Source organism: Schistocerca americana, chromosome 1 (genome assembly GCF_021461395.2).
Source record: "Schistocerca americana isolate TAMUIC-IGC-003095 chromosome 1, iqSchAmer2.1, whole genome shotgun sequence".
Lineage (NCBI taxonomy): Eukaryota > Metazoa > Arthropoda > Insecta > Orthoptera > Acrididae > Schistocerca > Schistocerca americana.
The window spans coordinates 918,151,727-918,223,815 of NC_060119.1; the positions used below are offsets into that span (position 1 = coordinate 918,151,727).

The window sequence follows — 72,089 nt, forward strand, 5'->3', positions numbered from 1 at the left end:
GAATGTTGCAAAACTGTAGCGTTTTTGTACGAATACCCCGTTTCCCTGTCCTACCTACTACAACTCTGATGGCTTGGAGAGACCCTGGATACAGCGAAGTACTGCCCCTTGCGTAAACATACCATCGTCACCTGCTTTAGCAGGGTAATATACAGCAAATGTGGTGAGGCGTGTGTAAGTCTTCGAATAATAACATCAGTTTTCACTGTTTTCGCGGTATGAGAACTCGCTGACCTGTCGCTCATCCAACATGTCTGGGATCTGGCTCCTTCGCAATAAATTGGTCACGGTCTTTCAGCAATTAACCTTGATGATTTGTGTAGTCACTTATAGAAATTCATGGAAGGAGCTTTGTGAGGATAATATTAAAACTCTCTTTGACGCTGGAACTAAAATGATATAAGTTGCGAAATCCCACAGAAAGGAAACACACTGACATATACTCAGGTGAGAAAAAGCCATGGGACAGTGATAACCACGTATACAGATGGCGATAGTACCGCGTACACAAGGAATTTATTTAATCGCATGGCTAGGGCCCCCCGTCGCCGCGTGCCGGTCTTTCAATTTGACCCCTCTTCGGCGACCTGCAGTCTAAGAGGATGATATGATGATGATGAGGACAGCACAACACTCAGTCACTGGGCGGAGAAAATTCCCTGATCCAGCCGGGAAACGAACCCGGGCCCAGAGGACTGATAGTCCGTCACGCTGACCATTCAGCTACCAGGGGCGGACACACGAGGAATTAAAGGGCAATGTATGGGCGGAGCTGTCATTTGCACTTAGGTGGGTCATGTAAAAGGTTAGCGACGTAATTATGGCCGCAAGACAGCAATGAACAGACTTTGAAAGCGGAACAGTAGTTGAAGCAAATCGTTAGGAAATTCGATGTTCCAAGATTCAAAGTGTCAAGAACGTGCAAAGAATGCCACATGTGAGGCATTACCTCCCACCACGGACAACGCGGTGGCCGACGGCCTTCTCTTGACAACCGAGAGTAATGGCGTTTGATTAGAATTGTCAGCGCTAACAAACAGGCAACACTGCGTGAGCTAATCGCAGAAATCAATGTGGGACGTACGACGAACGTATCCCTTAGGACAGTGCGGTGAGCCGGCCGAGGTGGCCGAGCGGTTCTAGGCGCTACAGTCTGGAACCAAAAAATGGTTCAAATGGCTCTGAGCGCTATGGGACTTACCTTCGGAGGTCATCAGTCCCCTAAAACTTAGAACTGCTTAAACCTAACTAACCTAAGGACATCACACACATCCATGCCCGAGGCAGGATTCGAACCTGCGACTGTAGCGGTCGCGCGGTTCCAGACTGTAGCGTCTAGAACCGCTCGGCCACCACGGCCAGCAGTCTAGAACCGCGCGACGGCTACGGTCGCAGGTTCGAATCCTGCCTCGGGCATGGGTGTGTGTGATGTCCTTAGGTTTGTTAGGTTTAAGTAGTTCTAAGTTCTAGGGGACTGATGACGTCAGAAGCTAAGTCCCATAGTGCTCAGAGCCATCTGGACCATTTGAACAGTGCGGCAAAATTTGGCGTTAACGGGCTATGGAAGCAGACGATCGAAGTGAGCGCCTTTGCTAACAGCACATCACCTGCAGCGCCTTTCCTGGCCTCGTGATCATGTCAATTGGATCCTAGACGACAGGGGAACCGTAGCCTGGTGAAATGAGTCCCGACTGCAGTTGGTAAGAGCTGATGGTAGGGTTCGAGTGTGACGCACATCCCATGAAGCCATGGAGCGAAGTTGTCAACAGGGCACTGGGCAAGCTGGCGGAGGATCCGTAATAGTATGGGCTGTGTCTACGTGGAATGGACTGTGTCCGCTGGTGCTGCCGCACCAGTCATTGACTGCAAATGGTTGTGTTCGCCTACTTGGAGACCATTATCAGCCTTTCATGGACTTCATGTTCCCAAAGAATGACGGAATATATGGATCACAATGTGCCATGTGACCAGGCCAAAAGTGTTCGCGGATGTTTGAAGAACATCTTGAACAGTTCGGGGGAATGATTTGGCCACCCACATCACCCGACATGAATCCCATCGAATATTTATGGGACGTATTCGAGAGCTCAATTCGTGCACAAAACACTTGCAACACTTTCGCAATTATGGACAGCTATAGAGGCAACATGATTCAGGCTTTCTGCAGCGGACTTCCATCACTTGCTGAGTCGATGCGCGCCGCGCGGGTTTAACCGAGAGGTCCAAGGCGCTGAAGTCACGGACTGTGCGGCTGGTCCCGGCGGACGTTCGAGTCCTCCCTCGGGCATGTGTGTGTGTGTTTGTCCTTAGGATAATTTAAGTTAAGTAGTGTGTAAGCTTAGCGACTGATGACCTTAGCAGTTAAGTCCCATAAGACTTCACACATATTTGTACATTTTTTGAGTCGATGCGACGTCATGATGCCGCACCACACAGGGGAAAAGAAGATCCGACATGGTATTAGGAGGTATCCCATTACTTTTATCACATCATTGTATCGTCCTGGAAGCTTTGCAGCAAATTTAACGGGCGACATTTGGCTTGAAAATGAACCTGTGTTTCTCTGCCTCACTTTGCAGCACAAGTTCTTTAATTTCAAGGTACACGTGCGATACTCTTCTTGGTAAACAAGAACAGACTAAATACACGTCTTTTAAAAACAGGATAGAACATGTGTATCTTTTGACTGTCTGCTGTCGATTTCAGAAACAGCGTGTAATGGCTCTCCATTATTCATAGTAATTAATTCCGGCTAACCCTTACTCTGCTCAGGCATGAATATCACATTATCGCAAAATACCTACCTCTTTATGAATTTTTTTTCATATACCCATCATTCTGTTTTCGCGTCGATTGTGATATCCACATGAAATGTGAGCTATAAATTACCTTTGGTGGCAATTTTATTCTTATTTGTGGCAAAAATTCCTTGTAATATCCCTCTGTCTCTACCATGACATTGATTCTGATGTTTAGACTCCATAGAATGGCTCCTAAATGAGCGACTGTTCTCGTAGAAGGAGTTTCAAACTTCATTAACTCGCCTGAAAACTGGCTTAGCACGATCATTTGGTTTCGATTGAAAGTTAGAGATAGAACTTTTCCGCCAATTACTGCAGCAGAAAATCACAATCTATGCACTCTCAAAATAAGCCCACGATTTTCCACTGGAAATGTGTATCTAAGATGCTCAAATAAAAGACTATGAACTTGAAAAAGTTTGAAGAATTACCTATCTTCGTAAAATGTCGTGCTATATCAAGAAAAGTACAACAGAAATCGTAAAACTCGAGCACAGATGGATAAAGCATCAAATTCCAAAAAGAATGACGGCAAAAAAGCCCGTCGGGCACACGCGTCCCAACACACGGTACTGCCGCAAATACGTGATAACGGAAACTGTCAACGACTATTCAGGCAACTTCTGACAAGTTCAGATTAATACGGAGAAGAGGGAACTGGGAGAATTTGCAGTTTGGTGCTATTGACGTATGTTAAAAATCAAGTGGAGGGATACAGTAAAAAACGAAGTAGTCCTAAAAGAACAGGTGAGGAAACAACGCTACCAAAGAACATTACGCATAGGGACGGGTTAGTCGGACCCCTGTCACTGAATACAGGTTTTGTTAACTGGGCGTTGGAAGGAGAAGTTTAGACGGAAATGTTACGGGCAAGGACTAGAACATTCAGAACAAAAATGATTTTGGGTCTGTACATAGAAATATTAGCAGAAAACAGGAGAAAATGAAAGATAGTATCAGACTAGTCGAAAGCCTCGCGATTTAAAATAAATGGATGGCTTTCTTTCAGTATCAGATGAAGAGTCAATGGCAGGTATTTAACAAATTTAAATCCAAAAATATATATAGTTTCATTATATCATGTACAATTGACGTTTCTACGAAATTAACTGAAGTAGATAACGATAATCACTGCATTCTTTCTTCCATTATTGTGTTCAACACAAGAACTTCTCGCATAAACTCTGAGCTCTGTTGTACAACAACTCAAAATAAATTTAAAAGATTTGCAACTGTTGTCACAGGTAATCTGATAAGGCAGGCGCACCGACAGTTAGCCAACATACCGCCACAACGACCACGCACATACTAATCGCTCGAAATTCTTACGGAGATGTCACGTTAGAGAGGAAACCAATAAATAATGCTTATACGTTGTGGGAAAGTCTGAAAAGTAACTCAGGATTTAATGTGTTCGACAGTTTCATAGTTTCTTCTTTCAAATCGATGTTGGCCCCCAAAGTACAGATTTTACGTGTTCGTTCTTCATATCTCTTCGTAACATTAGTCCTGGATGTTTTATGTTTTTATGTATGTGGTAAAATCTTAAGCGTTGTACTCCGGTAATACTGTTTATGTCCATAAATCCGACGCAACGCTATTTTCTTTATTACCAGCTTACTGTCCATGCAATCTGTAGGCTTACACATTTCTCATCAAATGCCTAGTGCAGCTATTAGTGAAACCCCAGTAAGACAATTTCCAGAAAAATGTGCCTGATTTCGACGTATTTTCGGAAAACAACGAGGATCTTATAAGACTTGGTACGGTAACATTATTATGATGAATGTTAATATTTGCTAAAAGGGCAGGATGCTGAAACTGAATAAAAAAAATCCAAATCCACAGAACAGATTGCGGAATATCTGGGCAAGGCTAGACTAAAATCTGATCCTGGAAACACCATTCAATCGTAGAAGTAACTAAAACCTCCAAAGGAGACTACATTTCGCTAGTTCACTTGCTCCCCAGTCATTTCTCAATAGACTCAGGAAATTATTTTTCATTAGGTGGACGACGAAACGAAGCTTCCCGATAATTCGTTATAAACGTTCTGCCTGAAAGCTACATAAAATCTGTAGTTGGAAAACCTACCCATGATAGAACTTTCACGTAGAAAATGGGGTGACTGATCGTGAAGCATGTGTTGCAACAATTATCACTTAGATACAAAGGAGCAGGCAGGTCAACATGTTCGGCAAACTCCCTATTTGTGTATACATATATTAACAATGGTAAAAATATGACTGAATTATTGTATTTGCTGACAGCAGACTGTTGGTGTACCATCAGTTTCGGGTCTCAATGCGATAAGAGAACGTAGTTCATGTTCGACATATCGCACATCACATATTTAGTGCTGAGTTTTTCCTCTGTGTACCACCATCGCCCATGTGTGGTAATGTTGCATGACTTATTTACAGACGTTTGCTTTTGCAGTTGAGTGACGAAATTGTTTGCAGAATTTAATTCACTTTTGACTTACTCAGAAGACCTTGCAGTCCGGGCAGACATAGCCTAAATATACCATTCTGAAGATAAGAGTGCGTCAGCTGTAAGTATTTAGAGGCACGACCCGTTTCGCAGCATTTTAGCTGTGTCATCAGGTGCAAGCTGTACAAATTAAGGGACAAATACTCATGTAAGGCAAGAAAACGTAACTAAACTGAAAAGATAGACGGGATTAATAGACTCACAAAATCAGGTCATGTTCTGATCAAGACAAGAGAATGAGATGACACAGCGTTCACAGTCAACAGTTTTTCACTGAGTACAGACGTCAGTAATAAAATAGCATAACACAACATAGGAAGCTCCCATGATACGCTCCCTTGATACCTTATAAAGAACGAAAGCTAGAATAAGAGCTCCCTAATAACAAACTTTCTGGAAGGTGAAATACTGCTACATTCCACTCACCATGATTACCACTATCTGGTGAGCTAACGTGCCCCAATATACCTAAATAGTGATCAAAAACTGAAAGTATATGATCATCTATGGGATTACATAAATTAAATAGGACCGGTCCCTCATTTGCCTAAAATGATTGAAAAACACGGTGGAAAAACTCCAGTCATTCAATATTAAATTGTGGTTCATTCCCCAAAATATCCAATGTAAAACCGTTTTAAGGCTTAGCATGAAACTGACATGAATTGAAACCTCGAAGCATGTCACAGTTCAATAATTTTAGTATCTACAATTCTGAACCATTTTTAATGATCTGCGTTCCTATGGACAACATTGGCACTAATAATAGTCTCTAAGAATTTACGTCAGTTTTAACCCATTATAAGTGATCACTCAGTTTCCCATCAGGCCTGGCATAGTTCTACATGTCTAGTTACCCACGGATCCTCAAGGGCGCTCCACATGAACCTTCTCTTCGCGTCGCTATATGGCGCTTCCACAGTTTCGTCTTGACATGCCGGTATACATCCGGGGCGCGCGGTTGCGGTGGTAAGTGCAGCCTCTTGGCATCTGGCTTTGCGATGGGTTGCTTTCTGCCAGTTGAGCTATTTAGACACGTCACGATATTCAGCCTTGTTTCACTTCATGTTAACTTCGTCCTAAGACTTAAATAGTTTTATATTGGATTTTTTTGGAACGTGAACCACAATTTAAAATTGAATGACTGGGGTTTTTACCAGAATGTTGTTCAATCATATTTAGGCAAATGAGGGATCGGTGCTGATTAATTTACGTAATCCCCAGATGATCTCATACTGTCACTTTTTGATCACTTTTTGCGTGATTGGGGATACGTTAGCTCACCACGTTGTGGTATCCTGGTGAGTGGAATGTAGCAGTATTTTACCTTCCAGGCAGTGTGTTATCAGGAAGTTCTTATTTTAGCTTTCTCATTTCTAGGTATCAAGGGAGCGTATCACGAGAGCGTTCTATGTTCTTTTATGCTATTTTATAATTAACGTCCGTTACTTAGCGAAAAATTGGTGACCATGAACGCTGGCTCATCCCATTCTCTTTTCTCGATCAGAGCATGACTTGATTTTGAGAGTATGTTTGTTCCGTACATCTTTTTATTTTAGTTACGTTTTCTTGCCTTACCTGAGTTTTTGTCTATCAACCTGTAGAGGCTGCATCCGATGCTGCAGCTAAAATGCTGTGAAACCGATCGTACTTGTACATAAAGCACTTACAGCTAAAGCAGTTTTATCTTCAAAATATCACTTATTCATTCTCTTACTACATTTGCTAACGGAAACAAAGTTACGAGAATATAGGAATTTGTACAAATGTAAAAAATATCGGACTCGTCTGAAATAAATAAAGTTTACATTTGTTCATAAGTATTTATTGTCAACGTTTACTTTCACTCATTGACCAATTTGAAGGCCATGTCGGCGCAGGAAGCTTTGTTGTCTTCTAGAAATGACTCCACGTGCACCTTGTAGTCCCCTAGAGGCAGAAGCATAGAGTCCACTGGTATCTTCATAGTCTGATCTGTGAAGCTGTAATTTCCCTGTGGACGTAAAAGAAGCATACGGATTTTTAAATGTCATAGCACAGCAGGGAAAATCATATGCGCAAGCAACACAGTCTTCTGCAGAAACACGAATGTCGAGAAAGACATATATACATACATATATACAAAAAGTCATCACCTACTATCGGTAAAACTACATGGCCACAGTCGTTTGTTCCGTATGAACAGTATGAACAGTCAGTGACGGTTGTAAGACAGCTCCGTTCGAGCAGCAGCACAGGAAGGTAGAGTGTTCGTTTGTGTATTATTTTACGAGCTTATAACTAGAAGCTTAACTTGGTTTCACCTACACCTGGTTACACGCTACCAGATAACTTCACTGTCGCACTCCACTTCGACATCAATAGCGACAATATTTTTGCCAATTTGCAATCAACACTCCCGCTTCCCCCCCCCCCCCCCCCCCCTCGCCCCCCCCCCCCCTACTATGGCCGCTAATATCTGTCTTTCCTTTGGCGGCCGGTGTGGCCGAGCCTTTCTAGGCGCTACAGTCTGGAGCCGCGCGATCGCTACGGTCGCAGGTTCGAATCCTGCCCCGGACATGGTTGTGTGTGATGTCCTTAGGTTAGTTAGGTTTAAGTAGTTCTAAGTTCTAGGGGACTGATGACCTCAGAAGTTAAGTCCCATAGTGCTCAGAGCCGTTTGTCTTTCCTTTATACATTCCTCGACTCGCTAAATATCTCAAAGCTCTCCACTTCGGGTTTCAGCCAGCTTTCGGCTCCAAGAATAATTTGTGAACGAGAGCTTTCCTGGAGGGCAATAAATTCTAGAAATTTGTTACTGTTTACTGATAAAATTTTACTGATAAAATTTTGACAGTCGAAGTGCCCTTACTCTCAACACGGTCTGACTTCCCATGCTGCATACTTGATATCCTTGTAAACAAGACAGAGAAGAGCTGAGTTATCCATTGCAGATAAGAATCAATCGTAGGGCCTAAACGAACTTTCTGAGATGAAATTAGGGGAGTATATTCATTTGTAAAATTTTCATATAATTCTGTAGAACCATTTTCTAAGAGGGCATAGTTTAAATACGCGACAGTTAAGCAATGTGTTGTGATTCATGAAGAATACATTCTGTGCATTGCTGATAGCCAATCTTTATACTTAATTTCATTAACAAATAGATTCAGTATAGAGCAACTGGCAAATGAAAGTGATGTGTACAATTAATGTTCGTGTTCAGAAGAAGGGTAGCAAAAGCTATTCTAGATCAGAATACAGGACGACTCTGTAATCGAAATTTAAAAGTTACACAGTTCTGAAATACAAGTTTTTTTAGATAAAAAATTTTAAAGTGATTAAAGTCAGTAACTGACCCTAACAGAGGGTCAACAGTGAGGCTGTTACGTGGACAGAAAATCCCTGTGATCTAAGCAAGTTCTTGAAAATCATTCTGCACTGGCTACTGCCGCAGCTACTGCGTGCGCAAGGACCGCTTTATGTCTACATTAAGCACGTGAACAGGATTAAAGCATATTGCACACTTTACCATTGGAAGAACAACAGGACAGGACAGAAACAACAAGTACAGTTCTTTCTATCCAAATTGCATATGGCGAGGGAAGATCCCTGACTACTGGCATCATAGTTGGCAACTCCCGAACGCGAGGAGCAGAGTCCTGCCGACAGTAGCGCCTAACACCTACAGTCGCTAACAATAACGATAGCACTGTGCTGTTGCCACGGAAACGTAAACAAAAACGCTTTACGTTACTGGCCGCGATAGACGCACAACGCAGCCGCACCAAGTGCGCGTTAACTGTATGGATCTTCTTTCGCCGTATAGCGACAGGGAGCCAAATATATATCTTATTGTAAAGCTGGCAACGTTTAGTTTGTGAAAGTATGTGATGATTCGTACCTTTGGAGCAGGACACTCCGCCTCCCGGTTGACCATGGAGGCTATGGCATCCAGCATGTCGGGCATGGATGACTTCAGGGTGCGACAGGGGTCCGGCAACTTGAGCACCGTAGGCTTGTCTTCTGTCCCGCCGTCTGGCATCGGCAGGTACATTTCCAACACCAGCTGCGACAGTACAGAGAGTTCATTACCTTCTTAAACCAAACAAAATCTCCGACAAAGCACACGTCTACATTTGCTCCTAGCTCTTTTTGGCTTGCCGCGTTACTTTTTTTTTCCTTTATTCAACTTCTATCACTCACTCGAAATGTTATCAGTGGGAGAGGGGCCGATTAAGTTCATGAAATAACTTGTGGTCGGGTACAGTGAGGTCTAACTTCGTTTGCCCTGCTTAAATTGGGTATTCTCTCTGGTCTCATTTCTATATTTTTCTACCGAATCAGCTAGTGTGGCCATTCTGCGAGGAATGGTGCGCTTGAAAAAATCACGCGTAGTAGTGTAGTACTGTTAGGGAAAACACCTGGGAACTATATTTTATTATCTACTCGCTACTAAGACCAGAGAGTTACCAGCAGGCGGTCGGTCGGTGACAATAGTGGGGTATCGACAAAGGCGATCGGCCCCTCTCGTCGAAGGTTCGAGTCCTCCCCCTGCCATGGGTGTGTTTGTTGTCCTTAGCGTCAGTTAGTTTAAGTAGTGTGTAAGTCTAGGGACCGATGATGACAAAGACGATCCCTGGGTAATGGTCGGCGGTACGTATTTGTATCAGCCGGGGTGTAGAGGACAGTAGCCTGGCAGAGGAAACGACTGGCTGGCGTCTCGCAAAATACACTAGTGGCCATTAAAATTGCTACACCACGAAGATGACGTGCTACAGACGCGAAATTTAGCCGACAGGAAGAAGATACTGTGATATGCAAATGATTAGCTTTTCAGAGCATTCACACAAGGTTGGTGCCGGTGGCGGCACCTACAACGTGCTGACATGAGGAAAGTTTCCAACCGATTTCTCATACACAAACAGCAGTTGACCGGCGTTGCCTGGTGTAATGTTGTTGTGATGCCTCGTGTAAGGAGGAGAAATGCGTACCATCTCGTTTCCGACTTTGATAAAGGTCGGATTGTAGCCTCTCGCGATTGCGGTTTATCGTATCGTGACATTGCTGCTCGCGTTGGTCGAGATCTAATGACTGTTAGCAGAATATGGAATCGATGGGTTCAGGACGGTAATACCGAACGCCGTACTGGATCCCAAAGGCCTCGTATCACTAGCAGTCGAGATGACAGGCATCTTATCCACATGGCTGTAACGGATCGTGCAGCCACGTCTTGATCCCTAAGTCAACAGATGGGGACGTTTGCAAGACAACAACCATCTGCACGAACAGTTCAAATAGTTCAAATGGCTCTGAGCACTATCTGAGGTCATCAGTCCCCTAGAACTTAGAACTACTTAAACCTGACTAACCTAAGGGCACCACACTCGCCGGCCGGAGTGGCCGTGCGGTTCTAGGCGCTACAGTCTGGAACCGCGTGACCGCTACGGTCGCAGGTTCGAATCCTGCCTCGGGCATGGATGTGTGTGATGCCCTTAGATTAGTTAGGTTTAATTAGTTCTAAGTTCTAGGCGACTGATGACCTCAGAAGTTAAGTCGCATAGTGCTCAGAGCCATTTGAACCATCCAACACCACACTCATCCATGCCCGAGGCAGGATTCGAACCTGCGACCGTAGCAGCCGCGCGGTTCCGGGATGAAGCGCCTAGAACCGCTGGGCCACCGCGACCGACTGCACGAACAGTTCGACGACGTTTGCAGCAGCATGGACTATCAGCTCGGAGACCATGGCTGCGGTTACCCTTGACCCTGCATTACAGACAGGAGCGCCTGCGATGGTGTACTCAACGACGAACCTGGGTGCACGAATGGCAAAACGTAATTTTTTCGAATGAATCCAGGTTCTGTTTACAGCATCATGATGGTCGCATCCGTGTTTGGCGATATAGCGGTGAACGCACATTGGAAGCGTGTATTCGTCATCGCCATACTGGCGTATCACCCAGCGTGATGGTATGGGGTGCCATTGGTTACACGTCTCGGTGACCTTGGCACTTTGAACAGTGGACGTTAGATTTAAGATGTGTTAGAACCCGTGGCTATATCCTTCATTCGATCCCTGTGAAACCCTACATTTCAGCAGGATAATGCACTACCGCATGTTGCAGGTCCTGTAGGGGCCTTTCTGGATACAGAAAATGTTCGACTGCTGCCCTGGCCAGCACATTCTCCAGATCTCTCACAAACTGAAAACGTCTGGTCAATGGTGGCCGAGCAACTGGCTCGACACAATACGCCAGTCACTACTCTTGATAAACTATTGTATCGTGTTGAAGCTGCATGGGCATCTGTACCTGTACACGCTATCCAAGCTCTGTTTGACTGAATACCCAGGCGTATCAAGGCCGTTATTACGGCCAGAGGTGGTTGTTCTGGGTACTGATTTCTCAAGATCTATGCACCCAAACTGCGTGAAAATAAAATAACATGTCAGTTCTAGTATAATATATTTGTCCAATGAATACCCGTTTATCATATGAATTTCTTCTTGTTGTAGAAATTTAATGGCCAGTAGTGTAGTTGCACCGCTGAGTACGGCTTACTGGCCGCCGTCTCATCGCCAGGCATGTGGACTGTGAGGATGTCGTTCTCAGAACTTGATGTCTTCACACTGTGGGGTGCCTGACAGGTAGGCGCCGCACACAGACTGTGTTTTGCGGTGCTCAGGTGCAGTTTCTCCTCCTGCGCGGCAAAACAGGAGAAAGATGATTGGAGGGCTGGAAATAGTTCGTTCTGATGTCATAGAGCGCCACTGAAATTTTGTGGCAAGTCTCACTATTAAAGGAGAATTTTGCATGGTGGTTTTGGAGGGGTTTTGTATGTTCTCCCGGGCAGCCACGATTGGAAGTGTTGGGGCGTGGAGGGACTGAGGCACACTACTTATACAGAGTAGATGCGCTGAGGAGAGTTTTCGAGGAGTCTCATCTGGGTGGCCAAAGACAGAGGTCGTGGCGTCTCCTCTTGTCCGTCAGAGATAGTGTTTAATCGTGGGGTAGCAGACCAAATCTGTGGTCGACATAGGAGTGATTACTGTCAGTGTATCCCGTTCAAAGATCAGCAGATTACATTCATAATCTTCGGTTGGAACAAGTTATCGTCCGAATCCATGACATGTCGGGAAATTATCCGCTGTTGCAGCTCGTGATGGAGGTCGGCAATCCTGTTTGCAGTCTGTAGAGCAACCCAGTGCTGATAGCTGTCTACCCACGACCCGACTTCATAGTTTGATAAAGTATTCACAGCACCAGCGAGGGAGAAACTTGTTTATTCGTGCTCATTCTCTCAGCTACATGCACCATCGCACTGTGGTGGCCACACCCGGAATTTTTGCATATTTGAACCTATAGATATGTAATCTTACTCAATCACTGTTCACAGCGTAGTCGAGTTTTTAATCCATTTGAAATTCCATCCTGCTCACAATACAATGCAGGGAACTATAGTTACGTAGTAGGACCCCATTTGACTTTGCCAACAGCTCATTTTCAAATACCTTTTTTTTGCCGATTATATTACAGCATCATTACATTGTATATTGAATTATCTTTGTGTCCTAGGATAATAAATCCTATAGTGATACCCAGTGTGATATTATCATTTTAGAAGTTAAGGTACTACGTTTAAGCCCTGTCCCTGAACCATTCATTTTTGGGGGCATTACTTAATCAAAATAAATTATGATGTGCATTTTGTTTTTGTGGGTTACATATATTCAGGGACTAACTTGATGTCACCTAGTGAATGTGAAATCTCTAGTGATGACGATGAAGAGGTATATATCGCAGAATACTCAGAAGTACACAGAGATGACCATCATGAAGAGTCCCTTTGCGAAGGTGGAGAAGAACAATTTAGTGCAATTTCTGTTGAGTATGGCTTATTATTTTTCTCGTAATGGGAATGAAATATGGGCTACAGCTCCTCAACTGGAATTTCTGGTAGGCAGAGTAAAAGATGTATTCAAAGAAGACCAGTGACCCTAAAAGTTGTCCGATTAGGAACTGTGATAATGAAGAATCTTGTTTTACGTTCTTCTTTCGTGTATCCCTCACTGACAAAGTGTGAACGTGGATCAACTAGGAAGGTAAAATCTTTTATGAGAACTGGGTGGATATGGACATGAATGAAATGATAAAAGTTTATAGGTGCATTGATCCTGACTGGAGTTTACAAATCAAGAAATTAAGATAGCAGTCAGGTATGGAGTGTAGAGAATGGCCGACCACTGTTCACTGAAATTATGTCTCGCAACTGCTTGCATGCTATTCCGAGGGTGTTGCGCTTTGACAGTGAGGCAGCCCGGCGTGAGTGAAGGTCAAGTGACAAATTGGAACCAGTGAGAGCAGTTTTTGAGATGTTGGAAATTACCTTTAGGGATGACCTTTAGGGATGACTACATTTCTGGATGGTGCGTGACTGCGGATGAACAGTTGCTCACATTTCGAGGTCGCTGTCCATTTCGACAATACATCCCATCAAAGCCTGGTAGATCATCTAGTTCTGGGCAGATTGTGACAGTACAACAACCTGCTGCTGGAAGATGAAAATGGACATGGGGAAGAAGGAAAAACCAGTGCTATACGCCTTGGAGAGAATGTTGTGAAAACCGTGGTGATTGAACTTGAAAAATCTGGACGTAATATCACCTGTGATAAGTTTCTAACATCTCACGATTTAACTGATGGTTTGTTATCAAAATATCTGACACTAGTCGGTACTGTCAGAGGAAGCAAAGGTGAACTGCCTGCCGATTTTATTATACCTAATGGACGTTAAGTATGCTCTACATTACTTGGTTTTCAACCAGATGTAATGATAGCCTCTTATGTTCCTAAGAAAAACAAAGTTGTTACCGTCCTTAGTTCTCTTCATGACCACACAACGGAGTCATCATCACAAGCCTGAAGTTATAATGACATACAATGCCACAAAGCGTGGCCTTGACACCACGAACCAGAAGATGGGATGCTACAGTGTGAAGAGAAGAACAAGGCGCTGGCCATTGGTGGTTTTTCTTCAACATGATCGATGTAAGTGTAATGAATGCATACATAATTTGGAATATGCTGGCTACCAATAAAAAAATGAGATGTCAGACTTCCATCGTCAATTTGAGAAAGCAACCAGCAGGGAGAAAGAAGTCAATGAATTCATTAGTAGCACCGGATCCAGGAAGGGCAATGAAACCACTAGCCGAGAAAAGGAGAACATGTGCATACTGTGCAGAGAAGAAAGATAGAAAAAGTCGAATTACATGTTATAAGAACACCAAATCTGTATGCTCGGAACGTTCTGCTATTGTCTGTAGACCCTGTGCAAATTTGCAATGAGAATAAAAGCAACTAGGCAAAGTATAAAAATTGTGTTTTTTAAAATGTAAACTTTAAATACATAAAATTATTTTAAAAGTATTTATATCTAAAAACTCGTTCAAATCATAAGTAGTCAAAATAGGGTCAATTTGTCTCCTTTTAAACAACTGGTAGGTAGATGGATAAAATATAAACTATGCACACTTAACTCGGGCTTCCTGTGGACGCACTAAAACATTTTCGGTGTCTCTGCATTGCAGCAGTCCAACATCAAAAGCCACAATAGTGCATTACCCATATGTTTTGCACGATTCGTTCCATTCAGTTGTGTTTTAATCACTTAACTAAAAGTCTATATTTGCATTTGGATGTCGAGTATGGGAACTTATTATTTAGGAAACACCACTCAGAAAGTACTGCATGAGTTAACACATTTTGTTTCAAGGAAATTTTTATCTTTTTGCCGAATATTACTTCATTTGTGACTCTTGTGAATCTGCTGGTCATAACAGTACACGATACTGCTGCTTCAGTGACCGCCAGCTATCAACCGTCCACAAAGACAGGTAACTGCCCTTGATGAACGGTAGAACAGGCACATCCTCGTATTTGAAAACTATTTGTATTCGATTATAGCCGTTGGAGATAGGGGTACTTTCCTGGTAAAAATCATATATATGGAATCAAAGGAGTTATAGTATACAGCGAATCAAAACAGTCCATTTTCCCAATGAAACGTAAGTATTTGATACCACGGTATATAATTATGTAATGTACGAGGGTGGTTCAAAAAGGTAAAAATCGCTCTGCGAAGACAGGTTTATCCAAGAAACCAAAGAGTTATACGAAGTTACCACGGCGCTAGTGCATATTGTTTTTCCACATAGTCACCACGGTTGTCTAAGTACGTACTTGTTCCATCGGTAATCCACTCTCTTGAAATAGGCATAAAAGAAACATGGGTCCCGGTCTAGGATCCACAAGCGCACACAGAACGTCGGCATAGGTTCCGAAGAGGCGACTGAACAGGCCTGTCTTTGAGGTCAGAAGAGATGAAAATCGCTTGGTGCGAGTTCCCGATGGTGTTCCAACCCACAGTCAGAAGAGCCGGATCCTAACATGCGTAAACATAAGCGGTCGATTGTTGTCGTGCAACAATGCGACACCTTCAGAATGCAATCCCACCTTTTCTGCAAAATATCTTTGTCCAAGCATCCCATCGTAACTGCCATCAGCGACCGTCTACCCACGGACGAGGAAATCAACCAGCAGCACACGCTGCCCATCTAACAGTCAGTGACGTTACCCTTCATCGCAGATAATATTGTTTTGCATTTCTTATGGGGAAGGGGGAGATGAGAGGTGTTCCCTTGACACTGGTGCCTTCTTCATGTCTGTTGTCACTTGTTGCACCTATGTTACGTCACCAGTGGTGATAAGATGTAGTGAAGGAACACCCTCCATCCGATACCGCAGTCACTACTCGAAAGGAAATCTCATTCGCTTGGTTTTGTTCCCATCTGAGAGTTGCGGCATACCAAAAGAGAACACGTTTTCCTAAAGACAGAAGGAAGGAAGAGTAGAATTTAACATCCGGTCGACATCGAGATCATTATAGACAGAGTGCGGCGGTTTGATTCAAGGATGGAGAAGGAATTCGGCTGTGCCCTTTCATGGGAACCATCCCGGCATTTGCCTGGAGCGATTTGGGAAAAACCCGGGAAACCTAGATCAAGATGTCCGGACGCGGGTTGAAACCACTCGTCCTCCCGAATGGGAGTCCAGTGTACTGAGCACAGCGCCGCCTCGCTCGGTAACACGTCTTCTACTAGCCCACCGTGTTGTGCGCGATACATTGCTGCAACGGTAGATGTTGAGTGCGTGTGCAGCCTGTCACACATAAATGCAACGATCGTCTTGAATGGACCCGTCTACAAGGCACTGATGGTCGTCTGACGTGCAGGTGCTTAGCCTCCCTGATCTTTCTTCCTATCGCATATCTTTCCTGTCTTCATCAGTTTACCATCACCAAACCCATACTTATTTTCGTGACACTACACTCGCTTCGTAAGAATCCCCCGGTTAGCAATGTGTTCCAACCAGGGACTTTCCTCTAAACTCGGTACCCCGTTGAACTTCGCACTTCATCCGCTATCTACATCTTCAAACTGAATTTGTTAGCACACTGGCACCGATACTTCCATCTATTGGCGGCGTTTGAAGGCTTCGATCATCTTAACTACGTAGAAATGACATTTAATTTGGAGGTGGTATTTATACACCCATGAGAGCTCATAACTGCACTTTGCTTTGTTAGTAATTTAAGGAATATGCACACTGGACTTGAAAACTAGGAAAAGGAGAAACTTTTACTGGTTAAAGAAAGTCACATGGAAGTACGAAGGGTGCTTGGAACTGAGGCCAATTCGAGAAAGGTAATAAAAGATTGCGTGTTGCAACTGTTGCAAAATGAATGGGACATTTCAATCACAGGCAGGAGAATGTATGAATTTCTCCCTAATATCAGGGAGAGATTAAAAACGAGGTTTCTTAACCCATCGAGTGGACTGACTAGCCATGGCCGAGCTTGAGGACTGTGGTAGGGAAGGCGAATGGTAAACTTCGGTTTGTTGGGAGAAGTTTAGGAAAGAGTTGTTCACCTGTAAAGGAGACCGCATATAGGACGCTGGTGCGACCTATTCTTGGGTTATGCTCTACTGCTTGGCACACGTATACTGTCGGGTTGAAGAAAGACATTGAAGAAATTCGGAGGCGGGCTGCTACATTTATTCCCGGTAGGTTAGAAGAACACGTAGCTGTTACGGAGATGCTTTAGGAAATAAAATGGGAATCCCTGGAGGGAAGGCGACGTTCTTTTCGAGAAACGCTATTGAGAAAATTTAGTGAACCGGCATTTGAAGTTGACTGCCTAACGAGTCTACTACCACCAACATATATTGCGCGTAAGGACCACGAAGATAAGATACGAAAAATTAGGAGGTATACAGACAGTCGTTTTTCCCTCGCTCTGTTTGCGAGTGGAAGCGCACAGGATTTGACAAGTGGTGGTCCAGGGTACGGTTCGCCACGCACCGTACGGTGGCTCGCGGAGTACCTGTGTAGACGAAGATGTAGATATGTTACGTTTCTATACAAAATCAAAAGATAGATGAATGAGAGTTGTACCTGCGGCAGTGCGGGCACACCAGAACACACATTGTGGGACGGCGCGTACTATGAAGATGCGGCGGCTAATGGACGTCAGGTATTAAGGATATTGGATCCCAAAGCAACACTAAGGAGCAGCCGCAGTATCCAGGAAGGCCAAGGAAGACGAGACATTCAACCTTAAGTCATCATGCTACCAATCAGGCTGCACAATACGTTCTGCAGATGGAGAGAAGATAACTGAGGCTGGCCACCACCAAATGAAACAATTGCCCAAAAATCTACGTTGTGTTAGCGCAAGTGATTATGGAAGTGTGGAGTTTAAGACGTAACAGTGATGGGTGGAACTGCCTGCTACAGTGGAAACACAGTTGACGAGCTGTCCGACGATGGAATCCAGCACAAAATGGCTGTTGACCGGTGTAGTATGGGGGCGGATCCAGCAGTGCAAACAACCATCTACAAGTTAAGTGAACCAAAATAAATGAACAAAATGAGAACAGATTCTGTAGGGCTTATATTAGTACTAGTAGTTGGGTTACTGCTTAAGGGTCTTATTGTAGTGCTGCAGCAGCGGAAGTAGTTGTAGTATTTCAAAAAAGAATTAAGTATCAGAGACAAATAAAATGTATTGCTATCCAAGGAAATGTAATTTGTATGGCCTGTTTTAGCTTATAAGAGAATAGGTTGTAATTGTGAAGAGTAAATAAATAATACAGTCTCTTGTGAGGATAACCTCGTGGTGCGTTGTGCGCACCTCCGCAGTTCAACAACGCCCACTCACCAGAAACTTTTCGTCGACATCTACAGGCGTGTACACGTAGCCCGAGAAGAGATGCTGGCCGTCCGCTCCCTCGTGCTGCTCCACGGACGCCTCCATTATGGTGTCCCCCCCGCACCACGTCAGCTTCTCTGGGATTGCCATCTTCCTGCCCTGCAAAATCATTGTAAACGCCATTATAGGTTTTGGTGGCAACTAACTAATTCTCAGCAATAAGTAATTCCAGTGCTTTTTTCTAAAAAAAAAGTTTGAGGGTACTCCAACATTGGATATAATGCAGCGAAAATTACTTATAATTGAAGCTTGGGATACCACCCGTATGCTTTTAGTCATGACGTCATCAACATGTCGAACTACAAAAAAAAAAAAAAAAAATGGTATTGGACTCTTCAGTTGACTTTACGCAAAGAAACCATTTCCTCTTTACTGGAACCACCTGAAAATGACACAGATACTGCACCCCAAGGCTGTGCAATGTACATGCTTTGTTTATTTCTTTCTATGCCTAAACTTCCTACTTCTTTGCAAATTCTGCAGACAAGTTTTTTGTTTGAAACGATCAATCAATCATTTTTTCCACAAAATGCGTTTTCTTCTTCCAGAGTCCAACATTCTGGACGATCATTTAATTTTCTATCATGCACACTTTCTTTCACTGCATTTTCACATGTAAGTTCAGTGCTCAGGTTTAATGCAGGCGAACAAGTAAAACAGTTCGTTAGTTTTCTCTTAATCTCTCACCTCCAACTTAACTTACAAGTTGCAACGAAAGACAGGGACACCGAAAACTTCGCACAACCGACAAGGGGGAACAGCAAACGCAAACGAATACAGAGCAACAAAACAAAGATGGCAATGAATCGCGGAGGATCATGGTAGCGGGACCGTAGAGACATCTATCGGTAGCTCGGCGTTTGAGCGTACGCATATCCGTTTAGCACTACCATCGCCCACATCTTGTCGATCTGGCTGCCAGCGATTCAGTTGTCGAGAACGGGTGCCGCAGCTTAGAAATGCTTAAAACAGTCAATGATATCGCTTTTCCCACCAGAAACTGCACTGATATCCTTCGTATTGCAATTACCAACACTAAAAAATGAAGTAAAAAATTTACGTCTGTGAAATAAATCTTTGGCATTCTTCCAAGTTCTCAACATTGCAAAAAAATTACTTTGTCGACGAAAAAGTTTAGGGGTACGCATCCCCCAGCGTTCCCCTAGAAAGACAGCATTGAGCAATTTCCCCTCCTCGTCTTCCTGTTTACTCCAATAAACAGGGAATTGTCAAAATAGCGAAAGGAATTATTGTGACGTCAGTCGCTAAAATAAACAGTTAGTTTCTTCCTAGAGCTGACTGTGCAGATAAGGCGTGAAGACGGGGCTCTTGCGCTCATTGTGGGGGAAGTGGATAGTGCTGAGGATCAACTACGGCTAGTTTAATTAATATATTTTTCAACAGAAACAATATATATATGAAATAAAACAATGTACATACAGGCCAATGTCAGTTGAGTAGGTCCATGCTTGGACTTGGAAACCTAGCCCTACAGGAGACAAACAGTTACAGATTCCTGGCTGCGGTAGAGGCCAGTTGTATGACTTGAGAAAATCACATAGATAAGATTTATTCGAAAAAAAGCTGTAACTCATTCCTTATGAGGAAAATATCTAGTACTTTAGATGAAGACACTTCATTAAAAAAGTGCTACAGTCCCCTATATTCACACTTAGTTTACTGCAGTTTGTTTCTTACTTCCTTCATTGTTTCACTACATTTCTTTTTCCTGTCTTCAGATCAATTTGTGCCAATTTTCTTTTCCAACAGGAGTTTCCCTCTTTTAAAACATTTTCCCTAAAAATCTCTCTTTCCAGTATCTCTTCTTCTCTTTTGATGCTCCCTTCTAAGTCGTTCCTAGTCTCTTGAATCACGGTGGTTGTTAATTTCTTTTCCCTAAGATATCCGAAGAGCTGCTTGGTAAGTCTGTTGTCAGCCATTCTGTAGATATGTCCAAAAATAGTACTTTCTTCATCCTTGTTGTTTCTTATCTGTTTTGTATGTTCTGAAAAATTTCGTTGTTATTTGTTAACTGCCAAAACGTTGCATTTTTCTGAGGATCTAATTTTTCCGTAAGAATTATTCTCCTTTCTAATAGTCCTACACTGAAACGCCAAAGAAACTGGTATGGGCATGCGTATGCAAATACAGAGATAAGTAAACAGGCAGAATACGACGCTGTGGTCAGCAGCGCCTATGTTCTGCATGATCACCAATATGTTTTACAAGGTTGCTGACCAACTTCGTAGCTGTAACTCGTTTGTCGCTGTAACACACTCCTTCAAAAAATCATTAGCGTAAAAATGCACTCATTGCTGGTAGGCACAAATGCTCAAAAACAGTATTGAGAAATAACATTCACAGCCAATGTAATATAACGGAAAATAGACCTTGCACAGATAGACGTGTTCCTCTTTCACTTCAGCTCTGGTTTTTGTGAGTGGCACATGGTACCATAACGAATATGCGCTTGTGTTCTAAGGGGATTCGGAGGATACGTCATGATCGAATGATTTTCTTCTAAGGGACCTAGAGTTCGGACAACCGTTAGAGAAAACCCAATCGCAAAACATTTGGAAGGATCATTGTTCCGCTATCTATCGTTGCCAGGGCATAATGAAGCATGTTTCTCAGTGATGGGTCTAAATTAACGGATCAGACGATATGATTTTCAATCGTACGGCAGATTAACTTTGAATTCCAAAATTGCTGCCAGTACAGCAGGTTTGTGTAATCGATTTCTACGTTAAAACTATAGGCATATGAATGAATATAACTCCTGATCGTTTTTTTTTTAAAGTAGAGTAGCTGAATATTGTATTCTACCATTACCGAATAATCGATTGAAACTTCAGTCTTCCATATCAAGTATACATCCAGCTAAAAACGTAACACGAATGTATTGTAATTTTAGGAGTCATAACCAGAAAAGACATCACGATCAATACCATATGATCTAGCATGATCCAAAATGATCTTAGGGATACATATACGAAAACCTCAATAGGTAATGGTCTAGGTCTCCTCGATATCAGGAAGGCCTAATTTATTCTCCTTTACAACCAACCAGATTCTCCGGAGCAGATGCATAGTTGTTCTTTGCATTCTCAGATTACTCTCACTAGAATTTTCCATACTGATTTGCTTATGACAAACAGAATCATCTCGATGTGCAACATCAGTACTATCAGTGGCCCGTTGGTATTTTGTGTAACCCTTTATCAGTCCATTTTGGGTGAGTGGGAGGGGGGGGGGGTGGAAGCGCATCGGCCCAGTCATATTTACATTAATTCTCCGGATGGTGGTGAGCTGATCTCATTTCACTCTATCTTAGTAACTTTATACAGGATGATTTTTTACACTGTGTACAAACTGCAGAGATTTATAGATGAGAAGATACATAACAAAGAAGGTCTAATGAACTTATATTCGGAAGTGCCTGGTTTCCATGCTAGTGACCATTTATTCAATCACATTTTGTTGCAGAGACTGCGGTCTAATACGCTCTGTACCGTGCAGTCACAGTTAAAGTTAGCATGGTTTCCTCCTAGAGGGTGGTACTGTTCATTATACGTCATGCCCTAGCGCCCTTTCCTGCCATAGTAATTAGTAATGTTGTGTCTGATTCACTTCTCTTGTTGACTAAGCTTGTAGTGGATGTAACATAGCGTTGTACCCAATGGTTTCGTATTCGAATCGAGAGCTTGCCGACATAATGTTTACTTATGGAAAAGCAAATGGCAACGGATGGCGGGCAGCAAGGTTGTATCAGGAGATCTATCCCCGCCGACAACTACTACAGCATTCAGTGTTTGCAACAGTGTTTCGCCGTTTGGAGGAAAATTTGACTAACACTGTGGAAGGAGACCCCCGTGTCAGTACAAAGCAGTCGTCCCTCCAGTACGGGGCAAGCTAGATGACCATGAGGAGCATTATTCATGACAATTTTACAACCCTTATCTTTCCCAGCGTGTGCAGGGCTTACTAGCGACAGACTTTCCGCATTGGGAACAGTTTTGTCACTGGTTACTTCACCACGCAACCACGATTCACCGAGCGAGGTGGCGCAGTGGTAGCACACTGGACTCGCATTCGGGAGGACGACGGTTCAATCCCGCGTCCGGCCATCCTGATTTAGGTTTTCCGTGATTTCCCTAAATCGCTCCAGGCAAATGCTGGGATGGTTCCTTTGAAAGGGCACGGCCGCCTCCCTTCCCCATCCTTCCCTAATCCAATGAGACCGATGACCTTGCTGTTTGGTCTCTTCCCCCAAACAACCAACCAACCCACGATTCAGGGATTTGTGTCCTCCATCCTTTTCACAGATGAGGCCACCTTTATGCGAAGTGGTACCTTTAACTTTCGTGACAGTCATCTGTGAGATAATATGCAGAACCCCCACGATGTGGTGACAGCGAATCACCAGCGTCGTTGCAGCCGGAACGTGTGGTCCGGGATAATTGTCGACCTATTTTGGGATCAGTCTTCCTTCCACGTCGCTTAACAGGCCGGAACTTACGGCGTTTCTTGCGTGTGACTGTTGGAAGAAGTGACATTGATGATTCGAATCGTTATGTGGCTGCTACATGATGGCGCTCCAGACCAGTCCGCCGTTAACATCCTGACGCAACTCAATAGTGTCTTCTCTTGTCGATGGACTGGGGTCCAGTTGCATAGCCTGCTCGTTCACTGGAGCTCAATTCGTGCGATTTCTGGGTAAGGGGTTATCTCAAAGTATCGTGTATGCAGGTCCCATTCCAGATGTGGAACACTGGAGCAGCGTATTGATGCTGCCTTTGACACTGTTCGGATGCAGCCTGCCCGATGTGAACGTGTGAGACAGAACATGCTACGGCACGTACACTCATGTGTTGAGGCACATGGAAACCATTTTCAACAAATATTGTAAATGTGGCTGCTTGGTATAAGGCGTATTAGACCGCAAACTCTGTGACAAAGTATAATTGAATAAATGGTCTCTAGCATGGAAACCATCCGTTTCCGGACATAAGTTCATTAGACCTTTTCTGTTCCGTATCTTCTCGTCGATCAATCCCTAGAGTTTGTACACGGTGGAAGAAATCACCCTGAGCCGGCCGCTGTGAACGAGCGGTTCTAGGCGCTTCAGTCAGGAACCGCGCAGCTGCTAGGGTCTCAGGTTCGAATCCTGCCTCGGGCATGGATGTGAGTGATGTCCTTAGGTCAATTAAGTTTAACTAGTTCTATGTCTAGGGGACTGATGACCTCAGATGTTAAGTCTCATAGTGCTTAGAGCCATTTGAACCATTTGAAATCACCCTGTCTGTATGTCTGTCACTTCGCTATTATTGTGTAGGTCAAATCCTGGAATGCATATTTCAATGGTAAATAATTAAAACTATGGGGATACAGTTCTATAAAAGATCATTCAACTGATTGTCGGGAATACATGTTACCCTTTACACGTCATCCATATTTACCTTGACTACCAGGAATATTCTGTTTTAGATCTCACATCGACTTTAATGTTTACGACCTCTCTCTCACATGTGTCATCTTTTGTATGCATATGGTAAACTTGGGATGACGATTATTCGTACCGATGATAGGAAACAAGATCCGGGTAAAGAGGGAAGCACTTCCAGCCATATAGCGTCACTACCCTTTCAAACACCTATTATACGCGAACTCGAGACATTGCACCCTTTAGACATCTGTACAACTACCATTTAGGTACCTCCTTTGCATTATCAGAATTACTCTTACTAGTTGCTTTTTTCTCCATTATTCTTAACAAACCAGTAAAAATCACTGAGAAAGTTGACGCTTTTGGAAATCATAAATAACAACCATGCCTCCCAGTCTTGATTCAACAGAGTTTGCCAGACCGCCAGACGTAACAATGACGAACGGACGATCATCCTATCCCTTTCACACTGAGAGAGAGAGAAGAAAATGTGTTTCTACAGCATTTTAATCTACTTACGAGGGGTGTCGAACACTGTCTGGAAAAAGCAATGTTGTTTATAAAGAATAATTTTTCAAATATTTCTATAACTGGGGGCTTGAGACGGGAGAAGCTTCCTGGATAGCAGGCAGAGCTGTCATCGATCCTAGACGGCTCAGTATTGATGGACATGACGTACCACACCCAGTGGGTGGAGCACGATTTTGACGTCCCTGTTGATTCGGTTACGACGGTGGGATGACCTGCCGCACAGATATACTGTTGTGGCCATTACAGTTTGTGGATATCAGTCCTAATTTGGCGTTATCTTTATTTGAACGTACTGTAGAGATCAATGTCCGGGATTGAGAGAAATACGTTCTCATGCTTTAATATTGCACAACTGAGTAATACTTACGTCGTCTTTGTTGGAGTCATGTTAACCTCCATGTAGTAGATAACTAAAACAGTATGCAGACAGTTCAATCCCGCGTCCGGCCATCTTGATTTGGGTTTTCTGTGATTTCCCTTAATCGCTCCAGGCAAATGCCGGGATGGTTCCTTTGAAAAGGGCACGGCCGACTTCCTTCACCCTCCTTCCCTAATCCGATGAGACCGACGAGCTCGCATTTTGCTCTCTTCCTCCAAACAACCCTACCAGTATGCAGACAGAATATAATTAACAAGCCTCCATGGGTCTTGCGTCTCAAGACGGTTTAAGGCAATTTTCGGGTATTCTTACCATCTCCAGTAGACAAACTTAGGCTGTTCTGCAAGTCGTCTGTTAGTTGACACCATATGGGTGTAATTGGCACAAAGTGCAGTGCGCACACTGTAAATACAGTTTGTTTTAGTTCAAAAATAATTAAAACGTCTTGCACAGGATCAAACACTTGATTCATTCTGTAGTTACATATTGTAGCCTCCAGGATGATTATACAGTCACCTTTAGCCAAGGAGTACGTAAAAGCTCCTTATAGTCACACGTCTGTACACTTCATAAAATTTACAAGGTGGTTTGTTCACGCCTGGGCTTGTGATTTGACATACAAATTTATTATGTATCTACATTCACTTCAAACATTCTATTCAAACTGCCTTATCATTGTCGAAATTCCTGCCAGTCTCCTTCCATGCAGAAGCCGTGGTCTGATTTTACGTAAACGGTATATGCAGCGTCATCACTACCCCAAATCTACTCGTTACAGCTCCACTCCACCGATTACCCCATCTGTGTAATGATCAAGTTTTTTCTAAGCTCATCAATGACGCCATGTCTATGACTTCCTGTACAGAAGTAGCAAAAAAATACGTATATTTTTTTCCATGGGGTCTACTATAAGATGATGGCAGTCAATTAAGATGCATATTGCCCAGTGATTCTAATAGATCACTCATACTCGTAGCTTTCTACGGAAGCGTCCATGAGTTCTCCCCCAGACACTTTGATCCAGTGCTTGTGTCACATCTCGACTGTACTCTGTAAGTGCAGATATCCTATGTGACCATACAGTATACAGATTTCCTATCGAGGTTTTTGACATTTACAACATTTTTCAATATTTGTCCATTTTATCCATAAGTAAATGTACAAGTATAAAAATATTCTTATTACTTACACGACCTGATGTAGTTTGCTATTTTCTCATGCCATCCAACTTGGATACATAGTCCCAACTCAGTCAGTGTCTACTCTTAATTCTTCAAATGGTAACTCTAACGCTGAAGCACATGGATTGACGCTTTAGGTAGTGTGTTGATATTATTCTGCTGCAAACACACAGTTACACTATTTCGCGGGTAGTCTTCAGCTTTCCACACACACACGCACGCCTCCCCCGCCCCCGACGTTGGAGAGGCCAATTCGAGGTTCTAGGTCAATTATAAAAAGATCATTCGATCATTACGTATCCTCCTAATCTTTTTTTAAAACGCAAGCAGATACATATTCCTTATGGTAACATGTGCCACGCAGAAAAACTCGTGCTAAAGAAAGAGAGGAACGTGTCTACCTGTGCAACGTCTATTTTCCCTTAATCTACGTTGGCTGTGAATCTTGGTTCTCAGTTGTGTTTTCGAGCGTGATGATTGATTCCGTCAGTAATAAAGCCAGCATGTGGCTACTGAATTTTTAGAAAAGTCATCAGCTTCATAAGGATTGTGTTAGAGCGACAAACGAGTCGCTGCTACAAAGTTGGTCAGCAACTTATAAAACTTCCTGGTTGACTATAGCTCCTTTTTCATCTTCGTAGGAAACAGTGTATGCGTCGGTCTTTTGATACGATGATCATAATGTAACACTACATGCCTTGTCAGAACGCTTTTTTGTTAATGAGTCCCATCACGTTGGAATACATGACCCAAGTTATTGCATTTTTGTCTCAGGACGTTTTTCTCCCGGTACAATCGAAGCACTCCGTCTTCAGGCCAAGAGTGGCCTACCGAGACCATCCGACCGCCGTGTCATCCTCAGTGGAGGATGCGGATGGGAGGGGCGTGGGGTCAGCGCACCGCTCTCCGGGTCGTAATGATGGTATTCTTGACCGAAGTCGCTAAAAATATCGGTGTCCAGATAGACTATGCAACCATTCTCCTCATAAGTATTAATGTATTACTTGAGTCGTGATTTGTCAAAGACAGCGATATGTGAGAGGTGGAATCGTGATAGACTCTTAATGTCCAACATGTCTTGATCTTATAGTAACGATTACAACAATGGAGTGTTTTTGCTACTAAGTACTGCTTGTTTTGTTAATAAGATATATATGCAGCAGCTCACAGACGTGTAATATAAATTAATTTCGGACTATTTTACTCTTACAGTCTCTGCTGTCTGCTTCGCTTTCGACAGGCGATACGCTGGTGGCCTTATCAAGCTGGCGTCTGAAGGTTATCGGCGGCGGGTGGGCGATCCTGGGCTAGAGCTTCTGAACTGCCACACTGCAACCGAGCCTGCACTAGTTATCGGACGAAAGCTGCTGCGAAAGAAGTCGGAACCATAACCCCTCTGTGATTCTCCGCATCCCTCAGTTTGCATATGATTTTTTCTGCGGTTACTTGGAACCCTCAACTGGCGGGCACATATACAACGATGTGTTGCACAGCCGAAGTATGGTCATTATTCACAGATCTGATTGCAGGCTGACAGTGACCCAGAGATACTAAAAGGTTTCATATAGATTATATAATGGTAAGACAGAGATTTAGGAACTAGGTTTTAAATTGTAAGACATTTCCAGGGGCAGATGTGGACTCTGACCACAATCTATTGGCTATGAACTGTAGATTAAAACTGAAGAAACTGCAAAAACTTGGGAATTTAAGGAAATGGGACATGGATAAACTGACCAAACCAGAGGTTGTACAGAGTTTCACGGAGAGCGTAAGGGAACAATTGACAGGAATGGGAGAAAGAAATACAGTAGAAGAAGAATTGGTAGCTTTGAGGGATGAAGTAGTGAAGGCAGAAGGGGATCAAGTAGGTAAAAAGACGAGGGCTAGTAGAAATCCTTGCGTAACAGAAGAAATATTGAATTTAATTGCTGAAAGGAGAAAACATAAAAATGCAGTAAACGAAGCAGGCAAAAAGGAATACGAACGTCTAAAAAATGAGATCGACAGGAAGTGCAAAATGGCTAAGCAAGGATGGCTAGAGGACAAATGTAAGGAAGTAAAGGCTTATCTTATTAGGGGTAAGATAGATACTGCCTACAGGAAAATTAAAGAGACCTTTAGAGAAAAGAGAACCACTTGTATGAATATAAACCCAGTTCTAAGCAAAGAAGGGAAAGCAGAAAGGTGGAAGGAGTATAAAGAGGGTTTATACAAGGGCGATGTACTTGAGGACAATATTATGGAAATGGAAGAGGATATAGATGAAGATGAAATGGGAAATATGATACTGCGTGAAGAGTTTGACAGAGAACTGAAAGACCTAAGTCGAAACAAGACCCCGTGAGTAGACAACATTCCATTAGAACTACTGACAGCCTTGGGAGAGCCAGTCCTGACAAAACTCTACCACCTGGTGAGCAAAATGTATGAGACAGGCGAAATACCCTCAGACTTCAACAACAATATAATAATTCCAGTCCCAAAGAAAGCACGTGTTGGCAGATATGAAAATTACCAAACGATCAGTTTAGTAAGTCACGGCTGCAAAATACTAACGCGAATTCTTTACAGACGAATGGAAAAACTGCTAGAAGCCGACCTTGGGGAAGATCAGTTTGTATTCCCTAGAAATGTTGGAACACGTGAGACAATACTGACCCTACGGCTTATCTTAGAAGCTAGATCACATAACTAATGAGGAGCTATTGAATAGAATTGGGGAGAATAGGAGTTTGTGGCACAACTTGACTAGAAGAAGGGATCGGTTGGTAGGACATATTCTGAGGCGTCAAGGGATCACCAATTTAGTATTGGAAGGCAGCGTGGAGGGTAAGAATCGTAGAGAGAGACCAAGAGATGAATACACTAAGCAGATTCAGAAGGATGTAGGCTGCAGTACGGACTGGGAATGAAGCAACTTGCACAGGATAGAGTAGCATGGAGAGCTGCATCAAACCAGTCTCAGGACTGAAGACCACAACAACAACAACAACAACAACAACAATCCGTCACAAATGGAGAAGAACAGCAACTCAGAAAAGAATTCAATATACAGCAACAAAAGTTTTGGTCTTTTGCCCGATAACATAAAATATCTGACAGGTAGCGAAACATGTTTTAAACCCGGTTTAATATCAGTTCTCCTGGGTAACTTCTTATAATCCACTGACAAATTAAAGTGTTCACTAATGTTAACAGTAATCATGTACACATATCATTTCGATAATAGAATTGTTCAAATGATCTACGGAACATGTAACTAACTAACAGAGAGGGTAACGAAATATCTTCCCTGGGTACAAGAGGATTTCTAAGTAAGATATTTGTGCCTGGAATTATCTTCTCTCTCACAGGCCATGCTTTCCTAATATGGTGTTGGTCTGTTGCTCTGTTGTCCCGAAGACAGGGAAAACACGAGTACCCGTTAAAGTCCTAAAAGGAATCCAATCATCCTAAAGTCTTCGCATAATAATCTACAAGACAGTGGAATAATTTTCCACTTGAGTTTTACCTAGTGGTAACTTGTGGCATTATACGTCAAAGGAAATGGAGATAAAACTAATAACCGACGTGACAGCAGGCGATATGTACTGACTATTTATCGAGGTAAATCGCTAGACAATTTTCCATTCTAACTATTTTAAAAACCAAACTCTCCTAAATATTTAAAAAAGAATTCTTATTTTACCAAAGATATTGCCATTTTCATGTTCTGGATGTCAGTTTTAATCAGCAAGTGTCGTTAAATTGATATAAACAATTTCTTGTAACAGTGTTATGCGGCAAGCTGGAGTGAAGACACAACTGACTATAATTTATGTGGCAGGCGTGACGGAAATCAAACTCATGAGTCTCAGAAAGAAATGATTAGTTAGTACAACAAGAGGGATAAGTGGAACTAATAGGATGCCAAGGTTATGAACTCTTAGTTTAAAGTTTTAGATACAAAACACTAATCTCTGTACACAAAAACAGCTTTTCTCTGCGCATTCGGAGAGAGGTGAACCGTAACGTGTCTTGGCTTGTGTTACCACATTCACCATCAGTCCACTGTACGAGTACTTATCTAAAAATACTGGAAAATCGTGTAATATGTAATACTACTTGTGCCTCCGGGAAATGTGCAAGGTATTTTTGAGTGACGGTACAATTAAACAGGGCATGGAACCATGTGTGGCCTGTTCACATACCGTGCCCTTACATAATAACGTGAGTGCGGGAACGAAGGAAAATTCGGAAAAACAGGCACATAAGCATCAGATTTGTTAATAACTGCCGGCCGGAGTGGTCGAGCGGTTCTAGGCACTACAGTCTGCCTCGGGCATGGAATCCTGCCTCGGGCACAGATGTGTGTGATGTCCTTAGGTTAGTCAGGTGTAAGTAGTTCAAAGATCTAGGGCACTGATGACCACAGCAGTTAAGTCCCATAGTGCTCAGAGCCATTTGAACCATTTTTTTTTGGTTAATACCTTGCTCTATTACCCATTTCATAATGCTTGGCTCTTGATTTTGAGCTCATATTCTGGTCAAATTGGATTACGAATATCGATATGTTATGCCTTGCCAGATTTGTAGAAACGTCTACTTTTATTTAGTTTATGAATATTACATCTTATTTGACATGGGGCCGACATACGCGCTAATATTTAAGAGAAACCGTGCTTTTTCTAGTTTTTTTCGGCGTGTGTCAACTTTAAGGACGCATAAAAATGAGACCGTCATTAGGAGATAAATTTCCTTTGCACGGTTTAAAGGTACAACCTTCTACGTACAGAAGGATTTTTGTTATTTTCTGATAACTGGTTTCACCGCTATAATGTCAAATACAAGACGCTACGATTGAGTTACCGTTGTAGCTACGGGGAGGTGAAGGCACTGGTGTTAAGCTTGAACTTTTGTAGAGTACATCATACGTCTGTACTAATGAATACTCCTCGTGCTTGTTAGTTAAGAGTTCGTAAAGCAATTATGTTAGTAGTTGCAATTCATGCGAGGCTGTGGTGGGCATTGTTGTCACACCAGGGCGCCGCCACTGTTGTAATGCGCCATAAGCGCCTATTCATCGGCGAAGAACGGCAGCTTCCAGTACAGCATTGCCGCGTTCAGTTTTTATTGCAAGTAGAGGGACATAATATGGGAAACCGCAAATAAATGCTCGATATGCTAGCAGCTGACAGTAAATGAACATTTATGCAACACATTTCAACAGTAAATGGGAAAGCCGATTAGCTCGAATAAATTTTACAGTAAAGGGTGATAACTAAAATAAAATCTACCTTAATCGTTTTCGCTGCTAGCTGAGGTCTCGCTGCCGCTAATGCACTCGTGCACTGGGACAGTTCTATTGCTGTGTCAAGACAGTGGGCTCTTTGTGCTTAACTGTTTTCAAGTTTGTGTACATGACCCACTGAATTCCTCCAGACACTTTCGGGGCACTTTCCAGAGCCGAGCAGCACAACTGTAAACTATCACTTATTTTAAAATTCTCGTCCTCCTTTGCTACCTTGTTCTTGACAGATGCCCAAATAAGTTCAACGGCATTCAATTCGCAGTACGCTACAAACAGCTAGTGAACTTTAATTTCCTTGTCCACTGATCGCAATATAGTTTCCAAAAGGTACTCCCGCGCCCTGAAGTGCTGTCGCGCGTGTTCAAGTAGGCTCATACGATGTGTCATTAGATGGAACTTCTACATTATTGCTTTCCATCCATTTAATAATAGAATCCTTTCTCTATTCCGTAAATGGATTTCATGATACTGGATTTATCATCGTGTGATGTGGAGCCTGATCCAAACCAATCGCAGATCTGTTTAGTAATTTTTCGAGAACGCTCCCAAATCAGTTTTCATAGTGTCTGGCATTCACTTCAGAATGATACTCTGCACCTCCTTTCTGCCCAATACCATAAAACATAAGCCAGCATTTTGCACGAACCCATCTTCGTTCCCAATGTGGCATAGTATAATCCTTTTTTCAGAACCGGACGGTGTTTGAATTCCTCGTTTCCAGCCATTCCACTCTTGAACACTTTATCTGTCATAATCGTATACATTTTCTGATGGATAAGGCATCTTTTGTTCCTGCTAACCAAACTTTCTGGGATGATTTGCACCGCACCAACTCTCAGCGTAATAAATAGTCCACCCAGTCTTGCGCAAGTGTATTATTCCCCGCAAGAATGCGGCTCTTTTTCCTGCTATTTGGTTATTTTCCATCGGCACAGGTTTTCTGTTGAACTTTTTGTATCTGAAGCCCAAGCTTCGAATAGCACGCGAAAGGGGTGTTTCACTCATATCAGGAAAATCATCCACTTCTGTCTTCAACTTTTCGAACAAGGCTGCCACTGTTGGAAACTGCTTTTCAACACAGAAATGGATTTTCTTCTTATGACTCCCTACGTAAACTCGTTCAGCTCAAACTTCTTTCTCCTGTCGAAATTCTTTTTTTGGTGATACAAGACGTAAAGTTTCTCGATATTCCCTCTAAATTCGCTTCACTGCTCTTTCACAAATACCGAGACACTCAGAAGTTCTCTTTACTGGCTGTGATACGGAACTGCTCGCGCCCTGTTCTACACTCCTGGAAATTGAAATAAGAACACCGTGAATTCATTGTCCCAGGAAGGGGAAACTTTATTGACACATTCCTGGGGTCAGATACATCACATGATCACACTGACAGAACCACAGGCACATAGACACAGGCAACAGAGCATGCACAATGTCGGCACTAGTACAGTGTATATCCACCTTTCGCAGCAATGCAGGCTGCTCTTCTCCCATGGAGACGATCGTAGAGATGCTGGATGTAGTCCTGTGGAACGGCTTGCCATGCCATTTCCACCTGGCGCCTCAGTTGGACCAGCGTTCGTGCTGGACGTGCAGACCGCGTGAGACGACGCTTCATCCAGTCCCAAACATGCTCAATGGGGGACAGATCCGGAGATCTTGCTGGCCAGGGTAGTTGACTTACACCTTCTAGGGCACGTTGGGTGGCACGGGATACATGCGGACGTGCATTGTCCTGTTGGAACAGCAAGTTCCCTTGCCGGTCTAGGAATGGTAGAACGATGGGTTCGATGACGGTTTGGATGTACCGTGCACTATTCAGTGTCCCCTCGACGATCACCAGTGGTGTACGGCCAGTGTAGGAGATCGCTCCCCACACCATGATGCCGGGTGTTGGCCCTGTGTGCCTCGGTCGTATGCAGTCCTGATTGTGGCGCTCACCTGCACGGCGCCAAACACGCATACGACCATCATTGGCACCAAGGCAGAAGCGACTCTCATCGCTGAAGACGACACGTCTCCATTCGTCCCTCCATTCACGCCTGTCGCGACACCACTGGAGGCGGGCTGCACGATGTTGGGGCGTGAGCGGAAGACGGCCTAACGGTGTGCGGGACCGTAGCCCAGCTTCATGGAGACGGTTGCGAATGGTCCTCGCCGATACCCCAGGAGCAACAGTGTCCCTAATTTGCTGGGAAGTGGCGGTGCGGTCCCCTACGGCACTGCGTAGGATCCTACGGTCTTGGCGTGCATCCGTGCGTCACTGCGGTCCGGTCCCAGGTCGACGGGCACGTGCACCTTCCGCCGACCACTGGCGACAACATCGATGTACTGTGGAGACCTCACGCCCCACGTGTTGAGCAATTCGGCGGTACGTCCACCCGGCCTCCCGCATGCCCACTATACGCCCTCGCTCAAAGTCCGTCAACTGCACATACGGTTCACGTCCACGCTGTCGCGGCATGCTACCAGTGTTAAAGACTGCGATGGAGCTCCGTATGCCACGGCAAACTGGCTGACACTGACGGCGGCGGTGCACAAATGCTGCGCAGCTAGCGCCATTCGACGGCCAACACCGCGGTTCCTGGTGTGTCCGCTGTGCCGTGCGTGTGATCATTGCTTGTACAGCCCTCTCGCAGTGTCCGGAGCAAGTATGGTGGGTCTGACACACCGGTGTCAATGTGTTCTTTTTTCCATTTCCAGGAGTGTATTTCGGCCTCAAAGTAAGCACGCGCACTGATCACCATAGACTTTTCACAACTTCGTAAGTGTTACATGATTTCACACAAGTACAAGGCAACTTTTTATGTTACGAGCACTGTCTCACATCAATACACAACAACGCGTGGGAGCACAATTGTTTCCTATCTGGCAGGAAGCCTCGATGTAAACACTGCAACAACAGAGCTTGCATTTACACTTTTCGTATTGTTAATATGTATCTCCATTAAGCGAATTGCGGCAGTCTATGCCCACCATTGTTAGGACAAAACGACTGATTGGAAACCAATGACATTTCGCCTGAAAGTTGAGCATGGTTGCATCATTAAACTGTGCAAAGGAAATTTTTCTACTAATTGCGGTATGACTTCTATGACTCCTCAAACTTGAAACTCGCCAAAAAATGGTCGAAAAAACACGCTTTCTCTTTAATATTACCGCGTATGCTGTCCCATATTCAATTAAAATGTAGTACTCATACACCAAGTAAATGCAGGTATTTCCACAACTCCGACAAGGTGTAACACGTTGATGTTCGTCATGCGATGTCACCGGAATATGAGCTCAAAGTCAGGGACAATCATTATGAAATGGGTAATAGTAGAAACTAATTCTTTTATAGAATAACCACATGTACATGGATGCTCTTTGATCAACATCAAAATTCGAGCTTAGGACAAAAGAAGCAGATCACTTCGCGCGATATATAAAATAGCTCTGACTACCACGTGGCTGAGCAGAACTAAGATAAGAACGAGAGCAACTTACTGCACCTCACAGCACGCCGAGTTCAAAGCGAATTCTCGTGGAAAGCATCGATTGGCGGCCACAAGCCAAAGAGCCTTCCGTAGGACGTGTCACACTTCCGTCTAGACGAGAAAGCCACACCATCTAAACCTTCATGACTACATGCGTGGCTCTTTGGCAAGACAGAATACCGCAATTTTAATGTATCAGTGGAACAAGTCAAGGCAAGACGCAGAGATGTTTCATAAGGTACCTAAACTCCCTCTGAAGTTATTTCAGTCGAATGATAGAGACATCCCCCCCCCCCCCCCCCCCAGAAATTTACGCACATTTGAAAGTCAACATGAGTCAGCAAATAAGAACTACTCGATTCTCTTAAATAACGGTTTGGATGATCTGAATGAAATCCTATGGAATCGCCAGCCACATACTAGGGTTATTACCTAAGGCAAGCAAATTTCAATAAAATGAGGGCAAAGGTTTTCAGTGCTCGACATTGTAAGTGCGATTTTTGCTCAAGGATAATTTCAAGGATTCTGTTCCTGTAGCGTAAGGGGATAGAACCACGGCCACATAGAGTGGTAACTTGGGCAGAGAAGTGGAGTGCTGTGAAAAGAGAAGGTGTAAGTGGAGATCCCTCATCTGATTCCCTCGCAGTTCAGTGCTACTGTACATCAGCATGTACAGACTCCAAGGATCAGAGACTGGGACCATGCCACCCAACTGGGGGCTGAAATGAGCCCTAGATGTAGAAGTATCTGCACACTTTTTCGTGTCCCTAACAGAATGTAATAATACTAGATAGAATATGATACAGAATTATTACAACGTCGTACACGTACATAAAGGAGCCTAGTTAAGTTGATTACATTAACAACACAGGTTTAGCTTATATCTGGATTATAACTTGGATGTAATATAATAACATACTAACAATTTAGCTCAAGACATGTAGTTTACTAACGTTCTGGCGTAACTTAGCACGAGAGTATCCTCATCTTGGTATGCAGAATTCATATGCCATCAATTAAATATTGCTGTAAGATGACCTGGTACATTACCAGACAGCAACTCAGTGGTCAACGTGTAAGGGGTCCGCGATCCCTTACCGAGCGATTAACACTTGTTTGCCCCACACAGGTCGATGGCAGGCAATACTGACTGTCAAGCGCCGCTAGAGCTAGAGAGTGAAGTGTCAGCCGAGTTTGTGTTTGGAGTCCGCGCGAAGCTGTGAGCTACGCGTCGTGTCGTGCCGGCTGAGTTGAGTCCCCTCCGCCGTTGGTTGACCCTCAGCAAAAACATTCTTTTCTTTCTTTCTTTCTTTCTTTTACTTGTGCCTTTGTTCCCGCGGATACGCAGGGTCGGCATGGTTAATCGGATGTGGCAATTTTAGTGGAAGGGATGGCCGGATGCCCTTCCTGCTGTCACCCTGTACCCCTCTGGGACGGAATTAGTGTACCCAAACTGTCTGCAACTAGTGTAATCCATGGAATAGTGCGAAACTGTTCAGACGTCTGCGAGTCGTGTAACTGAGGTGGGACGTGGGGACCAGCCCGGTATTCATCTATGGGGATGTGGAAAGCCGCCTAAAAACCACATCCAGGCTGGCCGGCACACCAGCCGTCGTCGTTAATCCGTCGTTAATAAATGTTTGAAGCTTCAGTGTATGTTCGCTGTAGGTGTGGATTTCCGAATTAAAGTTTTTTCTGATGAAGTAGACGGGTTTTTCTTTGTCCATGGTAATGCTATGTAAATCCACATGCTTCTTAGGTTGTACATGAGGTCATATTCTCACCAGTTGGCGTGTACTAATCAATTTAATGAATTTGTCGTGGTTTGGTACATGCCGACAATTGGAGTATGCAGTGTAGTTTTTATAGATGTCTTTTTATAGTTCAGAATATCATTTGCTACTTTTGTTTAATGAACGAACGAATTTGCGACTGTTTTTCCTTTCTGTATGTCCACATGTGTTACCACATGCATTTTCCAAACCTTTCTAATACAATGAACATTCATGCATACCTTTAAGGCTGTAGCTTCACTGTACTGGTGTGCAGTTGCTGTATTTTATCATGGGTAAGGACCATGTTTGTATGCGTGTATTGTTTTGTGTTCACAAAGATCTTCTTTTCCTTGCTAATAAATCTGTTTAATGAAAAATTTGAGAAACCAATATCTTATATGTTAAAACCTCTGCCAAATCCTTATTTAAATTCATGGGTTTTGAGATGTTGTATCCATTGTCTAATTTTAGTGTTGATTTCTTATATCTGGTTAGGAAGGTAGTCACCGAAGGTAAAACAAGCATAATAAAATAAACCCCCGCTGCCAACAATGCAGGTGATAACTTTTATATCGCTGACACTGCCAAGATACCTTTCACATAGGTGAGCCTGCCAGATAACTTTGATCGTGTTGTTAAAATTTTTAATTTGAGGGGTGGTCTACTGGACAGATAAAAAAAACTGACTAATCTGAAGTTCATGGAGACTCTGCACTAGCACTGGAGACCACTTACCCGCAATTTTCGGCTACTGAGGTTCACCCTGGTCATAGGAACAATGAATATAAAAATTGTCAAAGTGCGAGTAGGCTCACACTCTAAGGGTACAAACTTAATTGTGTGCATATGTAGTTTATCCATCTCGGGAACTGAGAATCTCGACGGTTTTTCTCTGTTACGGATATCGATACTGGCAAGATATCGATCCCAGGAATTACAAGACTTTCAAGAACGTTTTTTTCGAGTGATATAATTATAAATTATGAGTTTTCGAATTTTTACCTTTATGTGTACCCTAAAACCTTGCTTCTTGGAAAATTTCATGATTCTGGATCAATGGGAAGTGCCCAATAGGTTTTGATGAATGCGTTTAAGAGTATCCAAATATGTGACATGAATAGCCGTGTCTGTTGACTACACTGACTTAGAAGCTTAAATGTTTTAGCCGCCAAGGGACTGCAGACCCTAGTATGTGACATACATTTGGACTTGATACATCTGCGCGTTCCTCAGAAACAGTGGTCTTAACACTGTCGGACAGACAGACAGACGTATAACAAAGTGATCCCGTAAAGGTCTGGTTTCTACCGACTGAGGCACGCAAAGCTGAAAAGTGCTGGGACACGACAGTTGACGACAGCATTATGAAAAATCACTGAATAAGTTCATGATATCGCGGTGCGAAATAACCGGTCGTGCGCGAGGTAGTTGAGTACGAGTACACAGTACCATTCACGAACAACTGGAAATGAAAGTTATGTACTCAGTATATGCAGCAAATGCTGACACTTAAAAAAAAAAAAAAAAAAAAAAAAACAGAAGAAATGTTAACCCAGTATTCAGCGATGTTTCATTGCAATCTGCGTCTACTTCTAACTTTGGATGTAATGTTAATGTATCGTTGCACACTAAATCAAAGAACAGTCAAAACAACGGACGAAGTACCCTAAGACTGTGTCGAAGGGAATAAATCCGTTTTGTCAGTAGATGATTCCAGGGGAATAATACTCGCAGAGTATTTGTAAAAGTGCAGCATCGCAAAAGAGGCCTATTACGTTTCATTCTGCATCGCCTGAAACTCGATTTCAATGAAAAATCATCAAAACAGCTTTCAAAAAGATGCTATACCATTGTGACAATGTCCCACACAACGGGAATGAATTCGTTCGTAGTTCATCACATTGTCCATATTTAGCCGGCCGAAGTGGCCGTGCGGTTAAAGATGCTGCAGTCTGGAACCGCAAGACCGCTACGGTCGCAGGTTCGAATCCTGCCTCGGGCATGGATGTTTGTGATGTCCTTAGGTTAGTTAGGTTTAACTAGTTCTAAGTTCTAGGGGACTAATGACCTCAGCAGTTGAGTCCCATAGTGCTCAGAGCCATTTTGTCCATATTTATCTCCAAATGAATTCCTTCTGTTTTTCAAATTTAAAATTTCGCTCGGTGAGAAGAAATTAGAGTCAACCGAGCAAATGATGTTTGCAGAGTTTGACAAAAATTTTACTTGCATATTGAAAAAAACTTTATTTTGCGGACGGAATGAAAATATTGGAAACTCAGTGGATTATAAGCCAAATGAGAAAGTAATCTTTCCACACTGTAAACATTAGAAATCCGGGCGCCAATATAAAGTGACTTCTATCTTAATAATGTGAATATTTATACATGTGTTTGGAGAGAGAGAGATTGATTTTTGATTGCGACTACTTTAAGTCGTAACTGGTACCTGAATTTTGGTTGCTGCCTCCTTAAATGATCAGCTTCTGCACCAGTTGGTGATGTATTATAATTTGGAGAAAGGTTTAAAATACGGCTCTGTTGGTTACTTAGCCGTATTGCGGATAGCTTTGAGCCCAAGTTTTCGTAGCTTTTCATATCTAAGGGACCACTGTTGTAAGTAAATAAGATCAAACAGCAATCTGCTTTTCGTGAGAAAAGAAGGTTGCTTGGCACACAAACTTCCTTCAGACTACACGTCCTGCTGCATCAAAATTGATCAGTGTAGTTCAGCACCATACTATTGTACAAGAACATAATCCAATTACTGCAATTAAGAAATTATGAGAGACTGTTACGTATTGAATGACAACTATAGAGAATACATTTCCTTTCCTGTATTTTAGTGAACTTTGTACACTTACAATTCTGTCAATTGATGCCGGCAACGACAATGAAGTTCACCTCCTTTTCCTAAAATAAGATATTTCTATTCTTCACTTCCAGAAAATTTGTATACATGAATGTTTGGCGACTATTTCACATGCTTCACTCGGTTTTATCACTGAAATAGCAATTTTCATTAAATGTAACAACACGTTCTGAGCGACGGCTTAGCAACACGTTCTCTTTCCACAAGATACAGATTAACAGTCCTTTTTTAAAAATAAATCAATTGCCTTTTTTTTAAGAGTCCATACTCAAATATTCACAACTACTATCGTTGCGGGGATGGTGCGCTAAAGTGTTTCTTGCTGTCCAGCTGTGCTTCACTTCACTTCAAGAACTTTTTGAATCAAATTTACATTTACTATATTTACACACATTGCAGAGCTTTTCATAATAAAATGAGGCATAAATTATTTTTTAAAACACGGGCAGTGAGGCTCACATAATATTACAACACCCTGACGGAACTTTCACTTGCAGTTTGATAAAAATCTACTTTGCCGCGGTAAACTCTTTTAAGTATGTGGTTGCAGTTTTGATTGTTGCTTGAACTCAAGACTACGGTTATGAATCCAAGGTGCATTCACAGTTACAAGTCGATGCAAAAATCCTTCGTATCGTGCCTAACACTGGCACATTCTTCGTTGGGATACCCTTCCACATTATTTGTTGGTGAAAACTAGCAGTCACGAAACCACGCTTCAAAAGGGCTTTTTCTTGTTTAACTTTTAACCACGAATGTACGCGCACTCGTTTACTTGAGAAGCCTAGCATCTTGAACACATTCGTGCGGCGATTTTACATAAGCATCAAACGAATTTTCAAAAGCTTCTTGTGTTCGTCCCAAGCTCTAGCGCCGGCGCTTTGCCAGTACTATACAAATACGATCACATTTAAACTCACTAATCCAAAAATAAACAGTATTGTGTATTACAGTGCATAACCCATATGAACAAATTCTGAAGGTGGCAGGGGGAAAATACAGGGAGCGAAAGGCTATTAACAATTTGTACAGAAACCTGATGGCGGTTAAAAGAGTCGAGGGACATGAAAGGGAAGCAGTGGTTGGAAAGGGAGTGAGACAGGGTTATTCAATCTGTATATTGAGCAAGCTGTAAAGGAAACAAAAGAAAAATTCGGAGTAGGTATTAAAATCCATGGAGAAGAAATAAAAATTTTAAGGTTCGCCGATGACATTGTAATTCTGTCAGAGACAGCAAAGGACTTGGAAGAGCAGTTGAACGCAATGGACAGTGTCTTGAAAAGATGATATAAGATGAACATCAACAAAAGCAAAACGAGGATAATGCAATGTAGTCGAGTTAACTCGGGTGATGCTGAGGGAATCAGATTAGGAAATGAGACACTTCAAAGTAGTAAAAGGAGTTTTGCTATTTGGGGAGCAAAATAACTGTTGATGGTCGAAGTAGAGCGGATATAAAATGTAGACTGGCAATGGCAAGGAAAGCGTTTCTGAAGAAGAGAAATTTGTTAACATCGAGTATAGATTTAAATGTCAGGAAGTTGTTTCTGAAAGTATTGTAGCCATGTAGGGATGTGAAACATGGACGATAAATAGTCTGGACAAGAAGAGTATAGAAGGTTTGGAAACGTGGTGCTACAGAAGAATGCCGAAGATTAGATGGGTAGATCACATAACTAATGAGGAGGTATTGAACAGAATTCGGGAGAATAGGAGTTTGTGGCACAACTTGACTAGAAGAAGGGATCGGTTGGTAGAGCATGTTCTGAGGCATCAAAGAATCACCAATTTAGTATTGGAGGGCAGCGTGGAGGGTAAAAATCGTAGAGGGAGACCAAGTGATGAATACACTAAACAGATTCAGAAGGATGTAGGTTGCAGTACGTACTGGGAGATGAAGCAGCTTGCACGGGATAGAGTAGCATGGAGAGCTGCATCAAACCAGTCTCAGGACTGAAGACCACAACAACAACAACAACCCACATGAACTCTATTCTCCTCTGCGCAGTTTTCGAGCCACTCACATAAATTTTAAATAACCTCAAAAAACCCGTTTCCCTCTATCTTGGATCTAATAATTAAGAATAACACGCAGTCAATTTCAGTCTTTCAACGAAAGCTGTACGAGAATTGTGATAAGACTAATGGTGCGGTTTAACCAAAAGTCTAGTTTCGTCGCAGAAATTCGTACGCCTTTACAATCTACCCACATATGCGGCTAGTGAGGTACTCACACTCACTACTCCAAGGGCCGCGCACAGCGCGACTGCACCAAGAACCGTCCAGCTCCCATACTGTGCTCCCATCTCATCGGTCGCCACCTGTCGAACAGCTATGCCGCCAGTCGCTACAGCATTATATCGTCCTCGCCAGAGCAGTTTGCGTGATGACCTGCTTGCCGGAAACCATTTCTACAGCAACGCAGTGCTGACAGGAAACACACCTAGATAGCAGTCACGTATTTCCGTGTGTCTCCTGCTGTTAATGAGTAGAACCCGGGTTATTATGTAATCATACGTTTTTCCCCGTCGCTCCTACGTACGTGAGAAGTGTAGATTTTCACGAATTACATTGCAACATCGATGTGTTTCATTTCATTACAAATTTTTACACATTTCAAAGAAGTTACATGTTTTCGCATAGTTTAACTTCATGATACGTAATATTACCTACTGCTGCTTTTTACTGTCCTTCGTATTTCCCCAAACCCTCAGTAGGCCGATCCCTTAGATAAATATCTGAATCCGACGTAACACAAAAGTTGGACGCACGAAGTGAATTATCTGTAAAAATCTCGTTCTAGTGCAATAAAATGAGCTTAGCTACACTTTGAGCTAGATTATGAAGCAAATGCTTTTTCTTTATTTTCTAAAAATCGGAATTTCAGTGTCAAGAGGAAAAACAGGTAATATAACAATAACGTTGCAGCAAGGAGCTTCATGTGCTGTGTAGATCAGGGGTTCCCAAACTTTTCTTCTGAAGGAACAGTTGGAAAGTCCTGGTACTTTGGTGGAACACCTTGGTTATTTTGAAAGTTAATAATTTTTTTAAATTGAGAGAAACTTGTTTTATTCAGTGATTATGTCCATTTTGAACCATAACTAATAACAAATAAATCGTAGTAAAATTTTAAAAAGTAATTAGTATCGTCAAAATGTCGACAAAAACAGACGCCGTGTTATTAACAGTTTTTGCGGAGCACCTGTTCACGGAGTTTGGGAAATCATGATATAGGTTGACAGTGTGACCAACGTAAGACTAGCAGTCTGAAGTTTTTCGACTACCAGCTACTTCTATTGATTCAGAAGTACGTAGTGTGTGCGCAAAGAAAAGTTGATCACATAGTACTTCTTAACAGTTAACATCTGTTCATGTTCATGATGTCCCCGGCTGCATCAAAATTTTCAGTTAATTGGGATTCTTGGTTACTACTGATGATGCTTCTTTCACTGCTGACGGAGAAATTGTTCTATGTCGAGCGTACAGAAAGTAGATCGGGTGCTTATGAAATCCGACATCATCAACATATATTTAGTGATGCACACACAAAGAACAAAGCAGGACAATGGGCTAAGACGCAGATATTATTGAAGCTGATGAAAAATACTTTGAAGTCCTCGACTTAATTCTTTTTAAGAAGTGCTCCGCTTATGGTTGCTGCGAACATTCGATGGTGCAAACTTCAGCGTATAAATATCATGTGTTTCAACGAAAGCACAGGGGGTAGCAGATTCCTGATGAATTGACGTTTAGGAAAAACTGTTTTGATTTTTGTTAATAGGAGACTGTGAAAAGTGTACGATGTTACATAAGTAACCACTACATACGGAAAGCGGTAGACGAAACAACAGATATATGTGGTAATGTGTATGTTTCATTGGCAGCCACTGAACACCACTACTGATTTCCGGAAAAGTGCTGGAACTCACACATCATTCAACATTAACAGTGTGGTACAATTAAATAACTTTTCCGATTAATATCGCGTCCCGCATTAGGACAAGACAGAAGGAAGAAAGCTACCAGACGGCAAGCAACGAGATCAGAACGGAAGGTACGTTAGAAATCCTAAAAATAGTTGTGGAGAGTTCTATATTTACTTGTTACCATCTCGTTGTTATAATACCTACACATTATTTCTAAACCTACCTTAGTGTCACACTTTACTGGGCGTTTGTGAGATATACTGCAGTGGTGAGGCAGATCCTCCTCCTTTCCGTTCTGCATTGTTTCAGGTAATGTGGATCACTGTGCTTTCATTTTTCTTCATTCGTGTCATCCGATATTGGGGTACGTTAAATCAATGAATTTTTAATGTTCTTTGGCTTTCTATTAGTCCTGTATTGTTTTATTCTTACTGGTTTGGCTTTCATTTCTTCTTCAGAAATTTGGATTGTTAGTTTGATTTTCATTTTGGGTTGGAACTTATCTTTCTTGTCTTTGGTTTTTTCCGGTTTTATATATGAGTATATTTTCTGTGATTTGGAGTTCTATTAAGATCTTGTTTCTTTGTTGCGGAAGTTGTCATTTTTTTGTTAATTTATTTTGGTTCATTCTGAGGATGTGTCCATAAAAATCAATCGTTTTTTATCAGAATGTTTAAGAGTATTTCAGTAGTTTGCTAAAGGGTTTCATTTTTGATGTGAATTAGTAAGTGTGGAACTTGGGGCCAAGGATTTTTCTTAATATCTTCCTACCTTTGTCCTCCAGCCTTCAACTGGCCGTTGTTGGTGATGGACAATGTTTCAGCCGTGTGCAGTGCTTCCGGTGCGATTACTGTACTGTAATCTCTTATTTTTGCATGAAAGGTGGCTACACTGAGCCACAGCGCCAGAGATTGCGCCAAAGAGTTTTATTCCGCCGCCTCCACTGGCAGTGCTTGTCGAGTTGTGGCAGTAGTCAGTGCTTGTGGAGTAGTAGTAGTGAGTAGGTGTTGAGATGTTGTAGTAGGGAGTGCTTGTTCCATGTTTTATGCAGGTTTGATGGGCTAGACAGCAGATGTTGTTCGAATGGAGATATTGTAATGATCAGAGTGCTTTTCGTCAATATATATGAAGGTAAAAAAAATTCCCTTTTCTTTTTATTATTTCAGTGTCTTAAATAATGCGTCATTACAGGTTCAGTCAACAAAGCATCTGGCTTGTGTTCTTGTATTAGAGTGTAATTCTGGTTTCCTTACGCAATTATAGTATTTCTATTTTTTTTAATTACTTCAGTATAAATGGTATTCAAAATTTCTTGTCTTATTGAAGAAGAACCGTGCCAGATGTGTACGTTGAATCACACTTCCACACACAGAACAATTACACTTGTGTTTTGGTTTCGTAGGTTTTATAGTTGCTGGGGACTTAATTAATTAATTGTGTTAACGGAAATTTTCTTTCATTCTTTGTTGTTATTCTATGCAGTCAGATTGCGTACTAAAACTAGTCAGGGCCAACCGTTTACAAGACTTCGTAATCGGACAGACAGCTACTAAAAAAAATTATTTGCATTCTATATCTAAATAAGCCCCCATGCATGCATTCTACGAGAGGGATTTTTTGTTATAAGCGCTTTAGTGAGCTGGAACGCCAGTTAAACTTTACTTTTTCTAGATTTCGTTTCTCGAGGGCATTCCACCTGGTTTATTCTCCAAGATATTTGCATTTTTTTTTACTTTCTTTGACAATCTCTATTTTTTGGTGTCCCACTTCAGTATGTTGTGGTGCGTTTTTTATGTTTCCGATTATCTTGGTCTTCTAAAAGGAGTTATGAGACCTATTTGTTCAGCTTGATTTTGTAGTTCGACGGTCTGACCTTTGGCTTCTTCCCAGGTCTCAGCTAGTAGGGCCACATCATCTGTAAAAGGTAGACGGTTGAAAAAAAAAATGTTCAAATGTGTGTGAAATCTTATGGGACTTAACTGCTAAGGTCATCAGTCCCTAAGCTTACACACTACTTAACCTAAATTATCCTAAGGACAAACACACACACCCATGCCCGAGGGAGGACTCGAACCTCCGCCGGGACCAGCCGCACAGTCCATGACTGCAGTGCCCCAGACCGCTCGGCAAATCCCGCGCGGCTTAGACGGTTGACTCTGATGCCTTTGTTTCTTGTTAGCAGTCGGATTTCACTATGGACCTTCGTATTCCGCTCTCTGATTACTTTTTTCTTGGGGGGAGGGGGGCAGTTAAATACCAGTGGGGAGAGACCATCTCCTTGCCGTACACCAGTTTTCATCTCAAAAGTGTCGGATGGTTCGCCCATGAACCTGACTTTGGAGTATGTGTCTGTAATGTTTCCTCTAGTTAGGTTTGTGATTTTGCGGTCTAGATTTAATTCTTTTAGTACAGAGATGAGAGATTCCCGTTCTATTGAGTCGTATGATTTCTGAAAGTCAATTAAAGTAATAACATATGATTTTGCTCTTGCTTTTGATAGGACATGAGATTTTTTAGGTTTAGGATTTTCTCTGGGCAGGGTCTCCCTTTCTTGAAATCCGGTTGGTATTTTCGAAGTTGATAGTCTAATTTGGGTTCTGACCGATTTAGTAGGACTTAGAAAATATTATCCTTGTTTTTTTATGGATGATTATACAAAAACAGGGGATGGAAATGGTGAAAACCACTATTGGCGATAATGGGAATAATAAAAACCGTAAAACATGTGGGAGTACCCACTGCCCTCAGAATTATTGAGATCTTCGGGAGAGCCAGCCATGGCAGAACTATCGCTCCTGTCAGGTAAGACATAAGAGGCAGGAAAACACTCTCAGACTTGGAGAATAATGTAAATTGTTACTGAAAATAAGACAGTGCTGCCAGGTGTAGATATTACAGAACGATCAGCTTCATAAGTCAAGGTTGCAAAATACTGACACAAATGATATACAAAGGAATGGAAAAACTGATAGAAATGTATCCCTGGGAAGGTCTTTCCGGGTTCCGGAGAAACAGAGGCACATGCATGTCAGATGAGTTGTCTTAGAATATATACAGTGGAAAAGTGAACGAACATTTACGGCATTTCTAGATTTATAGAAAGCGTTGACAATGTTGATGGAAGACATTCATTGATATTCTAAAGGCATAAAGGATAAATGTTGGTAGGCTTGTTTCTACATCCGGAAGATAACGTCTATTGAAATTTGGCGTCATTCTGGTGAGAGTGGCGTTAATGACGCCATTACGAGGATGCAAATCAGGTTGGCACTAAATACGCGCTGTAATGATCGTGAGCGTTAGTTACCTTTGAGACGGAACGTAGTGATTGATATTAGTGAATAATGCCTTTAAGACAAGGACGACGCCATTATCAACAGCTCATTAGTTTGAACGAGGTCATGCAGTAGGCCTAAGAGAGGCTGGAAGTTCCTTCCGCGACATTGTGAAAGACTTGGCAGTAATGCAGCACTGTGCATAACTACTGGCAGCTGTGGTCACGGGAAGGTACGGTGGCAAGAAGACCGGGCTCCAGACGGCCACGTGGTATTACCGAGACGGCAGACAATCGTGTTCGGCATATGGCTACGGCGCACCGTACTGCATCTGCAGCAGCATTTCGAGCAGCAGTTGGCACCATAGTGACACAACGAACAATTACAAATCGGTTACTTCGACAACTCCGAGCCATACGCCCTGTAGCATGCATTTTACTGAACACAAACTACCGTTATTTGCAACATCAGTGATGTCAGGCGAGAGTTCATTGGAGGGTAGAGTGGAGGTCTGTTGTGATTTCTGATGAAAACCGGTTCTGCTTTGTTGCAATTGATGGCCCTGTGTTGGTTAGAAGGAGGCCAGGTGAGTACCTGCAGTCAGCCTGTGTGCGGCCTGGACAAAATAGACCTAGACGTGGGGTTATGGTCTGAGGTGCGATTTCGTATGACAGCAGGTTATCCCACGCACCCTGAATGCAAGCTTGTACGTCAGTGTGGTGGTTGGTCCTGTTTTGCTGTCATTCATGAACAGCGTTCGAGGTGATGTTTTCCAACAGAATAACGCTCGCCCACATACCACTGCCGTAACCAGACTTGCTCTACAGAGTGCTTTCATATTGCCTTAGCGTGCTTGATCACCAGATATATCTCCAGTCGAGTACGTATGCCACATCATCGGACGACAACTCCAGCGTCATCCACAACCAGCATTAACCATCCCTGTATTGACCGACCAAGTGCAACAGGCATAGACCTCCAGCACGCAAACTGACATCCGGTGCCTGTACGACATAATGTGTGCACGGTTGCATGCCTGAATTCAACATTTTGGCAGCTACACCAGTTATTACTGTACTAGCATATCCCATTGGCAACAGCTTTTTCTCGCGCTTATGTTTACTTGTGATCTTGCAATATTAATCACTTAAATGTGTTACTAGACAAATACATTCCTGAAATTTCATAACTCTACATTTCTTCTTTCTTGGTGCTGCGATTTTTCTCCGGAGTGTAGAAAGAGCGAGAAGTTATCTCAGCTTATACGAAAACCAGAGTGAAGCAGTAAGAGCTAAGGTTCACGGACGGGAATCTGTAATTGAGAAGAGAATGGGACAGTGTGTTGCCTGTCTCCGGTTTTATTTAATCTGTACGTTAAGAAGGCGGTAAAGGAAACAAAGGAGAAATTGGAAAGGAAATTAAAATACGGGGAGAAGAAATAAACAGGTACGAGCTTTGACGACTAAGTTTTAATATAATTCAGTCAGAGGCGGCAAAGGACTTGCAAGATCAGTTCAGTAAAATGGATAGCATCTCGAAAATAGGTTATAAGACAAACATCAACAAAACGAAAATGAAGGTAACAGAAGTTAGCCAGATTAAATAAGGTGATGTAGACAGTATTAGATTGCGTAAAGATGCCCTAAAAGTAGTTGACGACTTACGCTATTTGGTCATCTTAGTACTAGCCAGCGTAAATCACGGTGGAGGCAGATGAGCTGGCATGGGTAAAGCGGCGGAGTAATTGAGAAACCTGCCGTGGAGGCCACACGTGCCGCGTCGTATGAGGACACCCGCTGACGGAAGTTCTAACATTCTGCGTAATGTCTGTTTGTTCTACATCGTGTCTCCTTACCACTTCCGCGCAACGACGCTCTGAGCGTGTTTTTTAGGGAATTGACTAGTTTGAACCTGGGACCTGTTGCTGGTAAGGAGACGCCAGACCACACATGACATGTAGAATTCAGAAGAGTTCAATGAAACTAGCGATGATATAACCAAATACTTAATGATTTCAGCGTCAGCTTCACTGCACTCCCTGTAAAAGAATCTTAATACTAACCAAATTCAGTGGAAGGGGTTCAAGGCTTTCCTATTTTTAGTTAGCTGGTAAAATAATGTCGAAAAAGCAGTTAAGTTTACCATTGGAAATTTTATTCTACTCACAAAACATTGTTTATAAATTGCACTATTGATAAAAGGAAATGTTTTCATACAGGATGGTAAAAACCAACTGCGTTCAACAAGAATGTGAACGAATATTCCTTGAATGGGTTTCCAAGTTCTACAGTGGTTTGAAGGATGACCTATGCCATATCACATCTATAATCTAGGTTTAAATTAAGTTTCACAAAAGAGAAAACTATCAAAATGGTCTACAGTGACCCTCAATTATCTTTAATTACTTATCTAACTTGTCGTAAATTACAGTGGCTGATATGGCTTCTCAATAACTATATAACAGAAAAATCATCGCGTTTCAGATTTTTACTTCAAGTGGCAAATGTGAACACCATGAGCTTTAATTGACGACCGACACTAGTATTTCGCAAAAAGGGGGTGTAACAGATGAGACTTCTGCAGTTCTGAGTGAAGCTTTATGCGCTGTTATGTGGCATCGCGTGCATTCATTACCTTGTCGGTGTTCGTCAGGGGGCGGCGGACAGCACAGCTCCGCTCACCTCGCCGTCTCGGAAGCAACTCTCTCCTAACTTCTCCTTACTACAATTTACCGAAGTTGGTTTAAAAAAAACTATCTGGCTGTGTTTTCATCTGACCAATCAGGGTCCCAATGTTAACCTTAAGCTCCGCCTACAAAAATTCTGTCTATCCAATGAGAAACGTTATACTTTTCGTTGTGGGGCAATGTTTTTAAAGTTTGCAACATAACAGAGATGCGAAAAAGTCTCATGCTAAAACTTGCAGCTGGTGTGGTCCTTTAGTGTTATCGTAAGATCTATACTGTTCTTCTGGAGTGCTCTATCTTTTAACATGGGCTGGGGGTTGGTCCTAACGTAACAGAGACGCGAAAAAGTCTCACGCTAAAACTTGCGGCTGGGGGGGGGGGGGTGGCCCTTTATGTGTTATCGTAAGATCTAAACTGTTCTTTTGGAGGGCTCTAGCTTTTAACATGGGCTGGGGGGTGGTCCTGACGTAACAGAGACGCAAAAAAGTCTCAAGCTAAAATTTGCAGCTGGGGTGGTCCTAGTGGTTAGCTGGCGACGTGGGTGTCCAGTCCGTCCCTTATCGTAGGGCCTTCTAGCTTAACACGGTTCTGCTCTCGGCTTCTGTTCTCGTTTCTCTCCTCGGAACTGCGTCTGTCTCACGGTGGGAAGGTGTGACATGCATTTAGGCATTCTTGTGTTAGTCTGTGGTATTCCATTTGCTCACTCGTTACTCGTATTACTTTGGTTAATTCAATGTCACGATTTATTTGGAGCTATGTGACATACTACTTGATTTGCTTATCATGTCAGGGTTTTCATGGAAGGTGTTGGATTTGCCTGACACCTTACATATCACCACCCTTCGAACTTAATTTTTGTACTGAAGTTAAGCAATGATTGAATCATTGTCTAAGCCAGTCAAAAACTATTCCGTTATCTAAATTTTGTTGCCTACTGTTCAGCCACGTTATTCTGTTCTATTCTAGTTTGTATTACTAATTTATATTTTTTAATTATTTTCTTTCTTTATTTAATTGTGAAGTTTGTTTTTTAAGAAGTTTGTTATCGAAAGTGAGGAGTCTTTCACATCGATTTTCTTAGAAATATTGTTTTTATAAATGTAGTAATTAAGTAAAATCTATTCCTAACACATTTTCTAAATATAATGTACAAGTAAAATGTTTTTGTTTCTAGACACTCATTTCAACATTATTACACTAACAAATAAGAATTATTTCCAAGAATTGCTTTGACAAAGAAATATACATACACAAGTATTGAGATATTATCCTAACAAATGGTACAAATGTAAAAAAAAAGGGAAAACATCCAACAAGATAATTTTTTATTCTTTGGTTTTATAAGGAGAAAATAAGTAAAATATAGTTATTCTTTTATTTTTATGAGGAGAAAATAAGTGGGATATAGTTTTAGTGTTTATTATGCCTTACTTTCGTTCTTTATATACTGTCCATTTCAGAACTAATGACTTATTTTTATCGATAGTCTATTTTTTACTTAAGTCCATATTCAATGACTGTTTCTTTTAGTTTATTAGCTGTCTGGTGTGCTTAACTTATTTAGTTTTTCACACGTTTCTTTTGCACAGTACCTACATCACACAATTTGATTTCACACATTCTCACAATCCTATGAATGTTTAAGTATGAGGTTGGCGAATGTTTTTTTTTTTGCACGAAGGTGATGGACTTGAGCCAGATGGATGTGGCAAGTATTTGATGCAAAGCTTCGTTCATCGTTCCTTGTTGGCTTTGCAAGTGTGTGTTGCTGTTGTGGAGGTCTCATAATGGAATGGAGCTGTGAGTGCAGAATCTCGTGGTTTACTGGCTTTGTATGCGTGAAAGCCATCGTTATGTGTTGCTGACAGCGGTCGTTTTTCGTTGTAATACTTCGCAGACGACTAGTTTACAATAGGATAGGGATTTGGGAAGGTATGTCGTCTATTCTCCACCCATCTTCTTCCTTGGTCTCAATCTTGCGAATCTTCAACTTCTGTTCTTCCTGCTTTTTCTCTGCTTCTTACGTGCTTGGCTCTTCTCTGGGCAGGATATGGAAATATTTATTGATAACTAGTCGCTTTGAAGTTCTCCTCTTAGTAACAGTTTGATAAATTGTTTGGCCGTGTCATTTTTACTTTGTGGAAGTTTTCTTCAGTTTAGTGCATCAGTGTGCTGTTTAATAGCGGTAGTGTGACTTTTACACATATTTTTTTGCCAGTGGTGGCTTGCCCAAGCCGTCTTCTCGTACCGTTTTTTGCCCGCTCCGCTGAGTGGGGGTTTCCTGGGGCTTACGAGTGGTGGAAGTCCGGTGTTTGCTTGTCAGTCCCTGCACCGGTCTCTTCAGCAGTAGATTTACAAGCGCCCTTTGTTGGTCTCACTGTCCTTTCCCTTCTCTCGACGGTTCTGCCCTGTAGGAATTGTGTGTTGCTAATTACGTCCTTCTCTTTCTTGATACTTCTCACGTTGCAACTTGTGGGTCGTTGCATCTGGTCTTTGCTGGAGTTTTTACAATGGTTCTTACAAAAAGTTTTACTTGTAGTCATCTAACATATGTCTAGTACCTACATTGTTTTACGCCTTTTTAAAAAGGTTTACAAATTTTGGCGCCATTTCCATGTTACAATTCTAATATATTTTCAGTCTTAACTTCTAAAAGAATCCTCAAATTCGTTTTTTATTTTTTGTGTAGTGTGAAAGGTCTCTGTTGGATTCCTTTCATGTTAATTTCTTAAATCTGTTGTCATTTATGGCATAAATTCCTCTTCTAAATTTACTGTGGCGTTTCTGACTATCTGGGAGGAGACTGAGTAGTGGAACGTGTTACTTTTACACATAAACAAGAACGATCTGTCACACTACTACACTTTAAAACACAGTTTATATGTAATTCATGTCACACAGTCTCATACAGAACCTACATCCACTTTCTTTTATATACTGTATATGATAAGATACTGTCATCCCCCTTCCCTTCTGTGTGAGAGGATGAATGAGCAAATGTATTTCTAGTTGCATGCTGGATGGTAGCAGACAAGCCTGTCTGCTAGAGAACAGTAGGACCAACGTCGGAACAGGTAGCTACGCTTTCTAAAAGCAAAGAGGTTTCTATCCTTAGTATTGTCCTGTCCGTCCCTTGTCATGTTGGTATAGGAAGCTGCCCCTCTGGCCACTTCCGTTTGTATTTGTGAGCCACCCTCAGGAAGGGACCAGGTCAGTCTGTCCGTGGTGAGCGTCTGAAGTGGTAAGATCTCCGGCTAAGCGCGTGTCTGCTAAGTCTGTAGGACAATGGACTTCTTAAGTTCAGCCTAACTGAAAATTTAATCACCTTTATTTCAGGTTTAGCTCTAAAATATCTAATGTTATCTTAAATTGCAACGCAGTGTATTTCGAGTGTGAAGTTCAGAATATTTTCCAGTAGTTGCTTTGTCACTACTTTGTGAGTAAAGTGGAACCACGTGTTGATCAGTAACTCTATCTAAGATCATCAATCTTAAATGCGAGTGTGCGTGAGATTATAACATCTCGTCTTGACAATATTTTTCAATATAGCAACTTTTCTTTATGTTCAACCCATGTGGGGTGTACTTTGTGAGACCGCTACCACGTGCTTATATAATTGTTTGACCCATCAGGTTAATAGTAAGACGGTAGTAACCAGTTCAAGGTTTTTCTTTTGTAAATTGATTTTCGATCTAATTTATTTTAATTATCAAAATTATTGTGGAGTTACACGATTTGTGTAAACCAAGTTGACCACGTGAAGCATGTGGTGTAATCATCAAAGTAGCCCTCAGCTATTCTTTTTGTGAAGATTTCACAGAGAGTTAGTATGAATTTAGTATACCAGTGTGTGGTAATTACATGATGGACAGGATTGTGCTACGAACATAATTTCTTTGGGTGAAAATTGAATAGGTTGGTTGTGGTTAATTTCCTCTTGCATATGTTTCAACGTTCTTCGTGTGTTATTTTAAGTATGCAGTGTTGTATGCAGCCTCCCAATCTTGGCTCCATATTAGATGTGTTCCGTAAGATTACAATCTCACATTTTCACAATCCTAAATAAGGCACCAGCTTAGTTACGACTCAAGTTTAATATGCTGAAATTTCAATGATCAATGTTAAAATAAATTTCCAAATATAAACTGATTTATTTCATTTTATTTAAATTCTCTTTTATATATGTATATATATCGCCGGTTGTCATATGACTATTAAAGGATTATAATTAATGTTAGTCTGGTTGGGAATTTGGTAAGCTAGACTGGATACCTGGTGAAACAGTTGCGCAGTAATGCAAGGTTAACTTCCTCAGATAGCTCACAGCTTTTAACCCACTTTTATTGTCTATCAGCACCACTTACACCACAAAATAAAGCTACAACTGTACACATGGCGACCCTGTTCTGTGATTCCGCTAGACTCTGGAATCTCTGAAACGTTAGATTGCGAGCGTTGTATAATCTTAATTTTTTTCCTACAGCGCTCAAACAAGTTATGTGTTGTTTCTGAGCAGACTTTCAAAAGATTCACGGCGTTGTTGAGTGGTGTTGTGTTGTATGTCTTGTTCTGTTTTCTATATTTGTTTGTTTTATATGTATGTGTTTTTTTTTTCGCTTGTAAATTGGACTGTCTTCGATCAAAGATATAAATTTGTTTTGCGTCTGAAAAAGTGCGTACTAGGTTGGGTACCTTTCGTGTGGCTGTCGTAATTTTTGGGGGTTGCGTTTATCCTGATTCGTATGTTGCGTACCGGGTATAAATTGAACTAATGCAGACCCGTAACCAAGCGCAAAGTAGGCGCTCCAACAACTTAAGCAACATGGACCATGTGGATAATTTGATTTCGAATATTAACACGCCAGATGGTTCCGAAAATGCAATGGGGAATACTTCAGAGGAAATGCAAAACAGGACGAACGGGCTCACATCAGAGCCAGAAATTAGTTTGCCTCCAACTAACCAAATTGATTTGGCAGAACTCATGAAAGCCTTATTGCAAAGAAATCTGAAAAATCGATCCGAGAGCTAGGCGAACAAATGATGCAGAAGTCTGAAACATCGATCCGAGAGCTAGGCGAACAAATGGCGCAGAAATCTGAAAAAACGATCCGCGCGTTAGGCGAACAAATGACGCAGAAATCAGAAAAATCGTTCCGAGAACAAAAAGAAAAAAATGGTGCAAATGGCTCTGAGCACTATGGGACTCAACTGCTGTGGTCATCAGTCCCCTAGCACTTAGAACTACTTAAACCTAACTAACCTAAGGACAGCACACAACACCCAGCCATCACGAGGCAGAGAAAATCCCTGACCCCGCCGGGAACCGAACCCAGGAATCCGGGCGTGGGAAGCGAGAACGCTACCGCACGACCACGAGATGCGGGCGAGAACAAAAAGAATCATCCGAAAAATCGATCTGCGAGCTAGGCGAACAAATGACGCAGACATCAGAAAAATCATTCCGAGAACAAAAAGAATCATCCAAAAAATCGATCCGTGAGCTAGGCGAACAAATGACGCAAAAATCAGAAAAATCGTTCCGAGAACAAAAAGAATCATCCGAAAAATCGATCCGAGAGCTAGGCGAACAAATAAAGTCGACAAGTCGATGCAGAGAGTGTCCAATGATATCTCACAAGGAATAAACAATCTGGCAAGTGAAATAAAAAGTGATATTATGTAAGAATTAGGCCGTACATTTGAACAAATCGATGACCGTCTGCAAGCCTTAGAACAGGGCAAGCGGAGTCGCGATGAGGAATCTAAAGAGAGCAAAGAACAGCTACTTAGGAATTTCCAAGCGCTGAGAGAAGGATGCCAAAGGGAACTCCATCATGTGCTCTCGAGGGTCCAAGAGGTGGAAACGCATTGTCCCACGTCCGTTAGCAACACAGTAGCGGACAACAGTCAAGCGATTCACGCACTGGAACAGCAAGTAGAACAATTGAAGCAGACTGGGGCGGAGGACAACAGACAAATACATGATAAGATTGCGGCATTAGCGGACATCGTAGGCACGATGAAGGTGATGGAAAGCGAGAACAATACTACGCCGGTAGCGGCCGCAGAGACCGAAGAAGTGCGTTCACTTCTTAGATTTAAGAAGGGACAGTTCGAAGTGAACAGGCGGCACAAAGCTGTAACAGGCGAATTACAAGAACGCGTGGCGCATCTGGAAAACCGCATGGTGAGTGATTACGAACTCGCCAATGGCACTAAAAATAGCCGTACGAACAGTGCAGATAGGGACTCCGGCCACGAGGGAGATTCTGACGACAGGGAAGAATGTATTTTGAGGGGAAGACATGAGAAAAATAGAAACATTCAAGGGCCTCGCCGGGAGGATATGCGGGGATTTGATTTCAAACATTTCCTTACGGTGAGAAAGTTCGAGATATTTCGAGATTCGCCAAAAGGAATACATCCACAAGCATGGCTCGAGCAATTTGAGTTCTGTCTTCCCCTGACTGGGCAAGTTCACATAAAATAGAATATATGTGTGGCTATTTGGAAGGCGAACCGGCGATTCGCATGAGGTCGGCAGCACGTCACTGCAACTCCACTCGGGAGTTTCGACAAGCCTTTCTGTCCGCCTATTGGTCGGAAGCGGCACAATATAGGGTCAAGCATGGCATAATTATGCTGCCAAATTTGAACCAGTCTGGTTTCGGCAGCCCAGCACGCCTATTCGACCACATGCTGCAGGCAAATCAATTTCTATACGACCCATACGGGCCTGCGGAACTAATTAGGATATGCATCACCAAATTGCCGATGCACTTGCGCCACGTCATTCTTGCGGGACGATGCAAAGAGGACGTGGAAACGTTTAAGACACTTCTCCAAGAGTTGGAATATAATACAGCAGAATGCCCGCCTATTCAGCCACAAAGTTATTACGGGGCACAGCAGCGCGATCGCAGTCGTGGCCGTAGTACTAATCAACGGCGTGACTGGTCGTCGCGACGCGAACGGAACAATAATCGGGACCGGCCGTATAGAAACTGGGGTAACAGTCGCGAACACAGGTGGAACAATAGAAACGATAGAGGACGTGGACAAGATCGTGAACGTTACAGGTACGGTAACCAGAATCGATACTACGATGAATACGGTGGGAATAGGACTGTACGCGGAGCACCTCATGATGTTGAGATTCGGCCGGCTAACCCTAGACATAATCCAGCAAATGGAAATGAACAAAACCGGCAATGACAAACGATCAGCGCAGAAGGCGCCCAATCGGAACAAATGAGCGACATGGCAAATGAGTAGAAAGGACAGTGAGGAGTAGAGAGGACGCTGGAAAAGATTTGCTTAGTTTAAATTTGTGACGTATGCATTTTGAATAATATGTTGGTAAAAATAATGATAAAGATGTTTCTATGTGATTGATTGAAGTGATGTTTTTAAATTTTTTTTCTTTCCTTGTGCAATTAGAATTTAGTTTGGTTCAAACGTGAAGATAAAAGGTTTCTTTGTGAACGAGTGAAATGCTGTTTGTTTTTTTTGTGTAAATTGAAAAGAGTCGCTCCTGAGAGAAGCAAGATCTGTGTTGAATTAATGCAAAACTCAGGGGAATATCCGATCTGTGGGTATTATGGGACTGGCAAACCCAGGTCCCCAGCTGTTAGTAGCCTTGTTTCCGATTTTCTGCTTTCAGTGCTACTATCTATCTATTACTATTCTACATCTGTCAGTATAAATGAGGATCTCTTAATATAGAATGCGTGCTGTATGAATATTTTAAGATAGGAGAACCCTGAGAAAGGAATGAGTAAGTTTGGAATCTTGAAAACAGGATGCGATAATACGATTGTTTAACCAATGGCTTCCCAATATGCGATGATAAGTTAATATTGATGATATATGTCTTTTTTGTTCTTTATAGCTGAGTATGTAAAGTGCTGTCTGTGGATTTCGTCAGTATATTGATTCCCTTCAAGGTGAAAGAAGAATTGTGGTTTGTGTAATTTACATGGCCCTGAAATATTATTGTGGTAGTCAAATACGAGCAGTTTTTCAGCAAATGGAGAATGGAACAGAAATATGGATCCTTTCTGTAGTCTTGATTGATGTTGAGCCAGAGCCTGAAAAATTATTCAGCGTTAATACTTGTCCTAGAAAAGCGACGTTTATGTGTTTTGCTGATGCTGTGAGCATTACAGCTTACTGTTTTCGCTGGTGTGGGATGCACTGCAGCCTATATGATATGTACTGAGGAAATTTCCCTCTTGAAGGTAGAGGAAGATTAAATAATTTTGATTATGGGACCGAAGGAAAGCTTGGTTTAAGGTAATAAGGATGAAGCAAAACATTTGTCATTTAAACTACAGGAGTATTCGGATATTTTGTGTCTGTTGTAAGTTCAATATGTTAAGATGAAACTGCTTTACAGAATAGAGGTGACCACAATTTTGCCATTCATGAGAAATGAATCCAGAATAACCACCACATGGCGAAATAACTGATTTGTAAGCGAAAGGTAACTTAAAGAAGGAACGAAATCGCAGCAAAATGGGTAAGAAAATGTAGTATAACCTGTATGATGCAGATATTTTTACGGTTCTCAGAGTCATCTGCGTGATTAATTCTTGTGATAACATAATTTTAGATGAAATTGTCTTACTGTTTTACGTATAAACATATGAGTATGATAGATGTATAATTGCGAGTCTCTTATCAGGTGTGAACTGGTATAAATGTTTTGATTTGCAAATAACCATTGTTCTTTCTACTATGTATGTTTAAGGAACGTTTCTCCATGTTTATCATGTGACAAGACGTATGCTGCGAGCGTCAAGAAGAGGACGAACTAGAACAATGTTGTAGTGGTATAAACACGGTGTTGAAGTAGCATTGAAGTAGCTTGTTGGCTTAACTAGTAGTGGATAGAAGTAGAGTTTTGAGTAATACATGTTTATGGGTAGTTAGTTTGTAGTATAGACAACAGGTGTGCATGTGTGTGTGTGTGTGTAAATAACATGTGAACCCTATGCTGTCCTGACCTATACTTCCACAAGGCATAATCCTATTCATTTTAGTGAATTAATAAGTAGCATTTGATTTTTTAAAACGCAAGTGAACCACATTAGTGATGTGGATTTAGATATTATATTGTCAGTTCATTTAATTTAATTTTTATACTGTCAAGTCATTTCACTTTTATTTTTTTTATATTGTCAAGTCATTTAACTTTTATTTTTTATATTGTCGATTCATGTAACTTTTTTATTAAAAAAAAGAATAAGTCTCACTTTTGTTCTTAAAAATTGTGAAAGACAATACTAAGCAGTATTATGTATGACATTTTGTAATCACATAACTATGATGAACAATTTCTGTGAATGCAGTTGAGAACGTGAAAGCGAACCGGCTAAACTCTTAAGAGACAGCGGGAGCAGCGAGGAGGAGGGCTAGTTGTAAACTAGCGGGTTTCCCAGCAGGACACGCTGTCAACCGGGCCACTTTGGGAGCGCGGCTGACAACAAAAGAAGGGTACGCGGCAAACACTTTCCCTTGCACCTGGAGCTAATGGGCGGCCGCCCCGTGCGACCCTTCTTGGAGGCGATGACCTGAGATGGGCGAGCGGTCCACCGCACGGAAATCCATCTGCTGGCAACGCACCACATGCACGCGACCGTGACGAGACGGCCACGGTTAAACGACAGAAGACAGGGGATAAAGGGGCATGGAGCCTTTTGACAGTTACTGTCCAGAGAAAATGGCAGACTTCAACGACGCCTATCAACATTTCCTGACGGATGCCCACTGTCAAGCGACAGTAAATCATGGTCCGATGTTCTCTGGTCGCTAAGGGTGGCACAAAGAAGAGCCATTAAGTGTCATCCTTGCCCAGGAATATCAAACCGGCGAGCCAATTGAGGATAACTCAAGAATGTAACAACACAAGGGGCGTGGAGCCTTTTGACACATACTGTCCTGAGAAACTGACAGACTTCAACGACGCCTATCAACTTTTCCTGACGGATGCCCACTGTCAAGCGACAGTAAATCATAGTTCGATGTTCTCTGGTAGCTAAGGGTGGCACAAAGAAGAGCCATTAAGTGTCATCCTTGCCCAGGAATATCAACCTGGCGTGTCAAACGAGGATACCGCACAAACATGGAACCAAATCGAGATGTACGTGACAAGGGGCCACCAAGAGAAACTTCATGAGAGGGCAGAGACGGCGGGATTGCACACAACAGATGGACAAAAATCCCTACTGACAGCTGCGGCGACGAACCCCCCCCCCCTCCCCCCTCCCCTTATATTGTGCCTCGGAACAGTGGAACTACTGAGTGTGTCAGTGAACAGTGATTATACGGTTCTTAGTTCAATGCATATACGTGTGTTTCTGTCAGAGAAACTTTGACTCTTGTATTTTGCAGGTGTTTTTTTATTGGTGCTTTTTTTTTAGATGTTGACTATTGTACTGTTTTATTGATCAGTGTTTGTTTTTGTGTGATGTATTAGATTTGTGATATTTTGTTTTGTAAATTTATTCAAGTGGCATTGCTTCATTTATCAGTCAGATAGCTATTCATTCTCATTGGACTGTGATCGATTAGCCTTTGCATGGGGCATATTTATTGTGAGGAAACCCTTAAGGGTAACAACACATAATTATTGTAGTTTCAGTATAATGACACAGTGCTCATTGTTTGCTAACTAATTGAAATATAGTAGAGTGATTAAATTAGTGCCACATAGTTATTTTAATTCTACAAATTATTAGTTTTATAAGATATAGAATTTTTCTTGCGATAACCACTTTGTAAAACATGTTTTTTCTCTTATCTTTTTTTTTTTTTTTTTTTTTTTTTGCTTTTGCGGATTGTGCATTGTAATTTTCTACTTTATAATACTGATGTTATTTTCATGTTTTTTTTAATTGCTGTGGCACCTTTGCTATTTTCATAAATTTTACTTGTTAATATACAGTCATAAATTTTCCTGTGATCAATTGGCTCTTGCAATGAGCAAACACTGGTGAACTCCATAAGGGTAACAACCAGAAATTGTTTTCATATTAATGACACAGGAACCATTGTTTTTACTTGCTGCCCGAGTTAGTTCTACACTATCTTTTAAATAGGTGTCACAGATTGTTTTTTTTTTTCTCTTTGAAATTGGTAGATTCTAAAGATGTGTTGAAATTATTGTGTTTTAGCAAGTAGCTGGTGACTTTTGCCTTTTCTTTACATTTTTGATTTAAGTTGGGTGTGAGAAGCCTGCTTGGGAATGTCCTAGCATGGCCAGAAAATTCCCTGCACAGTCTTTTCCTGGAGCGTTGGGGTTATGAAAGGTCTTTGTTGGATTCCTTTCATGTTAATTTCTTAAATCTGTTGTCATTTATGGCATAAATTTCTCTTCTAAATTTACTGTGGCGTTTCTGACTATCTGGGAGGAGACTGAGTAGTGGAACGTGTTACTTTTACACATAAACAAGAACGATCTGTCACACTACTACACTTTAAAACACAGTTTATATGTAATTCATGTCACACAGTCTCATACGGAACCTACATCCGCTTTCTTTTATATACTGTATATGATAAGATACTGTCATCCCCCTTCCCTTCTGTGTGAGAGGATGAATGAGCAAATGTATTTCTAGTTGCATGCTGGATGGTAGCAGACAAGCCTGTCTGCTAGAGAACAGTAGGACCAACGTCGGAACAGGTAGCTACGCTTTCTAAAAGCAAAGAGGATTCTATCCTTAGTATGGTCCTGTCCGTCTCTTGTCATGTTGGTATAGGAAGCTGCCCCTCTGGCCACTTCCGTTTGTATTTGTGAGCCACCCTCAGGAAGGGACCAGGTCAGTCTGTCCGTGGCGAGCGTCTGAAGTGGTAAGATCTCCGGCTAAGCGCGTGTCTGCTAAGTCCGTAGGACAATGGATTTCTTAAGTTCAGCCTAACTGAAAATTTAATCACCTTTATTTCAGGTTTAGCTCTAAAATATCTAATGTTATCTTAAATTGCAACGCAGTGTATTTCGAGTGTGAAGTTCAGAATATTTTCCAGTAGTTGCTTTGTCACTACTTTGTGAGTAAAGTGGAACCACGTGTTGATCAGTAACTCTATCTAAGATCATCAATCTTAAATGCGAGTGTGCGTGAGATTATAACATCTCGTCTTGACAATATTTTTCAATATAGCAACTTTTCTTTATGTTCAACCCATGTGGGGTGTACTTTGTGAGACCACTACCACGTGCTTATATAATTGTTTGACCCATCACGTTAATAGTAAGACGGTAGTAACCAGTTCAAGGTTTTTCTTTTGTAAATTGATTTTCGATCTAATTTATTTTAATTATCAAAATTATTGTGGAGTTACACGATTTGTGTAAACCAAGTTGACCACGTGAAGCATGTGGTGTAATCATCAAAGTAGCCCTTAGCTATTCTTTTTGTGAAGATTTCACAGAGAGTTAGTATGAATTTAGTATACCAGTGTGTGGTAATTACATGACGGACAGGATTGTGCTACGAATGTAATTTCTTTGGGTGAAAATTGAATCGGTTGGTTGTGGTTAATTTCCTCTTGCATATGTTTCAACGTTCTTCGTGTGTTATTTTAAGTATGCAGTGTTGTATGCAGTCTCCCAATCTTGGCTCCATATTTGATGTGTTCCGTAAGATTACAATCTCACATTTTCACAATCCTAAATAAGGCACCAGCTTAGTTACGACTCAAGTTTAATATGCTGGAATTTCAATGATCAATGTTAAAATAAATTTCCAAATATAAACTGATTTATTTCTTTTTATTTAAATTCTCTTTTGTATATATATCACCGGTTGTTGTATGACTATTAAAAGATTATAATTAATGTTAGTCTGGTTGGGAATTTGGTAAGCTAGACTGGATACCTGGTGAAACAGTTGCGCAGTAATGCAAGGTTAACTTCCTCAGATAGCTCACAGCTTTTAACCCGCTTTTATTGTCTATCAGCACCGCTTACACCACAAAATAAAGCAACAACGTTACAAGTGTCGTTGTGTATAGCATTTTAGTATTTCATGCTGTTAGACTATCTACATTTTATCCCTTCACCTTACTCTATGGTACTATTGGTGTTTTTTTTTGTTTTTATTGAAACTACTTTCTTTTTCCCACCTACCTCTCTCTTCATTCTTCTTTCTCCTGACGATCTTATCTGCATCATAATCTTGAAATATTGTGCTAATTATTCACCAGTAATAAAATTAATCTTCAAACTTATACTGAAAGTATTTAATACTGCCAGTCTTAGGTAAAAATACCTCTGCTTTATCTAGTAAAATACCCTCTAATTCTCTTTTACTGTGTTCCGAAATACCTTGAACTTCTTGCAATATTTCGTCGATTTCTTTATGGATTTCTAGCATGAGTTGAGGCGATTCCCCCTTTTGTGCATACCATTCTAATTCTTCATCCTCTTTATCTCGCATCATTCTTAATTGTTTGTTTATAACTGGTATTTCTTCTAATTTTAGCTTTCGCCGTCTGCTTCACGTCTGCTGTGCAACGAGCTACCTTAATTTAAGTATTAACTGTATTTTTCTTACTTGTCACTTCTTCTTCCGTGTGTATTTGCTTTTAGGGAGCTTTAATTGTCGAGTGCTATTAATAGTTCCATAGATTTCGTGTTCGTTTTGAACACAGTCAGAGAGTCCCTTTAGTCAACCATAGTGCCAGTAGTGCTAGCGTTTGTTTTCAATACAGTCCAGAGACAGGTAGTGCTATTTTCATTGTTTTCTACAAGAAGTGCCTAGCAACCACAGTTTAGTGAATAAACAGCCGCCTTTAGTGAATTAGCAGTCTAGTTAAAGGTTGATTAACTCTCTTCAGTAAATTGATTCCTTAGGATGGATAGGATGTGTGACTGCTGTGTACGGACGCAGGAGGAGCTGGCCACTGTTCGCGAACAGCTGAGCGTGTTGATGGCCGCGGTCAGCCGTCTTCAGGCTGCTGCCTCGGAGTGTAGCGGCAGTGGGGAGTCTGATGCGTCGCAAGGTACACCCCAGGTGTTACATGCTTCACCCACTGTCCCTGCTGTCGAGACATCTTCGCGTGTACGGGGCGCTGTTGGGCCACCCTCTCCCCAAGGGGAGTGGCGGGTTCAGCGGAGTTCGCGGCGCACGAGGCGGAGGGTCAATGTGGAGGCTGGCCGTGTGGCATCGCCCGCTCTGCCTGTGAGTGGACATGTGGCTGCTCCTTCAGCAAGGTCCGAGCAGGCACACGGGGCGAGGGGTTTATTAGTTATTGGGAGCTCCAACGTTAGGCGGGTGATGGAGCCCCTTAGGGAAATAGCGGGAAGGTCGGGGAAGAAGGCCAGTGTTCACTCTGTCTGCTTGCCGGGGGGTCTCATCCGAGATGTGGAGGAGGCCCTACCGGCGGCGATAGAGAGCACTGGGTGCACCCGACTGCAAATTGTTGCTCATGTCGGCACCAATGACTCCTGCCGTCTGGGTTCAGAGGTCATCCTCAGTTCGTACAGGCGGTTGGCGGAATTGGTGAAGGCGGAAAGCCTCGTTCGCGGGGTGAAATCAGAGCTAACTATTTGTAGTATCGTTCCCAGAACCGATCGCGGTCCTCTGGTTTGGAGCCGAGTGGAAGGCTTAAACCAGAGGCTCAGACGATTCTGCGGAGATCTGGGGTGCAAATTTCTCGACCTTCTCTATCGGGTGGAGAAATGTAGGGTCCCCCTGAATAGGTCAGGCGTGCACTACACACCGGAAGCGGCTACAAGGGTAGCGGAGTACGTGTGGAATGCACATGGGGTTTTTTTAGGTTAGATACTTCCCTCCCTAGGCCCGAAAAGACGCCTCCTGAGACGCGGCAAGGTAGTGGTAGGCAAAATGCAACAGGGAATAACAATATTAATGTGCTAATAGTAAACTGCAGGAGCGTCTACAGAAAGGTCCCAGAACTGCTCTCATTAATAAACGGTCACAACGCCCATATAGTACTAGGGACAGAAAGTTGGCTGAAAACAAACGTAAACAGTAATGAAATCCTAAACTCAGATTGGAATGTATACCGCAGAGACAGGCTGGACAGTGAAGGGGGAGGCGTGTTTATAGCGATAAGAAGTGCAATAGTATCGAAGGAAATTGACGGAGATCCGAAATGTGAAATGATTTGGGTGAAGGTCACGGTTAAAGCAGGCTCAGACATGGTAATTGGATGTCTCTATAGGCCCCCTGGCTCAGCAGCTGTTGTGGCTGAGCACCTGAAGGATAATTTGGAAAATATTTCGAGTAGATTTCCCCACCATGTTATAGTTCTGGGTGGAGATTTCAATTTGCCGGATATAGACTGGGAGACTCAGACGTTCATAACGGGTGGCAGGGACAAACAATCCAGTGAAATTTTTTTTAAGTGCTTTATCTGAAAACTACCTTGAGCAGTTAAACAGAGAACCGACTCGTGGCGATAACATATTAGACCTTCTGGTGACAAACAGACCCGAACTATTTGAAAAAGTTAGCGCAGAACAGGGAATCAGCGATCGTAAAGCGGTTACGGCATCGATGATTTCAGCCGTAAATAGGAATATTAAAAAAGGTAGGAAGATTTTTCTGTTTAGAAAAAGTGACAAAAAGCAGATTTCAGAGTACCTGTTGGCTCAACACAAAAGTTTTGTCTCAAGTACAGATAGTGTTGAGGATCAGTGGACAAAGTTCAAAACCGTCGTACATAATGCGTTAGATGAGTATGTGCCAAGCAAGATCGTAAGAGATGGAAAAGAGCCACCGTGGTACAACAACCGAGTTAGAAAACTGCTGCGGAAGCAAAAGGAACTTCACAGCAAACATAAACATAGCCAAAGCCTTGCAGACAAACAAAAATTACGCGACGCGAAATGTAGTGTGAGGAGGGCTATGCGAGAGGCGTTCAATGAATTCGAAAGTAAAGTTCTATGTACTGACTTGGCAGAAAATCCTAAGAAATTTTGGTCTTATGTCAAAGCGGTAGGTGGGTCAAAACAAAATGTCCAGACACTCTGTGACCAAAATGGTACTGAAACAGAGGATGACAGACTAAAGGCCGAAATACTAAATGTCTTTTTCCAAAGTTGTTTCGCAGAGGAAGATTGCACTGTAGTTCCTTCTCTAGATTGTCGCACAGATGACAAAATGGTAGATATCGAAATAGACGACAGAGGGATAGAGAAACAATTAAAATCGCTCAAAAGAGGAAAGGCCTCTGGACCTGATGGGATACCAGTTCAATTTTACACAGAGTACGCGAAGGAACTTGCCCCCCTTCTTGCAGCGGTGTACCGTAGGTCTCTAGAAGAGCGTAGCGTTCCAAAGGATTGGAAAAGGGCACAGGTCATCCCCGTTTTCAAGAAGGGACGTCGAGCAGATGTGCAGAACTATAGACCTATATCTCTAACGTCGATCAGTTGTAGAATTTTGGAACACGTATTGTGTTCGAGTATAATGAATTTTCTGGAGACAAGAAATCTACTCTGTAGGAATCAGCATGGGTTTCGAAAAAGACGGTCATGTGAAACCCAGCTCGCGCTATTCGTCCACGAGACTCAGAGGGCCATAGACACGGGTTCACAGGTAGATGCCGTGTTTCTTGACTTCCGCAAGGCGTTCGATACAGTTCCCCACAGTCGTTTAATGAACAAAGTACGAGCATATGGACTATCAGACCACTTGGGCGATTGGATTGAAGAGTTCCTAGATAATAGGACGCAGCATGTCATTCTCAATGGAGAGAAGTCTTCCGAAGTAAGAGTGATTTCAGGTGTGCCGCAGGGGAGTGTCATAGGACCGTTGCTATTCACAACATACATAAATGACCTTGTGGATGACATCGGAAGTTCACTGAGGCTTTTTGTGGATGATGCTGTGGTGTATCGAGAGGTTGTAACAATGGAAAATTGTACTGAAATGCAGGAGGATCTGCAGCGAATTGACGCATGGTGCAGGGAATGGCAATTGAATCTCAATGTAGACAAGTGTAATGTGCTGCGAATACACAGAAAGATAGATCCTTTATCATTTAGCTACAAAATAGCAGGTCAGCAACTGGAAGCAGTTAATACCATAAATTATCTGGGAGTACGCATTAGGAGTGATTTAAAATGGAATGATCATATAATGTTGATCGTCGGTAAAGCAGATACCAGACTGAGATTCATTGGAAGAATCCTAAGGAAATGCAATCCGAAAACAAAGGAAGTAGGTTACAGTACGCTTGTTCGCCCACTGCTTGAATACTGCTCAGCAGTGTGGGATCCGTACCAGATAGGGTTGATAGAAGAGATAGTGAAGATCCAACGGAGAGCAGCGCGCTTCGTTACAGGATCATTTAGTAATCGCGAAAGCGTTACGGAGATGATAGATAAACTCCAGTGGAAGACTCTGCAGGAGAGACGCTCAGTAGCTCGGTACGGGCTTTCGTCAAAGTTTCGAGAACATACCTTCACCGAAGAGTCAAGCAGTATATTACTCCCTCCTACGTATATCTCGCGAAGAGACCATGAGGATAAAATCAGAGAGATTAGAGCCCACACAGAGGCATACCGACAATCCTTCTCTCCACGAACAATACGAGACTGGAATAGAAGGGAGAACCGATAGAGGTACTCAAGGTACCCTCTGCCACACACCGTCAGGTGGCTTGCGGAGTATGGATGTAGATGTAGATGTAGAAGTGTGACATTCCCGAATGTTATGCTACCTTTCCCCATAACTATTTTCGCTCGTCTCTCATTTAAAAAATCTGCACCTATAATCAAATCTACAATTAGTTTAGGCATAATCACGAAGTTGGCTTCAATCTTTTGACCTTGACACGAAAGAGTTAACCTTGTTTGTCTCGAAACTTCCGCAGCATTGTTTCTAATAGGACCTCTTACTTTAATCTTACGTGTTTTCAGAACTGGCAATTCCTCATTGGCATTACACTGCATGAATAAATTTTCTGAGATCGCTGTCAGTTCACTTTCGCTATCAATTACAATATTGACTGGGATATGCTTTACCATGGCTTTCACAACTGGTTGAATTTGACAGGGTTCGTTCTGTTCTTCTTCTTCTTGCATCAACAAATCCTCCACTGAATCATACATGAGTCTTTTTAGGAATGTCCCTTGTGAATTCGAACTTTCTGTAGGATAAGCTTCGACTGCTACTTCTCTATCTTTTATTTCATCTTCTCTATTTCTTCCTTCATTTAAGCTTCCTTCAACATCCTCTACTTTTTCCTCATCCTCGTCTATCTTCTCCTTCGTCGCTACTTCCACATAATCGCATGTAAATGCTCTAATTATCACTTCATAACTTCCTTCATTACATACGTTGGGTTGTGTGCCCACTTGTAACTTATTTTCAACTTCTGTCAACTGCGCATTATCCTCATTGAATTCGCTTTCCCTGGTTTCCATCTCAAATAGCTCTGCAATACTCATTACTTCGTCCTTTCCTCCTACATTCGTTGTGCATACCTCAGGTAATTCATCTTCCTCGTCAGTATTCTCCCAATTAATTTCGTCCCAACACGATATTGTTATTTTCCTGTCTTTGTTTTCATCTGGTCCCTGCGGATTTGTTTCTTCCTTCTTCTCTTCTCGTGATAAGATGTTTACTTCTCTGTTCAATGTGCTGCAATTGTCCTGGGTCAGTGCGTCATTCTCTTTGGCATGGGCGCTTAGCTGTCAATTCGAACGTTTATCGGGGTTTGGTGGTCTTACCTCCACCTCTTCTATCTGTATTCTCTTTTCTTGTTCAGCTTGTTGATAGTGGTTTCTTTGTTGATACTTTCTCGGTCTATTGGTTCTCCAGTACCCGTTCCGGTTGTCGTTATTCCCTCTGTAATAGTTGTTGCCGTTCCTGGGTGAATTATAGTTATTGCCATATTCTCTTCTAAATCCATAACCGGTTCTTCGTTGAAATCTATTGTCGTTTCTTGGTGTGAAGTTATCACATGGTTCGTAATGATTGTTTCTTCGTACTGTGTCTTGTTGATTCCACTGCTTTTTGCTTTCGTTTTCACGTGCGCTTCGTCTTTTTCTTGCGTCATCTTCCGAAAGTATGAACTCTAGTTCCCTTAGAATACCTTTAAATGCTTCAACGTCATTGCCTCCGCGACCTACTAATGATTGCTGGTATTTCAATGGTAACTTCATCACGCATAATTTAATCAACTCTCCGTCACTGTATGGCACATCTAAGCATTGATTTTTCTTTGCCATTAATTCGAAACATATCACGGGACTCTTCTCTCCTGAATTTTCAAAATATGGGTTCTGTAATAATTCGTACTTCACTCTGTTCTGTGCTTCGCTGGACCAATATCGTGAGAGAAACTTCTCTCTGAAATCTTCGTACGATCGGCATGTCGCTGCAACATTGTGCATGGTTTCTGCGACTGTTCCTGACATGTGTGCACATATAAAGTCTAATTTGTGTGCTAGCGTCCAGTGTTCTGGTAATCCTACTCGGAATTGATCAATAAAAGTTCGTGGATGTAATGAGTTTCCTTCTCGAAAGTGTTGAAATTTTCTGACTGTGAGGAAATGATCGTTGTCGTACTTCGTCATAGTTCCATATGAAATTCGCGATTCTTCGCCACTTTTGTTTCTGATCATTTCTCCCGTCGTTCTTTCCGGTTGTGGTAGATCCGTTGGATATTGTCCACTGTAACTTTCGCCTACCCTTGCGTAGTATCGTTGGAGTGGTACGCAATAATTTTCTTCCATCGGTTGTGAACGTGTAGCTGAATGCATTGCACTGTATTCTTCGCGACCTGGCTTTCCATTTTCAGGTATTGGTTCGGTATCTTGTCTGGCTAACCTTGCTGCTTCATTGCACGATCCAAACTGTCTTGAAACATACATTTGTGGTTCCGCATGTGTTTTTGAGGACGTTTGTTCATCAAGAATTTCGAAACGTGTTTGTTGCTGTGCAGGCTGTCTGATTTCACGTATGTTACTTTCCGCCTGTGATTGGAATCGCAAATGCGTAATATCTTCATTAATTGCTGGTTTTTCCGGTGCTGTTACAGATACGGATGTGGTTGCAGACTCTGTGCTTGTTCGATCCTGTTCACTACGCTCTTCAATGGTTTACAACAACTCTGTTCGCAATTTCTGAAATTCTCGCTTCCTTTTGCGCTTCTATTTTGACTATGCGGTTATCATACCTTTTCAGCGCTGCTTTTGTGATACGTTTGTGTAACACACTGTTTTCAACAATTTCACGCGCTGTACCTGCTGCTTTTCTAGTGATTACGTTTATCTGTTTCTCTAGTTTCTTGACTTCTCCGTGGGTGTTGTTAATTAATGTTTTTATCTCGTCCTGAATTTCATTACGCAATGTTTGTACGTCCGCTTGTACCTTGTCAATGTCTGTTCTCAATTGATTGTGACCTGTTATTAAGTTAACTATCACTTCTCGAGATTCTTTTGCCTCGTCTTCAATATGACTTAGGTGTAACTGAATTTTTTTGTTTTGTTCTTTAATCTCACGCGTTTGTCTCGTGGTTTCTGCAATTTGTTTCGTCGTTTCTGCATTTTGAATTTTAATTTGGTTCGCAATTTCTTTACTTTGCCTTGTCATGGTTTCCGTAATTAATTGTAATAATTCTGCCAGATTGGTGGGTCCTATTGCGTTTTCTTCCGACGTCCTACGCTCTGTGTTTTCGCCCAAGTGTTGGTTTGCAACCGATTGCATTGAACTGTGAGGTGACACGTTTCTGCTCGAATTCCTTGTACTCTGTGGTGAGGGAGCTCTGATTACTTGTACTATGGGTTCTACGTATTCAAGACGCAAGTTAGAATCCTCATCGACTGTCTCTCTACTTTCCTGCTCCTCTGTCGTATGCTGACTTACGTTTTCTATGCCTTGACGTACATTATCGTCGTTATGGTGCGTTATATGTCCTATTTCTCGTGATACTGCATCGTCTGTTGTACTATCCTCTATTCTCTGTCCATTTTCATGCTGGGTCCCTACCTCAATTCGGTCAAGGTCTCCATCTGCCATTGCTAATCTTTCCGAATCCCTTATTTTCTGTTTTAAAAGCAATTCACCGCCCTACTTCGCGTCAACATGCGCTCATACGGTCTCACGTGTTTCATAAACTTTTTGCACACACGACTTGACAATCAATTCACTTACTTGTTGGGTCAGAACCAACTTGTCAACGATGTATCCGCCACCTGTGTGCTTGCATTTAGGAGAAAACTTAATTCTAACAATATTAAAATTCATAACTTAATTAGGCTATTGTATCTGCCAGACTCACTTTCTATTGAATAGTTTTACTATCTATCGCTGCAGCTACTGTTTTCGACTATGTATAACTTTAGAAAAAAAAATTTTTTACTACGAATATTTTTCAACAGGATATTTTTCTGACCTAGTTAGGCATGTGGTCGACCTTCAATCATAGTATTTTACCATCCTGGCAGGGTCGCCATTTTCTAACATTCTGCGTGGTGTCTGTTTGTTCTATATCGTGCCTCCCTACCACTTTCGCGCAACGACCCTCTGAGTGTGTTTTTTAGGGAATTGACTAGTTTGAACCTGGGACCTGTTGCTGGTAAGGAGACGCCAGACCACACATGACATGTAGAATTCAGAAGAGTTCAGTGAGACTAGCGATGATATAACCAAATACTTAATGATTTTAGCATCAGCTCCACTGCACTCCCTGTAAAAGAAGCTTAATACTAACTAAATTTAGTGGAAGGGGTTCAAGGCTTTCCTATTTTTAGTCAGCTGGTAAAATAACGTCGAAAAAGCAGTTAAGTTTACCATTGGAAATTTTATTCTACTCACAAAACATTGTTTATAAATTGCACTATTGATAAAAGGAAATGTTTTAATACAGGACGGTAAAACATGGCGGCGAGTGAGTGACGTGCGTTAGCTTGGCTCGCAAGTTTACGTGAAATCTGGAGGTGTTTTAAGCAGTTAGGCTAGTCTACATATACTAAAGCCGTATATCTACTGCCGAGTGTCGTATTTTACATCACATACTGAGCACCAATTACACGGAATCGCACTTAAAATGGAAAATCGCCGAACAACGCGCAGTGCAGCTAACGGCCAGGCCGGCGACAGCGCAGGCGTGGAGTCTACACCGGGAGTTGCGGCCGCTCCGCCCGGCATCGCTGACATCGCCGCACTCGTGAAGGCTGAGGTGAGTGCCGCGCTGCAGGCTAAGGAGACGCTCGGGCTCCTTGTTCAAACCATCACTGATGCTGTCACTGCAGCAGTGACGGACAAAATACAGAAAACTCTGGTGGCGAATGCGAGCGACATCCGTGCACTGAACACATCGTTAAAAGCAAGTGAGGAGAAAGCACGACTGCTCGAACAGAAATTGATCGAGAAGACGGACGAGCTCGAACAATATCAGAGACGCAATAATCTCAGACTGTTCGGCATTCCAGAGAGCAGCAGAGAGAACACAGATGAACTTGTGATAAACCTTGTCCAAGAAAAGCTAGGCCTGCAGGTGACTCTGAGTGACATTGACAGAAGTCATAGAGTGGTTCTACAAAACCAAGACCTATAATAGTGAAATTTATGTCGTATAGGAAAAGATCTGAAATCTTCAGAGCAAAGAAGAATCTCGCGAAGTCGGGTCTGGCGGTACGCGAGGATCTGACCTC

At 42.2% G+C, this 72,089-nt stretch overlaps 1 protein-coding gene across 1 annotated transcript; it reads right to left on the minus strand.

Moving 5' to 3' along the window:
* Window positions 1–7,103: 7,103 nt before the first annotated feature.
* On the minus strand, window positions 7,104–41,917 carry LOC124547748. Its single transcript, XM_047125127.1, has 4 exons — window positions 41,795–41,917; window positions 18,558–18,707; window positions 9,178–9,342; window positions 7,104–7,287 (listed from the first exon to the last, which is right to left on the minus strand). Exons 1-4 carry the CDS (start codon window positions 41,864–41,866, stop codon window positions 7,138–7,140), a joined length of 537 nt encoding a protein of 178 aa, XP_046981083.1. The 5' UTR covers window positions 41,867–41,917; the 3' UTR covers window positions 7,104–7,137.
* Between the last annotated feature and the right edge of the window lie 30,172 nt (window positions 41,918–72,089).

Bases quoted from the DNA above. Each gene is read 5' to 3' on its own strand.
- LOC124547748 (XM_047125127.1), bottom strand. From the start codon at position 41,866: ATGGGAGCACAGTATGGGAGCTGGACGGTTCTTGGTGCAGTCGCGCTG. The intron at 9,343-18,557 runs GTGAGTGGGCGT...GTACTGTCGCAG, and splicing joins ATGTCGACGAAAAGTTTCTG to CTGGTGTTGGAAATGTACCT. The intron at 7,288-9,177 runs GTACGAATCATC...TTACGTCCACAG, and splicing joins CGGAGTGTCCTGCTCCAAAG to GGAAATTACAGCTTCACAGA.